A 72,089-nucleotide genomic window follows, 5' to 3' on the forward strand; every position below is an offset into this window, starting at 1 on the left:
GCAGCTGACACTTAATCAAAAGCAATATGTATGCCCCCCCCCAACCTCTTTCCCGACGGCTCCTTCCCCCTCGCCATGATTGTTTTCTCTACCAATCAATGACGTGTCATTTATTTTATGTAAGTCTAGCATAAAAATATTTGTACATTTTACAAGCAATATAGTTCTATACACAACACCAGAACCAAGCTCATTACATATATGCAGTATCAGAACAAGCTCATTACATATATACAGCACCAGAACAAAGCTCAGTACACATATACAGCGCCAAAACGAAGCTCAGTACATATAAACAACACCAGAACAAAGCTCATTACATATATACAGTGCCAGAACAATGCTCATTATATATATACAGCACCAGAACCAAGCTCAGTACATGAATACAACACCAGAACAAAGCTCAGTACAAATACATTCCAGTACAGAGATCATTTGCAAAGTCAGGTTAGCAGCTTCCAGTATGACCTGATTAATGGTAATCATATACTGGGAGTTGCTTATACCCCAAAAAATAGTACCCTCCACCATCTGTAAAGATCATACAGTAATAATTAGGCTTCGTTCTCACCTGCGTCGTGGTTCCGTTCATGGGTTCCGTCAGACCTTTCCGTCAGGGGAACCCACAAACGGAAGCCAAATGGAAATCATAGCTTTCCGTTACCATTTCAACGGTAACGCTTCTGTTGCTAATGGTTTCTGTTTATCCCCGTTTCACAAGGTTTCCGTTTTATTGGCGGTATCAATAGAGTAGTCGATTGTATCCACCTGTAATCTAACACATCTAACTTAGATGTGATGTATTACAGGTGGATCCAGCGTGTCAGAGACACACAGGACAGGCTGACACTGAACCTATCAGTCCCACAGACCTGACAAGTTCAGGATTCAGCGTAAGATACAGCTGCTCTGTATACAGGATACAGAGCAGCTGAATCTCAAAAAGTAAAGATTTTTTAATAAAAACGAATTATAAAGTTGCACAAAACACACTGACTGACATTTAAAAAAAAATCCCTTTCAAAGGTGTACATAACCTTTATTGCAAACAATCAGATCGTAACAACCATTGTCCAGTAAAACACGCAGCACACACAGTTTTATCAAAAGTCGGTGCAGTTTTTAAATGATTGTTAATGTCTGCAAAAAACTCCATGGACATTAACAATCACTTTAAAACTGCGCTGACTCGTGGGAATGCAGCATGTTGATGTGGTTTGCAGCTGTATCGTTGTAAGACAGCAGCTACTATATGTATATACTGTATGGGTATGTTCACACAGGGCAGATACGCTGTGTAAAAGCACTGCCCTGTGGTGCAGTTTTTCGCCCAGGAATGGCCGCTGCGGAAAACTGAGCAGAAAAAAAAATGGATATTTACCATGGCGACGCTTCCCTCCTACATCCTGCAGCCCAGGGATGAAGTCTCATCCCATGTGACCGCTGCAGACTGCGATTGACTGCAGCGATCACATGGGATGAAACGTCACCCCAGGAGGCCGGCCTGGAAAAACAAACAGAATTCTAGGTAAGTATAAGTTTAACATTTTTCCTGAGTTGCGTTTTTTGCAGCGGAATCGCTGCATTTTCGCCGCAAAAAAACACAACATCTGCTATTTGTTGCGAGTTTTACTTCCCCATTGAATTAAATGGGGAAAACCCAAAACAAATAAGCAGCATTTACGCAAATACAATTAACATGCTGTGGATTAAAAAAACGGACTGCAAGTCAATCACTGAGCCTCTTTCCCACTCATCGTGTCGGTGAGATTTGTTCAAATCTCACTCACTCTGTTGCTACTGCATTTGGGCTTGTCCACACGTAACGGAATTGCTGCATATTTAAATACGCAGCAAAATACAGTAGCAGCAATGTGGGTGATACTCATCAAATCCCATCCACACGCTGTGTAAAATTTCTGACCAGAAATTGATCTGCGGTACGTATTTTTCGTACTGCAGCATGTCAATTAGTGCTGCGGAAAGTGAGTGAATTGCTGCGTTTTTCAGAGATGTCACCATCCCCCAGGATTGTGAAAAACGCAGCAAAATCAGCACCATTTTATGCAGCAAAAAACGCAAGAAATGGTGATGTTTTTCCATAGCAGAATTTCTACTAGTTTCTGCAGAAATTTTCTGTAGCAATTCCAATATGTGTGGCGAAGCCCTTATACTGCGGATTTAGGGTTTGTCCACACACACAACAGAATTGCTGCAGCAATTCCGTTGAAAGTCATAGGCACACATGAACACACATGAACACGTACACATCACACACTATATATACACACATGAACACATCACACACTATATGTACACATGTACACATCACATACACTATATATACACATGTTCACATCACACACTATATATACACACACATGAACACATCACACACTATATATTCACACACATGAACACATCACACCCTATATATACACACATGTACACATCACATATACTATATATATATATATATATATATATATATATATATACACATGTACACATCACACACTATATATACACACATGAACACATCACACACTATATATACACATGTACACATCACATACACTATATATACACATGTTCACATCACACACTATATATACACACACATGAACACATCACACACTATATATACACACACATGAACACATCACACCCTATATATACACACATGTACACATCACATATACTATATATATATATATATATATATATATATACACATGTACACATCACACACTATATATACACACATGAACACATCACACACTATATATACACATGAACTCATCATATACACATGTACACATCACACACTATATATACACACACACATGAACACATCACACACTATATATACACACACATGAACACATCACACACTATATATACACATGTACACATCGCATACACTATATATACACACACATGAATACATAACACACTATACATACACATCACATACATTATATATACACACATGAACACGTCACACACTATATATATAGACATGAACATATCACACACTATATATAAACATATACACATCACATAAATTATATATACAGACATGAACACATCACGCACTATAAATACAGACATGAACACATCACACACTATATATACATATGTACACATCACATACACTATATATACACACATGTACACATCACACACTATATATACACATACACGAACACATCACACACTATATATACACACACATGTACACATCACATACACTATATATACAAACATACACATGAACACACCGCATACTATACATACACATGTATACATCACATACACTATATATATATATACACATGAACACATCACACACTATATATATATATATATATATATATACATATATATATATATATATACAGACATGAACACATCACACACTATATGTACACATGTACACATCACATACACTATATATACACATGTTCACATCACACACTATATATACACACACATGAACACATCACACACTATATATTCACACACATGAACACATCACACCCTATATATACACACATGTACACATCACATATACTATATATATATATATATATATATATATATATACACATGTACACATCACACACTATATATACACACATGAACACATCACACACTATATATACACATGTACACATCACATACACTATATATACACATGTTCACATCACACACTATATATACACACACATGAACACATCACACACTATATATACACACACATGAACACATCACACCCTATATATACACACATGTACACATCACATATACTATATATATATATATATATATATATATATACACATGTACACATCACACACTATATATACACACATGAACACATCACACACTATATATACACATGAACTCATCATATACACATGTACACATCACACACTATATATACACACACACATGAACACATCACACACTATATATACACACACATGAACACATCACACACTATATATACACATGTACACATCGCATACACTATATATACACACACATGAATACATAACACACTATACATACACATCACATACATTATATATACACACATGAACACGTCACACACTATATATATAGACATGAACATATCACACACTATATATAAACATATACACATCACATAAATTATATATACAGACATGAACACATCACGCACTATAAATACAGACATGAACACATCACACACTATATATACATATGTACACATCACATACACTATATATACACACATGTACACATCACACACTATATATACACATACACGAACACATCACACACTATATATACACACACATGTACACATCACATACACTATATATACAAACATACACATGAACACACCGCATACTATACATACACCTTGTATACATCACATACACTATATATATATATATACACATGAACACATCACACACTATATATATATATATATATATATATATATATACAGACATGAACACATCACACACTATATATACACATGTACACATCACATACACTATATATACACACACATGTACACATCACAAATATGCACATTACATGCACACATTATACACATACAAAATACACATTGTAAACACACATGCACTTACCGTTTATGTAGGATAATTATGAAGGGAGTTCTGCAGCTTGATGGCCCAACACAGTGCCGCAGACAGTCTCCCCTCCCCCTCCCTCACGTCCCGAATGATAACAGAAGCAGCCCGAGGAGAGGTGTAAAGAGTTGGGAGGGGGGCTGGAGGGGGAGATTTGTTAGCCGCACAGACTACAGCTGCTGTTACAGTCGGGCGGCAGTTCTTAGCTGCTGTGCCCTGCGCCTGAGGCCAGAAGCTCACCTAGAAGGCAGGCCGCCAACACTGATGATTGGCGTTCCCCTCTAAGTTGCGCCCAGGGTATATGCCCCGCCTGCCCCCCCCCCTAGCTAAACCCATGCGTATGCTATTCTCCATAGTTTTTTCCCACATATCAATCAAACAAGCCATAAAAGTCAGATTGATAGGGATCTGGTTTCTAAGTTTTGACTAATCAAGAGAAGGAGCAAACCCTTAGGCCTTATTCACATGAACATGCTAAACGTCCGTGTGACAGTCGTTGAAACAACGGCCGTCACACGGACCTATATAATTCAATGTGGACGTTCACACGGCCGTTGTTTCAATAGACCGTGTGGAGGGTCCGTGAGAAAATAGGACATGTCTTATTTTCTCACGCTTCACATCCGAGATGCGCAACGCCCGTGTGAATCTAGCCTTACAATAAATCTAGCCTTACAATAAATGCTCTCACTTTTCTGTTTCTGTAAGATCAGGGTAGTTCAGGTAGTTTTGATACTTTTGTGTTAGCCAGCCAGATGTGGATAGCAAAGGGAAGAAATAGATGCGTCATGTTTGTCTTTTTTCCCAACAAAACAGTGTGAAGGCCCCATTTGGCTCAGTTCAAAGTGGTCTCAGGTCTTCCGTTAAAAATACAAAAACACTGGTTGATTTCTGAAAATAAACAGGGATTAGAGATTAGCAAATTTAGATTCGGGTCTGATTCAATCAAATCGGCCGTTTGATTTGGCCACAATAAATTTGCTGGTTGCCTACCTAGGTCTAGAAGGTCATTAATAAATATATTACAAAAAATAGGGCTTAGTCACAATGACCCAACCTGAGTAATAAGCACCCTCTGTTTTCTATCACTGAGAGAGCTACTTACCCACTTGCACACATTTTCCCCAGTCCAAGTATTTTCATTTTATATATCAACTAGAGTTGAGTGAACTCCCCGAAATTCACTTTGGGTCCAATTCGTCCGTATCGGCTGCCCGATATGGCCTAAAAAATTCCCTGCGAATTGCAAATGCCCCGATTGCCCTGAAAACCCGTGTCAGACCTCTGATGTCTTCTAGAACTGTATCGTACCCCTTTCAATCCTCTTAAGCCAAGCCAGCATTAGTAACGTCATGCACCTATACCCCTCATGATTGGCTGTGCTAGAGGAAGGGAAAACCACAGTGCATTTTGGGAATGCTGCCTGCTAGGCATTATGAAGAAACCCGTTCGAGTTCATGTGATCCCATTCCTAATCTGTTAAATAGGGCCGGTGCTCGCTTGGCTGACAGTTTTCTGGGATGGGTATGCTGTTTCCCTAACATATTTGGATTTAGTCAAATCCGAAACTTTCTGGATATTCCAACTGAATTAGATTTTTATAGAATAGATTGGCACATCTCTTACTGGGATCCATTACTATACTGTCATTTCTATTTTTAGATTAATGTCCAGAAAGCTAAGTATCCCCAGACACCATTGAAGCACATACTGCTTATATTAGCATAAATGGGTTTTCCAGGACCTAAATATTGATGGTCTATCCCTTGGATAGGGCATCAATGGGGCTACGACCCATGACACACTAACTGATCAGCTCAATGAAAGGACATAGGCACAGCGAATTGTCCACAGGAAAAGCTGCACCTGGTACAGAAGCTCAGTCCTATTCAAATGAAAGTTTCTTTAGGCTCAGTTCACACTGGGTCATGCCTTCCATATTTACAAGATTTATTTAAAAATATAGCCTTCCATTGAATGGGATTGAGCAGCACTACCATGCAAAGCCACTGATTCCAATGAAGCGCTCTGCCTATGAAAGCAATGAAGTGGTTGCAGTAGCATCACAGTCCTTTTATTATGCTGATCAGTAAGGTCTCTATGGTCCACATTCAAATATTGATGGCCTTTTCTTAAGGGTGGGCCATCAATATTTAAGTCCTGAAATCTCCCTTAAATGTTTTCTTAATCTTTTTTTTTTGCAAGAAAAAGGTTTAAATGCAATATATGAATACTTATAAGGGCAATTTAATATTTAAAATAAATAACATTATACTAATTATAAAAAGTATAAAAATACAGTAACATATAACAATATAGGAAGGAACCTTAGAGTTAAAAACACCACATAGTATGCTATTAACACAAATAGACAAAAATAAACACATTTAGCAATAGTTACAAAGCATCCATTGCTGTCGCTTTTCTCTTGAACTCTTCAATTCACTGCTCCTATTAATTTGCTTGAAATTTGTTTTCTCAAGTGTGTTACAAGCCGCACCTGCTGCTCCCTGTGGTATTTGGGACAAAACAAAAGAAAGTGAGAAAGAATCTTTTTTTGTAGATGATTTCACATAAATTATAGACTGGTGCATATGTTTTGAGGTAGAACAGGCACAGTGGCAGCTGCGATTGTGCCAAAACCATACTGTATTTGGGAAATAATCAGGAAAACAAGAGGCAATGAAATCAATCAGTAGGAAGAATAGCAACAGTTTATATTTAGATTACTAATAGAAGTGCGCAGAGGGGGGAGAGCGATATGGAAGTATGTTTAGCGAGGAACAAACCTGGTCAAAGATTTCAAACATTGAACTAGGAATTTGAGATTTCCAAGCTATTTTACTCTGTGACTAAATTATTGTATAGTCTGAAATGTGGGCATATGCTGTTCCTTTGTCATGCTCTGGACAACTACATTGGGAATTAGAGGCTATTTAACAATCCAACATAAACATGTTGCTATGTCAAGAAAAGCAACTTCCAGGGGTGCAAGAAAAAAATGTTAAAGCCAAAAATTGGATAGCAATTATATTGACATTGAGCTAGCTTCCAGTGAAAGCATACTAAAAATAACAAATAGATAAAATGTAAAGCAATGGGAGTGTTTTAATAAACAAGTAGTTCACTAATATTCCATTTTATAGTGCCTTTTGTACAGAAATAGAGTAGATTGTCGTCTACATTTGACAACGTCCTAGCTACAGTAGTTGAAAACGTTCTTCAAATATTAGAGAACTAATTCCAAAGTGTGGTTCATATTTGTGAAATAGTAAAAAAAAAATGTACTAGTAGTTGATGGAGACAGGGTAGACTGAGACTGTCCTGGGAGTAGTAAAAACGCCAGTCCAAGAATGTTGATTTCTCTTAATGTGAATTATGCATAAACTGGCTGAATATTAAAAGCGATGATAACGTTAGATGGGGGTTCACCTTTAGCCCGGTCATCAGCAGGCAGTAGATTTCGGATTTATGGGTCCCTCAAGTGGTCACCTCTAAGGCGACTCAGTCCACAGCTAGATATATGTGGAATTAGGAAGACAGACATATTTATTGGCCTTCAAGATATAACGTGGGACAAGATATATACATCAACAGAATTCCATAGAAGTGATCCAAACCATTAAGAGCTAGTAGGTATTTAGTTTAAGATTATTCTTGCTACTTGTCTCCTGGGATGTGTCCAGGGCTAGAAAGTGATGTGACAAAAAGATAATTTTTCGTTGCATATTATTTATATATCTACACTACCTCCAAAGTTTTGTCAATATTTTGGATCTTATTAATGCCTACTAGAGAGTAACATGATAGTAACGTCTGGCCTAGAGAAATCTGTTCTATCACTTGAAAGTATCAGATGATCATTACTGGGGTCTAATACCACGTCAATGGTAATAAGCAATGTACATATTATAGCCTAAACATTTTTGAATTGCATGGATAGAGCTCTAATGTTCTTACTGATAATAAAAATATATGAGACAGGGCAAAACTGCCTCACACCTGGCCAGAGGGCATAGCCAGGAAAATACGTTTTCTGCCAGGCTGAGAAATGAAGGTGCTGGGACCTTTGTGACTTAATGGGAAGTGCCTCGGGTTTCCCCATGGGCTGACGATTTCGTGGAAGAATCATCCCATTCACACCTGAGCGCCTATACAGAGGAGCATTTTTTTCCTGCAAAAGGTCCACAAAAGCTCGGTGTGTCATGAGCATATGATGCGTGGCTGCATGATTTTCGCGCAGCCGCCATCATTATGACACTCTGTTTTTATGTTTGTAAACAATAAAGCACGTGGTGCTTTTCTGTTATCATTCCTAGTTTTGACTACTGTAGCGCGCATCACGCGCGGCACACGGAAGTACGTCCATGTGCGGTGCACGGTTTTAACGCACCCATTGACTTCAATGGGTGCGTGATGCGCGAAAAACGGGCAAATATAGGACATGTCGTGAGTTTTACACAGCGGACACACGCTGCGTGAAAATCACTGATAGTCTGAACGGCCCCATTGACTAACATAGGTCCGCGCGACGTGCGTGAAAATCAGCACGGACGTATTATACGTTCGTCTGAATAAGCCCTTAGTAAATTTCCCTTGCACATTAACACATTAGTGGGTATTGGATTACATCATCAGTTAAAGCCTTATTCCCATCTTAGACATTCATGGCATATCCACAGGATATGTCATAAATGCATAGTAGATGTGTGCCCTAGCTCTGGGACCCGCACCATTACCGAGAACGGGGTCACCTGCAGATTCCAGGCTGGGACTAGCGGAGAGATTTCTCTTTCCATTCTACTCTATAGGAATTAGAGAAGCGTTGCTCGGCTGATCCAGGAAATTATTCTGAATACCATATTTTGACAGAAATTTCTTCTCTCTATGACAATTGTTAGTTACCTCATGTTGGGTTTGTTTGTCTGCCTTCCAATCAATCAGCATTGCATGATTTAGGGTTATACTAGATGATCTTACTGACCATTTAATTAGGTTGCTAACTATTACACCCAAGATTTCTTTGAAAAATGGTCTAGAGGCATAGTCCTCTCAAAGACGTTGGCTTATATACATACTGTAGGTCTAGACCAAGGAAGGTCTTCTCAAAGAGGTAGTATTTTGAAGATGTTTCATTGTGCATACTGTACAACTAATCAACGACTCAAAATTAGTTTCTCTCATGTGTATGTGATGTCTCAAAAAATGTCTAACATGATGGGATAGATCTCATTATAAACTATCAAACCTAAATTAAATTGGTGGCAGAAACAAAATTTGTATAACCTGAAGTACATGTAACGTTATATGGAATTTATATGTTTCTTTCTAATTTCAATATAATACAGCAGAGACAATTGTTAATTGTTATTTTATTTCTTTGTATCTTGTTTATTTTGTACTCCTGATCCTCATTCCTTCCTTTCCTTTTTCCCCTCCTCATTATGTCTCAAAAAAAATTCAAATAAAGAATTTACAAAAAAAAATTTTTAAAAACATTTCACATTAGAGTAGCTCTTTAGGGCATGACCACACGTGGCGGATTTCCTCCGCAACTGTCCGCATCAATGCCGCACAGAATCTGCGTTGCAGATTCTGCTGCGGATCTGCACAAAATGTGCAGAAAATTGATGCGGACTAGCTGCTGCGGACTGCGGGAAAAGTTCTTCCCTTCTCCCTATCAGTGCAGGATAGAGAGAAGGGACAGCACTTTCCCTAGTGAAAGTAAACGAATTTCATACTTACCGGCCGTTGTCTTGGTGACGCGTCCCTCTTTCGGCATCCAGCCCGACCTCCCTGGATGACGCGCCAGTCCATGTGACCGCTGCAGCCTGTGCTTGGCCTGTGATTGGCTGCAGCCGTCACTTAGACTGAAACGTCATCCTGGGAGGCCGGACTGGAGACAGACGCAGGGAGTTCTCGGTAAGTATGAACTTATATTTTTTTTTACAGATACATGTATATTGAGATCGGTAGTCACTGTCCCGGGTGCAGAAACAGTTACTGCCGATCGCTTAACTCTTTCAGCACCCTGGACAGTGACTATTTACAGACGTCTCCTAGCAACGCTCCCGTCATTACGGGAGCCCCATTGACTTCCTCAGTCTGGCTGTAGACCTAGAAATACATAGGTCCAGCCAGAATGAAGAAATGTCATGGTAGTAAAACCAATACGCTCCGCAGCACACATAAGATCTGCGGACTTCATTGCGGAATTTTGACTCTCCATTGAAGTCAATGGAGAAATTCCGCCATGAGTCCGCCACTGCTCCGCAACAGACAGAGCATGCTGCGGACACCAAATTCCGCTCCGCAGCCTATGCTCCGCAGCGGAATTTTACGCCTCGTCTAAACGAACACTGCTAAATTAAAGTGTAAGTCAATGGACAAACGGCTCCGCTGCGGATTAACGCTGCGGAGTGTCTGCAGCGGAATTTAAGTGAAATTCCGCCACGTGTGAACCCAGCCTTACGCTAACCAATAATAGTGAAAACCTGATTGGTAACATTACACAGATATACGCACAAGAGTGCAGAATTACTGAAATTGTTTTAGTTTATAATATTGGGGCATAGAACAGGGAACAGCTGGTTGTTAAAGTATTTGTACTTTTTTTTTTAATAAATAAAACAAATGAACAGGTACAAAAGTCCCAGTTTTTACAAAAGTTATTGCCTTGTATATATTGTTTAATGGCATGAATGGATGTTTTTCAGAATTTGGGCTCCATATGCAATGTTCACCATAAAACCATACTAATTGTTAAATCCCTTTCAAAGGTGACATGAGAAAATATCTAGTTGCCTTTAATCACATTTTAAAAGTATTTTCATGGAAGTGGCTTTGAAAGGCAAATATAAACCAAACCTATAAATTAAAGTGTAATTATACTTAAAACATAAATAATATATCAGCTTGTTCAACCTTCCATCCTTTACAATGATTACACGATTTTAGTATAGGTATTTTATTTCCTGTATTCTTTAATTAGACATATTTCTTCCTTGAGGTACAATACAGCAGACACAACTAATGGCATCACTCCCAACCTTCAGGTAATTGAACAGTAAACTCTTGTAGGATGAAAAGAAGAACTTGGTAATTAACAAAAAAGCTGGAGTACAAGTGAGACGCTTCTGGCAAACAACCTCCAGCTTGGGAGATGTGTGAACTTTCCTTGACATAAGTACAACCAAGTGCCATCAGTTCCTCTTGGTTTCTCATGCACCGACACAGAGGTATAAAGTTACATTGCCTGCGAGATCATTAACATGTATTGTGATTTTGCCAAACTACACTTGGTCGGTTTTGGAGATTATATGCTTGTTAATCATCGGAAGTGTAATTGCATCAGATTATGATTACTTCATATATCTGATATTTGGATTGTTGCATGCCTTGTAGATACAGCACGTAGAAGCATTGAATTTGAATATAGAAAACAGTTGATTTAAAGTGTCATATAATGAGAAATTTTTTAGTACCTACATTTAAATTTAGTTCCTATTTTTGCAGGTTTTTTTAAAATAATTCTTTGTTAGTACAGTTTTTCATTACAGACTTCCTCTCCCTTTCCTCCAGCTGGGCCAGCCAGGGCTTCCATTTGCTTATAAAGAAATCTCTAGAACCAATAGATGTAAAATGTTCCCGCTCAAACAACAGGACCCTACAGTATATATCTGTGATTTCCAGCTCACAAATACCGGCTCCTTCAATGGCATCCATTTCTTTAGTATCTCCAATCTTAGCTATATGTGATCTGACCCAATGAAAAGCAATAGACATCTGGATTAAAACGTGCTCGGTGAGGCGCCTCCGATGTCTCACAATTGCACTATAACTGGTATTTAAATAGAAATACGCACGTTGCAAGTTTGTTTCTTTGCAAAAGATTAATATCATATCAGATGAATGCAAAACAATTTAAATATCACCGAAAGTGTCAGGGTCCATAAGGTTGTCGATAAGACGTTGCTTGAGAAAGTGGGCAGACCCCGAAATATTGCATCGGCGTAGCAAGACACCAATCATCCCTCCTCGTGGAGTCCCCACAAAAAGAACCATAGACCTACCGGAAAAAGTCCATCAGGATACCTTATGGACTTTGACACTGTGGGTGATATTCAAATTGTTTTGCATTCATTCCAATTCCAATAAATTCCAATTTAAAGTCCAATACAGATGCATAGTCCATAGCACCACATTTTGGGCATGAAGATGAGTCACGGATACCCATCCTATAAAGACTTTCAGGGGTATAATAGCCTGTGATTCAGAATGAATGGAGAAAATATGTGTAAAAAATTAAGAGAAATCCCAGCTACACTTTTATAGACAGTCGTCCAGTAACATTGTGCATTAATCCCTAGGTCTCTTTCCCAATATCAGGAACACCATCTTTTTTTTACCACTTCCATTATAAATGTATGTATATATATATTAAAAATGACCCCTTTACTAGACCTTTCATTCACTATAAGCTCAGAAATATAATACATAGAAACCCTGAGATTATTTTCCTCCATTACATCATCCCACGTGTGCCTAATTTAATAATATTTTAGCCACCATTGTGACATAATCCCAAATTCCTTTTTTAATAAGTGAAATGACTTTAAATCCCCATCTTCAAATAAATGAACAACCTCGGTTATACCCTCATTAGTCCAAAAGCAAGTATCCTGTCCAAAACAGAATTGTGGTCTAAAGTAGTTGTTCCACAGCGGCGTACTACTCAGAAAAGCAACTATATTCACCCTAACCTTTACTCTATGTCATACCATATGGCACAGTGAAAAGATTTTCAAGTCTGAGTACCTTGGGAAAACTCCTGACTCTATGAGATTCACCAGAAGACTATTTTTGCAGTTCTTTCGTTTTCATTATTTACGTGTTTCTTAAAATACAAAACATTTGGTATTTTATTTACATTTTATATTTCCTGTAAGTATTTAGTTGTTTAAGCCCCCTACAATATGTATACTCAGATTCCACTTGTATTTCTTCCATGCTGCTAGGAACCAAGTATATGCTCTGGTCATAAACCAGTCTTAGTAATATGGTAGGGAAAACACACTTACCTCTAAATACTGTCCTCATGATGGGTGCTATGTCCAAAATGCAGAAGCTAATGGTTCCATTCTTGGTTGTTGTTTTTTTTTAATAAACTTATCACAGGATTTCTAATATCATGGGTGGACATTATGTATTTACTGCTAGCTAAAGCTCTGGGTAATAGAAAAAAATAATGAAATTAACAACTAAACAATAATAATGATGTAAAAAAAAAAAAAAAACAGCCCAAATAGTTAATTTCAATACAAAAAATAGTTTAATCGCTTCCTGCCGCAGACATTTTTCATTTTCTCATTTTCATTTTTTTCTTCCCGTCATTAAAAAGTCATGACTTTTTTTATTCTTCCATCAACATTGCATTATATGGGTATTTGTTGCTGGACGATTTGTAGTTTTTATTGACTCTTTTATTGTACCATATAATGTACTGGTAATTGCAATCAATCAATATGATTCTGACGATACCAAAGTTATAATTTTTTTTTAATCTTTTACTATTTTGTGTTGCCATATTCTGAGACTCATCATTTTTATTTTTTCCATTCATGTAGCTGTGTGAGGGGTTTTTCTGTGGTGTGAGCTGTAGTTTTTATTGGTGCTACATTGGGTATATTCGACTTTTCAACACTTTTTATAAAAAAAAATAATTGGGAACTAACGTGACCAAAAAACAGCAATTCATGCTTTCTTTTTAATTTTTACACCATTCACCATGTCAGTTAAATATTGTTATATTGTAAAATTTGGGACTTTTACAGATGCAACAATACCAATTGTGTTTATTTTTTTTATATTATTGGTAAAAGGGGGATTTTTTTGAACTTTTAATATTTTTTTACCTCTATGTTTTTAAAAACTTGACATGACTTGAACATGCGATCACTAGATAGCTGATATAATACACTGCAATACTTAAATATTGCAGTGTTACCTCTGGCAGGGCTTAATAGGAGGTCCAAGATGGCATGTCTTGGAGCCTTCATTAGGCCACCAGGCTGCTATGATAACCATCAGCACCCCATTAACGCATCGCTAAGCTGATGGGGTGACAAAAGGCCAACCGCTGTCTGCCAGTTTAGATGCCGCAGTTGCTATTCACAGCGGCATCTAAGCAGTTAAATGTCCGGGATCAAAGCCTGCTCCATACATAACTCCCCCCACCCGACTATGACATACATTTATGTCAAATGTCAGGAAGGGGATAAATTGTTAAAAATACAATGACATCACGCACACACATGGCAGGATATTAATTCCACAGGAGATACGTTTCATTAATAGAGTCCTAAGAGACAATACAGATGTAGACGACTTTACCTTGACTTTTAACACATTAAATAAACAATAGCTAGATCTCTTATCTTGACTTTTTCAATGACTTTTCAACGGCTTTTGTTGTGTGACATCACGCTGCCGCAAGATATCAGAATCAAGTTAAAGATGGCTACATCTGTATACTGTATATGAGAGCAGACATTAGTATACCTTGCATTTAATGTTCAAATATTTTCTGCCATATTTTGTTGCAAACACACTTTTCAGCAAGCCAAAAAAATTAAATCATTTTTGCAGAGGAAAACTAGATACATTTTCAGAAATTTGTGGACATCTTGCCAGTATTTCTGTATAATAGGGAAGGACCACATCATATGTACAGTATAGCACCTGGATCAACATTACATGTACATGAGTGACTAAATATATTCTCCGCAGCATAACCAGGGTCAAATTAATTCTGTGTACATCCAACTATACTCCTCAACATTGAAGTTGCAACACCAAGAAGGAAAAGTTTTGGAATCGTGGAAATCAGAGGATAGATAGACATGTTAATGATATGCAAATGATTTAAAAAAAAAAAAAAGAAACAAAATATTCCAAACATCTTTGTTTATTCAGTTTCGAGTATGAGCACGCACAGAAATACACGTGCTTACATGCCTTGGCATGCTATCAATGAGGTTATTAACCCCTTCCCTCTTTGGCCACTTTTGACCTTCCTGACAGAGCCTCATTTTTCAAATTTGACCTATTTCAATTTATGTGGTAATAACTTCGGAATGCTTTTACCTATCCAAGTGATTCTGAGAATGTTTTCTTGTGACACATTGGACTTTATGTTACTGGCAAAATTTGCTCGATACATTCAGTATTTAATTGTGAAAAACACCAAAATTTAGCAAAAAATTGCAATAATTTGCATTTTTCTACATTTAAATGCATCTGCATGTAAGACAGGCAGTTATAGCACACAAAACTGTTGCTAATTAACATCCCCCATATGTCTACTTTAGATTGGCATTGTTTTTTGAACATCCTTTTATTTTTCAAGGATGTTACAAGGCTTAGAACTTTAGCAGCAATTTCTCATATTTTCAACAAAATTTCAAAAGGCTATTTTTACAGGGGCCAGTTCAGTTGTGAAGTGACGTTGAGGGCCTTATATATTAGAAACCACCAGTCATCCCATTTTAAAAACTGCACCCCTCAAAGTGTTCAAAACAGCATTTAGAAAGTTTCTTAACCCTTTAGGGTATGTTCACATGGCCGTAAACGGCCAAAAAACGGCTGAAAAATCGGAAACAGGACGCCTCCAAACATCTGCCCATTGGGGAAAAACGGCGTTCTGTTCCGACAAAAACTTCTTGGGCCATTTTTGGAGCCATTTTTGGAGCCATTTTTCATAGACTCTAGGAAAGCTCGAAAAACGCAGCGAAAATTAGACGTTTCACAGGAATTAAAGCATAGAGGTGAAATGTTCAAATTTCATTTTTTTTTTGCAGAAATTCATATTTAATCCATTTTTTTTGTAACACAGAAAGTTTTACCAGAGAAATTAAACTCAATATTTAGGTTCTGCAGATTTAGAAAATATCCCACATGTGGCCCTAATGTGCTAATGGACTGAAGCACAGGCCTCAGAAGCAATGGAGCACCTAGAGGATTTTGGGGCCTTCTTTTTATTAGAATATATTTTAGGCACCATGTCAGGTTTGAAGGGCTCTGGCGGTGCAAAACCCCCAAAAGTGACCCAATTTGGGAAACTACATACCTCTAGGAAATTATCTAGGGGTATAGTGAGCAATTTGACTCCACAGGTTTATTGCAGAATTCATTGGAAATAGTCCGTAAAAATTAAAATCTAAATTTTTTCAAAGAAAATGTAGGTTTAGCTAATTTTTTTTAATTTCCACAAGGACTAAAGGAGAAAAAGCTCCACAACATTTGTAAAGCAATTTTTCCCGAGTTCCTTCACAGTCTTCTCAGTTAGATACTGGGCTTTCGACATTTTGGGGTACCGCCCCCTTTCTAAAGCTTGAGAAAGGGGCGGTACTCCGAAATGTTGCACAGGCGTTGTCAGACGCCAATCCTCCACGCGCCGTGTCTCTGCTATCGAGGAAAGCCCTGGATCTAACTGAGAAGACTATGAAGGTACTCTAACCAGGACATTTCCAGGATTCTAACCTTCAGATGGGTGAAATATTTTATTCACATTTGGCAATTTTATTGCATTTTTTTCTGTCAATACACATTGAAAAAATATAAAACACAATTTTCTACTTTTTGACATTACTGTCTGAACTAGTGCTTATTTCCTTATGTGTGGTACATGGAACACCTGTAGCTGGGTATCTGGCTCGTAGCCCAATATCGTGCAAACGCCTTCTGATGATTTGTTTCGACACTGCTTGTTAATGCAAAAAGGTGGGATCTGCATCAAATTCACAGCAAAATCAGTGAAAAATTTGCAATGTGTGAACTCTTAAATAGAGATGAGCGAACTTATCAAAAGTTCGGTTCGGCTAGTTCGCCGAATTTCACAAAAAAGTTCGGTTCGGACCGAACTAGTTCTGACCGAACCTGTCACTTACGTGCGCCGAGCATGCTACTGTCCAGGGTGCTGATAGAGTTAATGGGCTGCACTAACTCTTTCAGCAACCTTCACAGTACATGCTCGGCGCGCGGAAAATACCATTTAAATGTAATAAAAAAATAAAAATTATACGTTCGTACTTACTTTCCTCCTGTCCGGCCTCCAGCGATGACGTTTCATCCCTTTCGCCGCTGCAGCCAATCACAGGCTGTAGTGGCGGTCACGTACGTCAGGATGACGCTTCATCCCACGTGACCGCCTCTGCAGCCAATCACAGGCTGCAGCGGCGACATGAATGAAACGTCATCGCTGGAGGCCGGACAGGAGGAAAGTAAGTATGAACGTATTATTATTATTTTTTGGCATGTATGTATGTTGGCATGTATGTATGTATGTATATCTGTGCATGTATGTTTGCATGTATGTTGGCATGTATGTATATATGTGCATGTTTGTATGTATATTTGCATGTATGTATGTATGTATGTTTGCATGTATGTATTTTTGCATGTATGTTGTCATGTATGTATGTATGTATGTTGTCATGTATGTATATATGTGCATGTGTGTATGTATATTTGTATGTATGTATGTTTGCATGTATGTTTGCATGAATGTATGTTTGCATGTATGTATGCATGTTTGTATGTATATTTGCATGTGTGTATATATATATATGTATGTATGTATGTTGTCATGTATGTATGTATGTATATATGTGCATGTATGTTGGCATGTATGTGCATGTGTGTATGTATGTATGTATATTTGTATGTATGTATGTTGTCATGTATGTATGTATATATGTGCATGTATGTTTGCATGTATGTTGGCATGTATGTATACATGTGCATGTTTGTATGTATATTTGCATGTATATATGTTTGCATGTGTGTATGTATGTTTGCATGTATGTATGTTTGCATGTATGTATGTTGTCATGTATGTTTGTATGTATGTTGTCATGTATGTATGTATATATGTGCATGTATGTATGTTTGCATGTTTTTATTTTTGCATGTATGTTTGCATGTATGTTTATATATATATATGTGCATGTATTTATGTTTGCATGTATATTTGTGCATGCTTGTATATATGTATTATGTATCTTTGCATGTTTGTTTGTATGTATGTTTTCATGTGTGTGTGTGTATGCATGTATGTATGATAGTTTGCATGTATATATGTGTGTATGTTTGCATGTATGTATATTTGCATGTATATATGTGCATGCTTGTATATATGTATGTATGTATGTTTGTATATATGTATGTATATTTGTATATATGTATGTATGTATGGCCATGTATGATACTGTCTGCTGGCGCCCTGTATCTAAGTCAACTTCACGGCAGGCTTCTATACATGGTATAACAGTCAGTATCACACATTAAACTGAATCTAAGCCTACGACATGTTTTATTTCATTATTTTATTTTTTTACAGGTTTGGTGTTTGGACTACGTCGGTTTCGAGGACTACTTCGATGACGGTTTTTTTTCTACAATAAAATGGTTAATGAGGGTTGTGTTGGGGGTGCTTTATTTCAATAAAATATTTTATCTATATCTTTGTCTTTTTCTTTTCAAATTTTATTATTACCACTTTAGTAATGGCCGCTGTCTGAGTGACAACATCCATTACTAATGCGAGGCTTAGTGTTAGCCGGTGCAGAGGCTAACACTAACCACCATTATTACCCCGGTACCCAAAACCACCAGGGGTGCCGGGAAGAGCCAGGTACGATCCAGTACCCGACCATCTGTTGTGATGGTCGGGCTCTGGGGCGGCCGCAGGCTGGTATTATGAGGCTGGGAAGGGCCAAAAACAGTGGACCTTCCCACCCTTGTAATGCTAGGCTGCTGCTGCTGTGTTGTATCTGGCTGGTTATAAAAGTGGGGGGGACCCCACGTCATTTTTTTAAATTATTTATTTACATTTTTTTTTTTTAAAAAGACATGGGGTTCCACCCAATTTATCATAACCAGCCACATACAACACAGTGTTATTAGCCTGGGAATGGACAAAACCAGTGGCCCTTCCCACCCATGTAATGCCAGACTGCTGCGGCCTTGTATATGGCTGGTTATTAAAAATGTGGGGGACCCGTCTATTGCTAAATTTGTTAAATTCCAAAAAAAAAACGACGTGGGGGTCCCCCCCATTTTTATAACCAGCCCGATACAACACAGCAGCAGCAGCCTAGCATTACAAGGGTGGGAAGGTCCACTGATTTTGGCCCTTCCCAGCCTCATAATACCAGCCTACGGCCGCCCCAGTACCCGACCATCACAACAGATGGTCGGGTACTGGATCGTACCAAGCTCTTCCCGGCACCCCTGGTGGTGGTGGGTACCGGGGTAATAATGGGTGGTTAGTGCTAGCCTCTGCACCGGCTAACACTAAGTACCGCCTTAATAATGGACGCTGTCAATCAGCCAACTGCCATTATCTAGGCACTAATAAAGTTTGAAAAAAAAACACAAAGACAATTCTTTTTTATTGAAATAAGAAATCCCCAACAAAACCCTCGTTAACCATTTTATTAAAATTTTAAAAAACGCAGATCTACGCAGTAGTCCAACGAATCGTAGATGTAGTCCAATCGGTACATCAAAATCTGCAACAACATAAAAAAACAGTTATCAATGTGAACAATACCAATACTTCTACTCTCCTACACACATATATACACGCACACACAAACAAACAACCATACACAGACACACATATATACACAAACACAACAAGATATACACACACACATAAACAGACAAACACATATACACGAACTCACACATATCCAAACACACACACACACACACAGTTATACACACATACACGAACACATATACACAAACACATATACAAACAAAAACACACATACCCAAACACACATATACACAAACACATATACACAAACACACCCATATATACACACAAACACACACCCATATACACACATATACACATATACAAAAACACACACAAACATCTACACACAAACATATACACAAATACACCCATATATACACAAACATATACACAAAACACATATACACAAACACACCCATATATACACACACACATATAAAAACAAAAACAGACAAAGTCACATACCCAAACACACATATATACACAAACACACATACACAAACACGGTTTCTTTTAAATGCTGCTGGGGAACCCGCTCGATCCACTATATAAGGCTGCGCTACAGTGCAGCATTTAAAAGAAACAGGATCCTGACCTGTCCATAGAGTTTAAGGCAGCACAGAGTATTTCAGGAGATGAGCGTGCAGATTCAGTGCTGCTGCGAACTCTGCTCTTACCATTACGTAGCTCTCAGTCTGTTACCTCTCCTCCACTCCTGTCCTCCAGAACACCTTCACATGATTGGCAAGTCACCACGTAATGGTAAGAGCAGAGTTCACAGCAGCACAGAGTATTTCAGGAGATGAGCGTGCGGATCTTGTGCGGGGTGGTGACTTGCCAATCATGTGAAGGTGTTATTGAGGACAGGAGTGGAGGAGAGGTAACAGACTGAGCTACGTAATGGTAAGAGCAGAGTTCACAGCAGCACTGAATCTGCACGCTCCTCTCCTGAAATACTCTGTGCTGCTGTGAACTCTGTTCTTACCATTACGTAGCTCAGTCTGTTACATCTCCTCCACTCCTGTCCTCTATAACACGTTCACATGATTGGCAAGTCACCACCACGCACAAGATCCGCACGCTCATCTCCTGAAATACTCTGTGCTGCTGTGAACTCTGCTCTTACCATTACGTGGTGACTTGGCAATCATGTGAAGGTGTTCTTGAGGACAGGAGTGGAGGAGAGATAACAGACTGAGAGCTACGTAATGGTAAGAGCAGAGTTCACAACAGCACTGAATCTGCACGCTCATCTCCTGAAATACTCTGTGCTGCCTTAAACTCTGTGGACAGGTCAGGATCCTGTTTCTTTTAAATGCTGCACTGTAGCGTAGCCTTATATAGTGGATCGAGCGGGTTCCCTAGCAGCATTTAAAAGAAACAGGATCCTGACCTGTCCACAGAGTTTAAGGCAGCACAGAGTATTTCAGGAGATGAGCACGGGCAGCCGTTCGTTTTTCCGAGCCGTGCTCCCATCATGCACACGACCGTAAAAACACCCGTTATTGCGGGTCGTAATTACGACCCGCAATAACGGGCTCATAGACTTCTGTTACCCACGGGTACCTTTCCGTATTCTCACGGGAAGGTGCCCGTGCCGTTAAAAAAATAGAACATGTTCTATTTTTCTATTTTACGGGCCGTGCTGCTATAATTATAATGACAGCACGGTTCGCAAAAGCGGCCGGCTGCCCGTGGCCGGCCGGCCGTGCTCGTAGTTACGAGTCGTAATTACGAGCACGGCCCGTAAAATAAAAAAATAGAACATGTTCTATCTTTTTAACGGCACGGGCACCTTCCCGTGAGAAAACGGGAAGGTACCCGTGGCTAACAGAAGTCTATGGGCCCGCTATTTCGGGTCGTAATTACGACCCGTGATAACGGGTGTTTTTATGGTCGACTCGTGTGCATGAGGCCCCGTAATGACGGGTGGCTACATGTGTGCACCCATCATTACGGCAGCGTTGCTAGGTGACGTCAGTAAGGGTATGTGCACACACACTAATTACGTCCGTAATTGACGGACGTATTTCGGCCGCAAGTACCGGACCGAACACCCTGCAGGGAGCCGGGCTCCTAGCATCATATTTATGTACGATGCTAGGAGTCCCTGCCTCTCCGTGGAACTACTGTCCCGTACTGAAAACATGATTACAGTACGGGACAGTTGTCCTGCAGAGAGGCAGGGACTCCTAGCATCGTACATAAGTATGATGCTAGGAGCCCGGCTCCCTGCACTGTGTTCGGTCCGGTACTTGCGGCCGAAATACGTCCGTCATTTACGGACGTAATTAGTGTGTGTGCACATACACTAAATAGTCACTGTTCAGGGTGCTGAAAGAGTTAACTGATCGGCAGTAACTGTTTCAGTACCCTGGACAGTGACTACCGATCACAGTACCTGTAAAAAAAAAGACGTTCATACTTACCGAGAACTTTCTGCTTCCTCCAGTCCGGTCTCCTGGCCGTTGCCTTGGTGACGCGTCCCTCTCGACATCCGGCCCGACATTCCTTGATGACGATGCAGCCTTGTGAGCGCTGCAGCCAATCACAGGCTGCCGCGGCCTCTGCAGCCAATCACAGGCTGCAGAGGCCTCTGCAGCCAATCACAGGCTGCCGCGTCAGAAAAGGTCGGACTGGAGGAAGAAGAGGGACTCGTTAACAAGACAACGACCGGGTACGTATGAAATGCTTTTTATTTTATTTTTAATCAGCAGCCTCTTTTCTCTATCAGTGATTGATAGAGATAAGTGGCTGCCGATTTGTATAATGTTTTTGACCGGGTTCGGTCAAAACGGGTTCGGCCGAACCCGGTGAAGTTCGGATTCGCTGCGAACCGAACTTTACCGGAAGTTCGGACCGAAACCGGGTTCGGTTGTCCCGGTTCGCTCATCTCTACTCTTAAAATAGACATTTGTCTTGAACAAATATGCATGTTAATTCCTAGGAGTGTTTGAAATTGTCACTGCTTATCTCATTTGAAATTGATGATCTAATTTCCTTTAAGGCCCCATGCACACGACCGTAAAAACGCCCGTAATTACGGGCCCATCGACTTCTATTGACCACATGTACCTTCCTGTTTGCGTACGTAATTATGGCACAGGCAGGCCCATAGAAGTCTAAGGGGCTCCCGTAATTACGGGGGGCTACGTGTGTGCCCACATAATTATGGGAGCGTTGCTAGGTCATGGAATTTCAATTTTTGAATAAAGAGAAGCAGAGAAAATGGCGTCTGAGCGATCATATGACCCTTTTAAGGGGTTTGGACATGATTGTGACATCATTTCCAGCCCCGCTTTTTTTACGGGTCTGTAAATACGGGTGGAATACGGATAACAAAGGACCCGTATTTACGGGCACGGGTCCGTAAATATGGGTAAATACGGGTTAAAAATGTGTTACAGACAGTATTTATGGGAAGGAAAAAATACAGTCGTGTGCATGGGGCCTAAAGGAATGCTTCGGTAGCCCCCACATGTTAGATCAGTGGCAGTTGCCCCCAATATCAATGGATGAAACCCATAAGAATCTGATTTACAGATACTCTACTCTGCTTACAAACAAATGTCATGACAACAGCGGAGAACATATCTATTTAATCAGTTTAGCTTTTCAGGACAATTTGGAGAAAAAAGTGGCAAAGTAAGATGAGATTGGAGTGATGAGCTGAATCTTGCTTGGTACCATTTTTTTTATTTCTATGTGCCATTGTGCCAGACTATACAATTTTGTTACTTATTAAAACATTGCTTTCTAGTTTCTACCTTGCTACTTGGAAGCCACAGCCGTACCATCCATATACCATTTCATGTTCCCCTTCATATAGTTCACCCCCACTCCCAAAAAAATAAAATAACATTATTACACTGCAGCTTGACAGGTTGTTCTGTCAGTGTATGAGTAGGAGTCAGGGGGAGAAAACAGCACACACATTGGAATCAATGGAATTAAACTGCGCTGCCTGTCCACATTACAACAGTACAGCTGGTGGACAGAACCTAGCACAACCAATTCAAGCTGTGAGGGCCCCATTGAAATAGCATTGGTTAATAGATTGTCAACCATGCTTTTTAAATAAATAAATAAATGTAAGAATATTAATATTTAGTAGTATGGATGATAATTCTAGAGAATGAATTAGAATATCATCAAAAAATTGATTTATTTCAGTAATTCGTATATTATATAGTTTCAATACACAGAGTGATCTACTTTCAGCAATTTATTTATTTTAATGTTGATTATTATGGCTAACAGTTAATGAAAATCCACACTTTAGTCCCTCAGAAAATTAGAATATTGGGTAAAAGTTGAAGATTGTAGACTCATGGTGTCCCATTCTAATCAGCTGATCAACACAAAATATCTGCAAAAGTTTCCTAAGCCTTTAAATGGTCCAACAGTCTGGTTCAATAGGCTACACAATCATGGGGAAGACTGCTGACTTGACAGTTGTCCAGAAGACAGTCATTGACACCCTCCACAAGGAGGGTAAGCCAAAAAAAGACATTGCTAAAGAAGCAGTGCTGTATTCAAGCATATTAATGGTAAGTTGAGATGAAGGAAAAAGTGTGGTAGAAAAAAGGTGCACAAGCAAGAGGGATAACCGCAGCATTGAAAGGATTGTCAAGAAAAGGCCATTCAAGAATCTGGGGGAAATTCACAAGGAGTGGACGGCGGCTGGAATCAGTGCTTCAAGAGCCATCACACACAGATGTATCTAGGACATGGGCTACAACTGTTGCATTACTTGAGACAATGTCAGAAGCATCTTACCTGGGCTAAGGACAAAAAGGACTGGTCTGTTGCTCAGTGGTCCAAAGTCCTGGTTTCAGATGAAAGTAAATTTTGCAGTCTGGAGGAAGAGTGGAGAGGCATCAATCCAAGTGTCTTGCTGTCCAGAGTGAAGTTGCCACAGTCAGTGATGGTTTGGGGATCCATGTCATCTGCTGGTGTTGGTCAGCTGTGTTATTATCAAGTCCAGAGTCAACGCAGCCGTCTACCAGGAAATTTCAGAACACTTCATGCTTCCCTCTGCTGTCAAGCTTCATGGAGATGCTGATTTCATTTTCCAGCAGGACTTGCAATTGCCCACACTGCCGAAAGTACCAATACCTGGTTTAATAACCACAGTATCACTGTGCTTGATTGGCCAGCAAACTCGCCTAAACCCAATAGAGCATCTATGGCGTATTGTCAAGGGGAATATGCGAGACACCGGAGCCAAGGACGCAGACAAGATGATGGCCGCTATCAAAGCAACCTGTGCTTCCATAACTCCTCAGCAGTGCCACAGGCTGATCGCCTCCATGCCACGCCGCATTGATGCAGTAATTCATGCAAAAGGAGCCCCGACCAATTATTGAGTGCATATACTGGACATACTTTTCAGTAGGCCAACATTTCTGTATTAAAAATCATGTTTAAAATTAGACACTACATTTTGGGTTTTCATTAACTATTAGCCATAATCATCAACATTAAAAGAAAAGAATGCTGAGAATAGATCACTCTGTGCGTAATGAATCTATATAATATAGGAGTTTCACATTTTGAATTGAATTACTGAAATAAATTAACTTTTTGATGATATTCTTATTCATTGAGAAGGACTAGTACATATATATTTATATTTATAGTTACAAATATTCTAAATGCATAGGCATTAATATGCAGTTTGTTCCCCATTGCAGCTAAAACAGCTTCTACTCTTCAAGGAAGAATTTTGTACAAAATTTTAGAGAGTGTCTGAGGGAATATTTGCTCATTCATCCAAAAGAGCATTTGTGAGATCAGATACTGATGTTTGACGAGAGGGCCTGGCTCGCAATCTCCATTCTAGTGTATCCCAAAGGTGTTGGGTTGGGTTGAGGTCAGGACTCTGTGCAGGCCAGTCAAGTTCTTCCACACCAAACTCACCCAACCATGTGTTTATGGACCTTGCTTTGTGCACTGGAGCACAGTCATGCTGGAACAAAAAAGGCCTTCCCCAAACTGTTCCGACAAAGTTGGAAGCATACTATTGTCCAGAATGTCTACGTATGCTGTAGCATTAAGGTTTTCCTTCACCTAAACTAACTTAGGCCAACCTCTGAAAAACAACACCATAGCATTATCCCCCCTCCACCAAACTTTTCCAGTTCACACAATGCAGTCAGGCAGGTAACATTTTCCTGCCATTTGCCAAACCAAAACTCATCCATCAGATTGCCAGATACAGAAGGGTGATTCGTCACTGCACAGAATATGATTCCACTGCCCCAGGGTCCAGTGGTGGCATGCTTTACACCACTCCCTCCGACGCTTGGCATTGTGCTTGGTGATGTAAGGCTTGCATGCAGCTGATTGAGCAAGGAAACTCATGCCATCAAGTTCCAAGCGCAAAGTTTTCGTGCAAATTTTATGGCCAGAGGAGGTTTTGAACTTTGCAGTTATTAAGTTAGCAGAGCGTTGGTGACTTTTATTCACTATGCACATCAATACTCGGCGACGCTGCTCTGTAACTTTAGGTGGTCTGACGTTTTGTGGCTTAGTTGCTGTGGTTTCTAAACACTTCCACTTTGCAATAAGACCACTCACAGTTGATCATAGAATATTTATGAATGAAACACCTGAATTCAATGATTTAGGCTACATTCACACAAGCGTATCAGATTCACGCGCGTGGAAAAACGGGCGTGAATCTGGTCCATGTGTGTTGCGTTATGCATCAGTGTGCTTTGCGAGTGGCATGTGTTATTCACGCACTCGCAAAGCACATCTTTTGTTTTATTATAATTTTCAATTGAATTGATGAGCAAATCACGCACCACACACTGATGTGTATTCGTGTGCGGTGCTGGGGTTTTCACGCACCCATTGACTTCAATGGGCGGGTAGGTGCGTGAAAACGCAGCAATATAGGACATTCAGTGAGTTTCACGCAACAGACTCTCGCTGCGTGAAAACTCACGCATGTGTGAACGGCTCCATGTGCTGCGCGTGATTTCTATGCGCAGCACACGTTCGTGTGAATGGGGTCTAAGAGGTGTGTCCATATAGTGTATAGATGATAGACAGACAGACCGATCGATAGATAGATAGATGATAGATGATAGATAGATAGATAGATAGATAGATAGATAGATAGATAGATAGATAGATAGATAGATAGATAGATAGATAGATAGATAGATAGATAGATAGATGGAAGTAAGCTTGTCCTCTTTAGCATTATTACTAGAGATGAGCGAACCGGGACAACCGAACCCGGTTTCGGTCCGAACTTCCGGAAAAGTTCGGTTCGCAGCGAATCCGAACTTCACCGGGTTCGGCCGAACCCGTTTTGACCGAACCCGGTCAAAAACATTATACAAATCGGCAGCCACTTATCTCTATCAATCACTGATAGAGAAAAGAGGCTGCTGATTAAAAATAAGATAAAAAGCATTTCATACGTACCCGGTCGTTGTCTTGCGGACGAGTCCCTCTTCTTCCTCCAGTCCGGCCTTTTCTGACGCGGCAGCCTGTGATTGGCTGCAGAGGCCTCTGCAGCCTGTGATTGGCTGCAGAGGCCGCGGCAGCCTGTGATTGGCTGCAGCGCTCACATGGGCTGCATCGTCATCAAGGAATGTCGGGCCGGATGTCGAGAGGGACGCGTCACCAAGGCAACGGCCAGGAGACCGGACTGGAGGAAGCAGGGAGTTCCCGGTAAGTATGAACGTCTTTTTTTTTACAGGTACTGTGATCGGTAGTCACTGTCCAGGGTACTGAAACAGTTACTGCCGATCAGTTAACTCTTTCAGCACCCTGGACAGTGACTATTTAGGGTATGTGCACACACACTAATTACGTCCGTAATTGACGGACGTATTTCGGCCGCAAGTACCGGACCGAACACAGTGCAGGGAGCCGGGCTCCTAGCATCATAGTTATGTACGATGCTAGGAGTCCCTGCCTCTCTGCAGGACAACTGTCCCGTACTGTAATCATGTTTTCAGTACGGGACAGTAGTTCCACGGAGAGGCAGGGACTCCTAGCATCGTACATAAATATGATGCTAGGAGCCCGGCTCCCTGCACTGTGTTCGGTCCGGTACTTGCGGCCGAAATACGTCCGTCAATTACGGACGTAATTAGTGTGTGTGCACATACCCTTACTGACGTCGCCTAGCAACGCTGCCGTAATGACGGGTGCACACATGTAGCCACCCGTCATTACGGGGCCTCATGCACACGACCATAAAAACACCCGTTATCACGGGTCGTAATTACGACCCGAAATAGCGGGCCCAAAGACTTCTGTTAGCCACGGGTACCTTCCCGTTTTCTCACGGGAAGGTGCCCGTGCCGTTAAAAAGATAGAACATGTTCTATTTTTTTATTTTACGGGCCGTGCTCGTAATTACGACTCGTAACTACGAGCACGGCCGGCCGGCCACGGGCAGCCGGCCGCTTTTGCGAACCGTGCTGTCATTATAATTATAGCAGCACGGCCCGTAAAATAGAAAAATAGAACATGTTCTATTTTTTTAACGGCACGGGCACCTTCCCGTGAGAAAACGGAAAGGTACCCGTGGGTAACAGAAGTCTATGAGCCCGTTATTGCGGGTCGTAATTACGACCCGCAATAACGGGTGTTTTTACGGTCGTGTGCATAATGGGAGCACGGCTCGGAAAAACGAACGGCTGCCCGTGCTCATCTCCTGAAATACTCTGTGCTGCCTTAAACTCTGTGGACAGGTCAGGATCCTGTTTCTTTTAAATGCTGCTAGGGAACCCGCTCGATCCACTATATAAGGCTACGCTACAGTGCAGCATTTAAAAGAAACAGGATCCTGACCTGTCCACAGAGTTTAAGGCAGCACAGAGTATTTCAGGAGATGAGCGTGCAGATTCAGTGCTGCTGTGAACTCTGCTCTTACCATTACGTAGCTCTCAGTCTGTTACCTCTCCTCCACTCCTGTCCTCAAGAACACCTTCACATGATTGGCAAGTCACCACGTAATGGTAAGAGCAGAGTTCACAGCAGCACAGAGTATTTCAGGAGATGAGCGTGCGGATCTTGTGCGTGGTGGTGACTTGCCAATCATGTGAACGTGTTATAGAGGACAGGAGTGGAGGAGATGTAACAGACTGAGCTACGTAATGGTAAGAACAGAGTTCACAGCAGCACAGAGTATTTCAGGAGAGGAGCGTGCAGATTCAGTGCTGCTGTGAACTCTGCTCTTACCATTACGTAGCTCAGTCTGTTACCTCTCCTCCACTCCTGTCCTCAATAACACCTTCACATGATTGGCAAGTCACCACCCCGCACAAGATCCGCACGCTCATCTCCTGAAATACTCTGTGCTGCTGTGAACTCTGCTCTTACCATTACGTGGTGACTTGCCAATCATGTGAAGGTGTTCTTGAGGACAGGAGTGGAGGAGAGGTAACAGACTGAGAGCTACGTAATGGTAAGAGCAGAGTTCACAGCAGCACTGAATCTGCACGCTCATCTCCTGAAATACTCTGTGCTGCCTTAAACTCTATGGACAGGTCAGGATCCTGTTTCTTTTAAATGCTGCACTGTAGCGCAGCCTTATATAGTGGATCGAGCGGGTTCCCCAGGAGCATTTAAAAGAAACCGTGTTTGTGTATGTGTGTGTTTGTGTATATATGTGTGTTTGGGTATGTGACTGTCTGTTTTTGATTTTATATGTGTGTTTGTGTATATATATGTGTGTGTGTGTGTGTGTATATATGGGTGTGTTTGTGTATATGTGTTTGTGTATGTTTGTGTATATATGGGTGTATTTGTGTATATGTTTGTGTGTAGATGTTTGTGTTTTTGTATGTGTGTGTGTTTGTGTATATGTGTGTATATGGGTGTGTGTTTGTGTATATGTGTTCATGTATGTGTGTGTATAACTGTGTGTGTGTGTGTGTGTTTGGATATGTGTTTTTGTTTGTTTATGTGTGAGTTTGTGTATATGTGTGTGTGTTTGTCTGTGTGTGTGTGTATATCTTGTTGTGTTTGTGTATATATGTGTGTTTGTGTATATATGTGTGTCTGTGTATGGTTGTTTGTGTGTGCGTGTGTGCGTGCGTGTATATATGTGTGTAGGTGAGTAGAAGTATTGGTATTGTTCACATTGATAACTGTTTTTTTATGTTGCAGATTTTGATGTACCGATTGGACTACGTCTTCGATTCGTTGGACTTCTGCGTAGATCTACGTTTTTTCAAATTTTAATAAAATGGTTAACGAGGGTTTTGTTGGGGATTTCTTATTTCAATAAAAAAGAATTGTCTTTGTGTTTTTTTTTAAACTTTATTAGTGCCTAGATAATGGCAGTTGGCTGATTGACAGCGTCCATTATTAAGGCGGTACTTAGTGTTAGCCGGTGCAGAGGCTAGCACTAACCACCCATTATTACCCCGGTACCCACCACCACCAGGGGTGCCGGGAAGAGCTTGGTACGATCCAGTACCCGACCATCTGTTGTGATGGTCGGGTACTGGGGCGGCCGTAGGCTGGTATTATGAGGCTGGGAAGGGCCAAAATCAGTGGACCTTCCCACCCTTGTAATGCTAGGCTGCTGCTGCTGTGTTGTATCGGGCTGGTTATAAAAGTGGGGGGGACCCCCACGTCGTTTTTTTTTTTTGAATTTAACAAATTTAGCAATAGACGGGTCCCCCACATTTTTAATAACCAGCCATATACAAGGCCGCAGCAGTCTGGCATTACATTGGTGGGAAGGGCCACTGGTTTTGTCCATTCCCAGGCTAATAACACTGTGTTGTATGTGGCTGGTTATGATAAATTGGGTGGAACCCCATGTCTTTTTAAAAAAAAATTTTTAAATAAATAAATAATTAAAAAAAATGACGTGGGGTCCCCCCCACTTTTATAACCAGCCAGATACAACACAGCAGCAGCAGCCTAGCATTACAAGGGTGGGAAGGTCCACTGTTTTTGGCCCTTCCCAGCCTCATAATACCAGCCTGCGGCCGCCCCAGAGCCCGACCATCACAACAGATGGTCGGGTACTGGATCGTACCTGGCTCTTCCCGGCACCCCTGGTGGTGGTGGGTACCGGGGTAATAATGGTGGTTAGTGTTAGCCTCTGCACCGGCTAACACTAAGCCTCGCCTTAGTAATGGATGTTGTCACTCAGACAGCGGCCATTACTAAAGTGGTAGTAATAAAATTTGAAAATAAAAAGACAAAGATATAGATAAAATATTTTATTGAAATAAAGCACCCCCAACACAACCCTCATTAACCATTTTATTGTAGAAAAAAAAATGTCATCTAAGTAGTCCTCGAAACCGACGTAGTCCAAACACCAAACCTGTAAAAAAAAAAAATGAAATAAAACATGTCGTAGGCTTAGATTCAGTTTAATGTGTGATACTGACTGTTATACCATGTATAGAAGCCTGCCGTGAAGTTGACTTAGATACAGGGCGCCAGCAGACAGTATCATACATGGCCATACAGACATATATACATGCAAACTATCATACATACATGCATACACACACACATGAAAACATACATACATACAAACAAACATGCAAAGATACATACATACATATATACAAGCATGCACAAATATACATGCAAACATAAATACATGCAAACATAATTACATGCACATATATATAAACATACATGCAAACATACATGCAAAAATAAAAACATGCAAACATACATACATGCACATATATACATACATACATGACAACATACATACAAACATACATGACAACATACATACATGCAAACATACATACATACATACATGCAAACATACATACACACATGCAAACATATATACATACAAACATGCACATGTATACATACATGTCAACATACATGCAAACATACATGCACATATATACATACATACATACATGACAACATACATACATGCAAATATATACATGCAAATATACATACATACACACATGCACATATATACATACATGCCAACATACATGCACATATATACATACATGACAACAACATACATACATACATACATACATACATACATGACAACATACATACATACATACATGACAACATACATACATATATATATATACACACATGCAAATATACATACAAACATGCATACATACATACATACATGCAAACATACATTCATGCAAACACACATACATGCAAACATACATACATTCATGCAAACATACATACATACACACATGCACATATATACATACATACATACATGACAACATACATACATACATGACAACATACATGCAAAAATACATACATGCAAACATACACACATGCAAACATACATACATACATACAGACATGCAAATATATACATGCAAATATACATACAAACATGCACATATATACATGCATGCCAACATACATGCACAGATATACATACATACATACATACATGCCAACATACATACCAACATACATACATGCCAAAAAAAAATAATAATACGTTCATACTTACTTTCCTCCTGTCCGGCCTCCAGCGATGAAGTTTCATCCATGTCGCCGCTGCAGCCTGTGATTGGCTGCAGAGGCGGTCACGTGGGATGAAGCGTCATCCTGACGTGCGTGACCGCCACTACAGCCTGTGATTGGCTGCAGCGGCGAAAGGGATGAAACGTCATCGCTGGAGGCCGGACAGGAGGAAAGTAAGTACGAACGTATAATTTTTATTTTTTTATTACATTTATTTGATTGTATTTTCCGCGCGCCGAGCATGTACTGTGAAGGTTGCTGAAAGAGTTAGTGCAGCCCATTAACTCTATCAGCACCCCGGACAGTAGCATGCTCGGCGCACGGACGTGACAGGTTCGGTCAGAACTAGTTCGGTCCGAACCGAACTTTTTTGTGAAATTCGGCGAACTAGCCGAACCGAACTTTTGATAAGTTCGCTCATCTCTAATTATTACAGTTCAACTTCTTGGCATGTTGGCACTACCACCAATGCTGGCTGCAGAGGTATAGGAGGAGGCACTTGGACGGATGTGAACTCACACTTGCCCAAAATGTTGATAGACTAAGAGTCAAATGTTACCAGAAATAACTTGGAAGGGATAAGGTGGAGAATGCAAGTAGACAGTGGTAGTAACAGTGGTGGTGCTACTAGTAGACGTTCAATGGGAGAACATGGTAGTGGAACTTTTATAAGTCAGAGTTATAAAGCCATATGTAGGATGATAATGACAAGCTCAACAAAACCTAGGAATCAGGCCTCCTGGGAGGCAGATTTGGAGCTCTGGTTAATGCTTTGTTCTTGGGAAGAATGACCTTGCTGTTATACATGCAGCATCATTATGCTAATGTATGCAAAGAATATTGGAGAGGCCAGAAAAACTAACAGCTTTCCAGGGCAGATTCTTGCTTTCCTGCTGCCTGAGGTAAAAATTTAAATGGTGCCCCCCAGATCTTGATTGACAGCCCCCTGGCTGTTCTACATCACTAGCAAACTCCTCCAACCTCACTGCACGGTGTGTGCCCAAGTACTACACAGCAATGGCGCATTCGAGAAAGTTGGAGGAAACTGGTATTGATGTATAACAGCCAGGGGGATGTCAATCAAACATGGTAAGATGGGCTTAGAGGCAGGACTATGTGACTCTAAACCTAAAAACGAACCAAAATGGGACATAGCCCTTAGAAAAGTAATGTACTCCAAAAATAAAAGTACAAAAAATCTTTATTGAATATAATAACAAATGACAAATGATGAAAAAGAGATATGATACAATAAATACGGAGACATATGCAACAGGGTCAGATGGAAATAGACCAAGACCAACAGAATCAACCGTCCACTGATGACCTATAACACGCTTGAGTATAAATAAGTAATCAGTAAGTCCAGGGGTATGGGGTGGTAGGTCCCATGCATAGTGCCATGCTATCAGCTAAAATATCAACGTATGGAGAAATGTAGCCTGCACAGAATATGGTGCATGTGGTAGTACGTACAAAACCTGCAAAGTATATATGGTAGTACGTAACGACTTTTGTGGCTAAATGGGAGGATTCCCTCACTAAATGTTCACGCACGCTTATTGAGCTGCTCATTGGGGCAGATCGCAGAACCCTTGATTCTCTGGAAAAAGAAATTGATCCTCTCAAGGATAAGATTCATCAATCCCTTAGCACAGAGGAGCTCGGTATTTTCGATAAAGCATTGGAGGAGGAGCTTACTAAGTGGGAGAGAGAAATACAAGATCTTAAAACCAGAAAATTCCAGCGCGATTTAAGTGACTTTCAGTCCAATAAGGTCTACCGCTGGCATTTCAAGAGGGATAGAGCCCGATCCTTGTCTCGTTCCGTCTCCTCCACTTCTCTTATATCTGAAGAGGAATGTGGCGGTTTTTTAGACAAACCTCAGGCCGCAGGAGATGGAGACCCCCTGTTCAACTCCAGAACATCGGCAGTCAAAAGAAAGACCAGAGGGGTGTTCAACAGGGACAAGAGAAACAGGAGGCTCTGAAGGTAATTAACCTCTCTTCCTATACTCTGTCGTCTTCTCAAATCAATGTTTTGCAAAGGGGCCTGTCTTTTTCTCCCACGGGTAAATTCGATCTTTTTACCACCATTAAAGACTTGGCTCTTTTCTCTAGAAAATTACTCTGTAAAAAATACTTCGGTAAAAGGGATCACAGTGTCCCGATGTGCTCACAGGTAGAACAACAGGCATTCGATGCCCTTATTTCACTGCTAGAGGAACAGGAGGTCAAAACTGACCCCAGACTTCCCATGCATCTGTGCCGCCGCTCCCAATATTTCCCCCCTCTCGCGCTATGCCCCTCAGTGGACATTTTTTTCAAACTGGTCAAAAAAGATCTAGAAACTATCTCTGATTTCGATACACCTCTTAATCTCAACTATAAGGAAAGGCAGGCTATTTTGGAGCTTAGAAAACTCAGAGATGTTGTTATCAAACCAGCCGATAAGGGGGGCAATGTTGTATTATGGCCGGCACAGATGTATGAATGTGAGGCTTTTCGACAACTTGACATGAGTCATTGCTATCGTAGGCTACCATCGGACCCAACATCAGTTTTCAAAGGAGAACTTGCTAACTTATTACAAATGGGTGTGGATGCCAATATTATTCATTCCAAGTTGAGGGAGGGCCTTTCTGTGGATTTCCCTATCAAGCCGACATTCTATTTACTGCCTAAAGTGCATAAAAATGTTACCTGCCCCCCTGGTCGTCCAATAGTATCAGGGATTGGCGGCCTGTGTGAGAATATCTGTAGATTCGTAGATTTTTATCTACAGAAATGTGTGGAAACCCTACCGTCATACATTAGGGATACCACAGATATGTTGCAGCGACTTGATCAAATGTGACGTGGAGTCCCTGTACACGTCTATATGCCACGACCACGGGATCCGAGCATCTAGACATTTTCTACAGATGACTAATCATGACCCGGATCTTATAGAGTTTGTTTTATGTCTCCTTGATTTTTCATTAACACATAACTTCTTTGTATTCAAGGATCGCCTCTTCCTACAGCTCCAGGGGACAGCAATGGGGGCCACGTGCGCACCCTCATATGCCAACTTGTTCCTGGGGCTGTGGGAGAGGGACACTGTGCAACAAACTCCGGGCCATGATTCAGTGCTCCTGTGGTCGAGGTATATAGATGATATTATTTTCATCTGGCAGGGCTCCACGTCCAATTTAGAGTCGTTTCTTGGTTCCCTAATAGGAATGATATCAATATCAAACTCACGTGGCAGTATAGCCAAACCCGTGTTGATTTCTTGGATATTTGTACTTGTAGAGATGACAGTGGTTTCATTTCTACCGACATTTTTAGGAAAAAAACCTCTACAAATGCCCTCCTCCATGCTACGTCTGTCCACTATCCGAAGGTCACAACATCTATACCTGTGGGCCAATTTCTGAGGGCTAAGCGTATCTGCTCCAATGACAGCAAATTTGAGCGCCAAGCATTGGATCTAACGGCAAGATTTCAGAGTCGTGGGTATAGTCAGAGGGTCATTAAGAGAGGACATCTCAGAGCCAAGAATTCGACATGTGATGAACTTCTGGTAAGTAGGCCTAAGAAGCATAAAATAGATCAGAATGTGAGATTTATCACCACTTTTAATCCTCATTGGACTAGGATTCGTGATATTCTGCAAAAACACTGGCGGGTACTTCTTACTGATCGAGATCTGGCAGGGGCTTTACCCAAATATCCCTCCACTACTTGGAGGCGATCCAAAAATCTGAAGGACCTTTTGACGGCTAGTCATTACATCCCCAGCGCTCCACCGAATCCATTTGGGAGCAAAGGTCCTCCTTGGGGGTCGTATAACTGCGGCAAATGTTCCGCTTGCAAATATGTTCCACGTACCTTCAACTTCTACAGCTCTGATAGAGGGAAAGAATATAAAATCGTTTATAATATCACATGTAGTACAGTAGCTGTGGTGTATTTTGCCACTTGTCCGTGTGGGCTCATCTATGTAGGTATGACCACTAGGCAATTGAAGGTGCGGGTACTGGAACATGTTGGCAAAATTAAGTCGGCTTCTAATGCTCTGGATGTGGATAAACTCCAGCCTGTTGCGCGACATTTCCGCGAATTCCACTCCTGTAACCCTAGGGGCTTTGAGGTACGTGGCATCGATAAGGTTTCCCTAGGCTGCAGAGGTGGGGATGTACGTTTGGCTTTGTTAAGAAAAGAAATGAAGTGGATCACGTTATTGAACACTACAGCCCCATTTGGTTTAAACGAAGCCACTAGTTTCAGGCCTTTTTTGTAAATTTCTAACCATGCGTGAATTTTATTTATTTTTTCTAGGGTGTATTATTACTTGTTTTTTATTCTAGTTTTTCTGTTACAGTTTATCTCCTCTAGCGAAGGGGCATAGTAAACGGACCTATACATTGGTAAAGATTTCGTATGGCTACAAATGAAATTTCGAAGGAGAGAAGATACATACATAGATTCTGATATATTTCTGAAATGTTGCTTATTTTTATATTTTTGTGGCACTATGGATAATACATGTTTTGTATATATGTGCTGTAGTATGGATTTTTACATGTATACATTTATATTATACTGCACAGTTTTATGTCCCGAGTATATTTACCATCATGGCATTTGGTACAGTTATTTAGACTTGTGATATTTTCACTATCTAGTACTATTATATACTGTGTTTTTTATATTACTTGCATATGCTTTGATGTATTTATGTACTTATCATTATTTATATATGTCTGTATATTTATGTATCTATTCCTTTTCACACCTTCGCAAATGTCGAATACTATGTATTTTTATATTTTATATTTTTTTATTATATACATATATAGTTATACATTCACACTTTATATTTTTTATTTATTATTTTTTATCTAATCTCACTTTTACAATTTTATTTATTATGCCTTATATCTCACACATATAAATTTTTTATCACTATTATCACTTTATTTGTACACGGCACTTTATCATTATTATCGTGTTTTTGATAAATGTCCTTTTTTGTATTTTGCACAGTAAATTATTTATTACGTTAAATTATTAGTATTTTTGGTGAATATTTCTTCACTTCTTTATTTATTTATTTATTTTTTATTTTTTGCACGTTCCATACATCACTATTAACTATTGACCTGTGTTATCTTCTTGTTCATATGTATTTTTTAATATATGTATTTTTTATCGACATCTGTATAACTATCCTTCACTGTACTCACTTCAAACTATATACAAATACCGTCAGCTGGCCCCTTTGCTACAGGTATTTTTCCTTTCCTTTTTTTGTCATTTTGGGTTGTCTCTCCTGCGGTGTTTGCACAGACGCTCGGCCGCGCACGAGCGGCGGGGCAGGTATCCGGGAGTGCCGCACAGCGTCTAGGGTTGCCATGGAGATGTTTCCATCACGTGGCACCTGTCACATGACGCGCGGCGCGTCCCGTGATGCGTGTGCCGCCCGGTGGGCGTGTCGAGCGCCGATTTTCATTCACTGCAGGTGAGCCTAACTCTGTCTACTTATTATTTAAACCCCTGGATTTTTAATGTATGTAGCCTCCTGACGAAGCCGGTCACAGGGCGAAACGCGCGTCGAGGCGCTTGTTCACCCATCCACTCCTTTGAGCCTTCACGCCTTTCATCATGTCTCAGGGTATGTGCATAGGTTTTTTCAGCTTTGTGTAGCCTCCACAGTATTGTGCTTTGTCATTCAGCTATGTCAGCTATATTTTTCTTGGCCATTTGAGCCGTTATACCATTTGCATACGTTTACAGCTGCATTCGTTACGTACTACCATATATACTTTGCAGGTTTTGTACGTACTACCACATGCACCATATTCTGTGCAGGCTACATTTCTCCATACGTTGATATTTTAGCTGAAAGCATGGCACTATGTATGGGACCTACCACCCCATACCCCTGGACTTACTGATTACTTATTTATACTCAAGCGTGTTATAGGTCATCAGTGGACGGTTGATTCTGTTGGTCTTGGTCTATTTCCATCTGACCCTGTTGCATATGTCTCCGTATTTATTGTATCATATCTCATTTTCATCATTTGTCATTTGTTATTATATTCAATAAAGATTTTTTATACTTTTATTTTTGGAGTACATTACTTTTCTAAGGGCTATGTCCCATTTTGGTTCGTTTTTAGGTTTATATTCTATAAGGGACCCCAATTTATGCCATCTCTGGTGTGAGGTTTTTGTTTAGGTTGTTTAGGACTATGTGACTCTTCAGGATAGTAGCACTGCCCCATGAGTTTAACCCCTTAAGGACGCAGCCTAGTTTGGGCCTTAAGGCTCAGAGCCCATTTTTCAAATCTGACATATTTCACTTTATGTGGTAATAACGTCGGGATGCTTAAACCTATCCAAGCGATTCTGAGATTGTTTTCTCGTGACACATTGGGCTTCATGTTCGTGGTAAAATTTGGTCGATATATTCAGTGTTTATTGGTGAAAAATTGCAAAATGTAGAGAAAATTTTGAAAAAATAGCATTTTTCAGAATTTAAATGCATCTGCTTGTAAAACAGACGGTTATACCACCCAAAATAGTTACTAGTTCACATTTCCCATATGTCTATTTTAGATTGGCATCGTTTTTTTTTTAACATTCTTTTATTTTTCTTGGACGTTACAGGGCTTAGAACATAAACAGCAATTTCTCATATTTTTAAGAAAATTTCAAAAGCCTTTTTTTTAAGGTACCTCTTGAGTTCTGAAGTGGCTTTGAGGGGCCTATGTATTAGAAACCCTGATAAAACACCCCATTTTAAAAACTAGACCCCTCAAAGTATTCAAAACAGCATTTAGAAAGTTTTTTAACCCTTCAGGCATTTCACAGGAATTAAGGCAAAGTGGAGGTGAAATTTGCAAATTTCATTTTTCTTGCTGAATTTCAATTTTATTCAATTTTTTTTGTGTAACACAGAAGGTTTTACCAGAGAAATACTACTAAATATGTATTGTCCAGATTCTGCAGTTTTTAGAAATGTCCCACATGTGGCTCTACTGCGCTCGTGGAATAAAACACAAGCCCTAGAAGCAAAGACGCACCTAGTGCATTTTGAGGCCTCTTTTGTTCTTACAATATATTTTAGGCAGCATGCCAGGTTTGAAAAGGTGTTGAGGTGCCAAAACAGTATGAATCCCCCAATAGTGACCCCATTTTGGAAACTACACCCCTCAAGGAATTAATTTATGGTTGTTGTTACCATTTTGACCACACATTTTTTTCACAGCACCTATTTGAATTGGGCTGTGAAATGAAAAAAATTTCATTTTTTCCAATAAAATGCCATTTGTGATCAAAATTTCTTATTTTCACAGGGAACAAAATACCCCATTTTGTTGCCCAATTTGTCCTTAGTGTGGCAATGCCCCATTTGTGGTGATAAACTGCCGTTTGGGCCCATGAGAGGGCTCAGAAGGAAAGGAGCGCTATGTGTTTGTTGGAGTCCAGATTTTGCTGGTTTGGTTTTCGGGTGCCATGTCGCATTTGCAGAGCCTCAGAGGTATCAAAGCAATGAAAACCCACCAGAAGTACTGCACCCCTCAAGGAATACATTTATGGTTGTTGTTAGCATTTTGACCGCACAGTTTTTTCACAGCACCTATTTCAATTGGGCTGTGACATTAAAAAAATGAAATTTTTTCCAATAAGATGTAATTTTTTTATCAAAATTTCTTATTTTCACAGGGAACAAAATACTCCATTTTGTTGCCCAATTTCTCCTGAGTGCAGCAATACCCCATTTGTGGCGAAAAACGGCCGTTTGGGCCCATGGGAGGCCTCAGAAGGGAAGGAGCGCTGTGTGTTCTTTGGAGTGCAGATTTTGCTGGTTTGGTTTTCGGGTGCCATGTCACATTTGCAGAGCCCCAGAGGTATCAAAGCAATGGAAACACGCCAGAAGTGACCCCATTTTGGAAACTACACCCCTCAAGGAATTCATTTATGGGTGTTGTGACCATTTTGACCCCATAGTTTTTTCACAGAACTTATTTGAATTGGGCTGGGAATGAAAAAAAAAATTTTTTTTTTAAATAATATGTCGTTTTGGCTGAAAATTTCTTATTTTCACAAGAAACAAAATACTCCATTCTGTTGCGAAATTTGTTCTGAGTGCCGCAATACCCCATTTGAGGTGAAAAACTGCCGTTTGGGCCAATGGGAGGGCTCAGAAGGAAAGGACCACCATTTGGCCTACTGGGGATTTTCTATTGCGAAGTCATGTATGCAGAAGCACCTGAGGTACCAGTACAGTTGAAACCCGCAAGAAGTGACCCCGTTTTAAAAACGACACCCTTAAGGCATTCATCTAGAGGTGTAGTGAGCATTTTGACCGGAGACCTACACCCCATAAACTGTAATGTGGGTTCTCACAGGTACGGCAATACCCTACATGTGGCTGTTATCAGCTGCCTGGGAACGCAGCAGGGCTCAGAGGGGAAAGACGAGGGGGGATAAGCTGTGCGGAGTGCATCAGGGTAAGTAAAACTGGGGTAGATTAAAAATCAAGGACTGTATGATAAATCTTAAAACACTCTTTCATACAGAGCCTTAGTTCTTCGGGACACGTGTCACATTGATATATTGTGTCAGCCCTTATCGCCCTCTTATAGCAGACTTTGCACCTCTTTTGACTTTTTCCTTTCTTGCCAGTTTGGGGAACTTCTCCTGGAAAATGTTGCCACCCTGGTATGATGCGTGTGGCCCCGCTTCCAGAAGTACTGAGTGCCCCCCCCTTCTTGGTCCCTAAAGATTAGGTTCTTGATAATCACCTCTTGAAATTCCAGGAAAGTTCCCGTCTGGCCTGCACATCGACGTATCACGTACACATTGTACAATGTCATCTGTATGATGTGCCCGGCCAGCTTCTTATACCACACCGCATGGCGCTGTAGGGCTTCAGGACTTGATCTGACAAGTCCATCCCTCCCATGTACCTATTGTAGTCCAGGATGCAGTCTGGTTTGGGGGTGGCCTTTCCTTCATATATCCTAAACCTGTAGGTATACCCGGATGCACTCTCGCACAGCTTATACATCTTCACGCCATACCTTGCCCTCTTACCCGGCAGGTACTTGCGGAATTGAACCCTCCCTTTAAAATGTACCAGGGACTCATCAATAGAAATACACTTCTCGGGGGTGTATGCTTGGGAAAACCGGGCACTGAAACGGTCTAATAGGGGTCTCCGTTTATACAAACGGTCAAAACTGGGGGAATCTCGGGGTGGGCACGGCTCATTATCAGTATAATGTAAGAAGCGAAGTATTGCCTCATTTATTTATTTTTTTAGGTTCCAGTTAAGTTCTGAAGTTGCTTTGAGGGGCCCATATATTAGAAACCCCTATCAAATACGCCATTTTAGAAACTAGACCCCTCAAAGTATTCACAACAGCATTTAGAAAGTTTATGAAGCCTTTAGGTGTTTCACAGAAATTTACAGCAAAGTAGAGGTGAAATTTACTTTTTTTGTCAGAAAATCCTTTTTATACCATTTTTTAAGATAAAGGATTTATCAGAGAAACGCAACTTAATACGTATTGCTCAGATTCTGCAGTTTTGAGAAATATCCCACATGTGGCCCTCGGGCGGTAATGGACTGAAGCACCGGCCTCCGAAGCAAAGGAGCACCTAGTGGATTTTGAGCCCTCCTTTTTATTAGGCACTATGTCCGGTTTGAAGAGGTCTTGTGGTGCCAAAACATTGGAAACCCCCCAAAAGTGACCCCAATTTGGAAACTAGACCCCTTGAGGAATCAATTGTAGTTTTCTTGGGGTGCATGTGGCTTTTTGATCAGTTTTTATTCTATTTTTAGGTGGCGTGGTGACTAAAAAACAGCAATTCTACTATTGTTTTTTTATTCTAATTTTTTTTACAGCGTTCACCGTGCGCTATAAATGACATATTCACTTTATTCTGCGGGGCGATACGATTACGGCGATACCAGATGTTTATAGTTTTTTTTTATGTCTTATGGCGTTTGCACAATAAAATACGTTTTGTAAAAAATCATTCACTTTTTGTGTTGCCTTATTCTAAGAGCCATAACGTTTTTATTTTTCTATCAATAAAGCCGTGCGAGGACTTATTTTTTGCGTAACGAACTGTAGTTTCGATCAGTACCATTTTTCGGTGCATGCGACTTTTTGATCTCCTTTTATTCAATTTTTTGGGAGGTGAAGTGACCAAACAATTGTGATTGTGGTACGGTTTATTATTATTTTTTTTTACGGCGTTCACCGTGCGGGATAAACAACAAAATAATTTTGTAGTTCAGGCCGTTACCAATTATGTATAGTTTATTTGTTTGTTTATATATTTTTATTAATAATAAATGACTGATAAGGTAAAAAGTGGGACTTTTACTTTTATTACTTTTAAAACTTTTATTTTCTTATTTTTACACATCTTTTTTTAACTTTTTTTTTACTTTATTACTTTGTCCCACTAGGGGACTTGAGGGCAGGAGGCCCTGATCGCTATTCTAATACACTGCACTACATGCGTAGTGCAGTGTATTAGAACTGTCAGCTACTCACTGACAGCAAGCATAGTGGGTCCTGACGTTGTCAGGACCCACTAGGCTTCCGTCTATGGCATAGCCGGACGCCATTGTTTGGTGTCCGGCTGCCATAGTCACCATCGCCGGCCGCTATCGTGTAGCAGGCCGGCGATGGCAGCTTAACCCCTAAAAAGCCGCGATCTCTATAGAACGCGGCTTTTAAGGGGTTAATCAGCGGGGACACAGCGATCGGTCCCCGCTGTAGGAGCTGTGACAGCTGCTGAACAAGACAGCAGCTGTCACAGCTCCTGTATGTGTCGGGAAGACGGCCGAAACGGCCGTTACTCCCGAGACGTACTATTAGGTCATGGAGCGCGAACGCTATAGTTACCATGACCTAATAGTACGTCCAGGAGCGGGAAGGGGTTAATGAGTAACTAGCATACAGTGTGTGCCATTTTAAAAGTTGATTTTATAGATTTTGCCATATCTGAAAAAAATATACAAGGGAATGTTTGGAAATATGGTCAGGTCATGTATTCCAGCATGGTGGCAGTTCAAGGGGTTAAAACTACCTAATAGGTTCCCATTAAATATACAATGAATTGGAAACAATTTCATCTGCTCTGCAATTTTGTTATTATAAATATATCCTGTATAATTACAGCCCCAGAACCATGCTCATACATATATGTAGTACCAGAACCAAGCTCAGTACATATATACAGCTCCAGAACCAAGATCAGTACATATATACAGCAACAGAATCAAGCTCAATACATACAGTGAAGGAAATAAGTATTTGATTCCTTGCTGATTTTGTAAGTTTGCCCACTGTCAAAGTCATGAACTGTCTAGAATTTTTAGGCTAGGTTAATATTACCAGTGAGAGATAGATTATATTTTAAAAAAAAATGAAAATCACATTGTCAAAATTATATATATTTATTTGCATTGTGCACAGAGAAATAAGTATTTGATCCCCTACCAACCATTAAGAGTTCAGCCTCTTCCAGACCAGTTACACGCTCCAAATCAACTTGGTGCCTGCATTAAAGACAGCTGTCTTAAATGGTTACCTGTATAAAAGACTCCTGTCCACAGACTCAATTAATCAGTCTGACTCTAACCTCTACAACATGGGCAAGACCAAAGAGCTTTTTAAGGATGTCAGGGACAAGATCATAGACCTGCACAAGGCTGGAATGCGCTACAAAACCATAAGTAAGACGCTGGGTGAGAAGGAGACAACTGTTGGTGCAATAGTAAGAAAATGGAAGACATACAAAATGACTGTCAATCGACATCGATCTGGGGCTCCATGCAAAATCTCACCTCGTGGGGTATCCTTGATCCTGAGGAAAGTGAGAGCTCAGCTGAAAACTACACGGGGGGAACTTGTTAATGATCTCAAGGCAGCTGAGACCACAGTCACCAAGAAAACCATTGGTAACACATTACGCCGTAATGGATTAAAATCCTGCAGTGCCCGCAAGGTCCCCCTGCTCAAGAAGGCACATGTACAGGCCCGTCTGAAGTTTGCAAATGAACATCTGGATGATTCTGAGAGTGATTGGAAGAAGGTGCTGTGGTCAGATGTGACTAAAATTGAGCTCTTTGGCATTAACTCAACTCGCCGTGTTTGGAGGAAGAGAAATGCTGCCTATGACCCAAAGAACATCATCCCCACTGTCAAGCATGGAGATGGAAACATTATGTTTTGGGGGTGTTTCTCTGCTAAGGACACAGGACTACTTCACCACATCAATGGGAGAATGGATGGAGCCATGTACCGTCAAATCCTGAGTGACAACCTCCTTCCCTCCTCCAGGACATTAAAAATGGCTCGTGGCTGGGTCTTCCAGCACGACAATGACCCGAAACATACAGCCAAGGCAACAAAGGAGTGGCTCAAAACGAAGCACATTAAGGTCATGGACTGGCCTAGCCAGTCTCCAGACCTTAATCCCATCGAAAACTTATGGAGGGAGCTGAAGATCCGAGTTGCCAAGCAACAGCCTCGAAATCTTAATGATTTACAGATGATCTGCAAAGAGGAGTGGGCCAAAATTCCATCTAACATGTGTGCAAACCTCATCATCAACTACAAAAAACGTCTGACTGCTGTGCTTGCCAACAAGGGTTTTGCCACCAAGTATTAAGTCTTGTTTGGCAAAGGGATCAAATACTTATTTCTCTGTGCACAATGCAAATAAATATATATAATTTTGACTATGTGATTTTCTTTTTATTTTTAAATATAATCTATCTCTCACTGGTAAAATTAACCTAGCCTAAAAATTCTAGACTGTTCATGTCTTTGACAGTGGGCAAACTTACAAAATCAGCAAGGGATCAAATACTTATTTCCTTCACTGTAAATACAGCACCAGAACAAAGCTCAGTACATACAGCACCAGAACAAAGCTCAGTACATAAATACAGTACCAGAACAAAGCTAAGTACATAAATACAGTACCAGAACAAAGCTCAGTACATAAATACCGTACCAGAACAAACCTCAGTACATATATGCAACACCAAAACCAAGCTCAGTACATAAATACAGTACCAAAATCAAGCTCCGTACATAAATACAGCACTAGAACCAAGCTCAGTACATAAATACACCACAAGCACAAATACAGCTCAATTTAGTGCAACCCCTGCCGTATAGGTTTGTACGACGTAAAACTACAGCTCCCAGCATGGCTCGAACAATGGTGAGGATATGCTGGGAGTTGCCCATTCACAAAAAAAATCATACCACCCATCATCACGCTGCAGATAATACAGTGACTACAGTACTGATTAGAGGCAGAATAAACATTTACATCGAGTAACTCACAAGTGACATCCTCTCAGATTCTAGTTGTTCTTTTTCTCTTTTCTTCTGCATATGGTTTAGACCTCTATGATGACTTCTCCCGGCCACAGCCCATTTCTGCCATTTTCCACCCAGATGTCTTCAGCTTCTAATTTTTAAAACATTTCTGCACCTATAAACAAAGATAAAATTCTCATGGTGCCACACTCTACTCCCCTAAATATAATACACTGTGTCCCTGATTATAATAGCACAATACACTGTGTCCCTGATTATAATAGCACCATACACTGTGTCCCCCCCACACACACACACACACAGTGCCCCATGTGGATTGTGCCCCCTATAGAGCCACCTGTAGATAGTGCCCCTCATAGATCCCCCTGTAGACATTGCCCTACATAAAGCCCCCTTTAGACAGTGCCCCACATAGAGCCCCTTGTAGACAGCGCCCACCATACATAGTGCCCCCTGTAGAGCCTTCTGTAGATACTGCCCACATAGAGCGCTTGTACATAGTGCCCCCCATAGAGCCCCGTGTAGATAGTGCCCCCCCATAGAGCCCCCTGTAGATAGTGCTCTAAATAGATCCCCTGTAGATAATGGCCCCCATAGATGCCCCTATAGATAGTAGCCCCTGTAGATAGTGCCCCACATACAGCCCCCTGTAGTGTCCCACGTGTAGCCCTCTGTAGCTAGTGCCCCACGTATAACCCCCTGTAGACAATGCCCCACATATAGCCCTCTGTAGATAGTGCCCAACATATAGCCCCCCTGTAGGTAGAGCTCCACATATAGCCCCCCTGCAGATAGTTCCCCGTATATAGCCCCCTGAAGATAATGCCCCACATACAGCCCCCCCTGTAGATAGTGCCCCACATAGAGCCGCCCCTGTAGATAGTGCCCTACATATAGCCCCTCGTGTAGACAGTGCCCTACATATAGCCCCCCCTGTAGATAGTTCTCCACCTGTAGCTAGTGCCCCACATATAGCCCCTCTGTAGATAGTGTCCCACATAAATCCCTCCCCCTGTAGATAGTGCTCCACATATATTCCCTCACACTTTTAACAGAGAAAAACTTTACATACTCACTGATCCAGTTCCCACGCCATCCTCTTCTGAGCAGGTCTGCTGGGGTTGATTACGTCATCGCGCCGCTTGTGTCATTAAAAGGCGCTGAATAGCAGGGCAAAGCACTCTGCACTGCCAATCAGCGCATATCAACTACGCAAGCGGCGGGATGACGTCATCGCACCACTTGTGTTGTTGAAAGGCGCTGATTGGAAGGATACCTTGCCCTTCCATTCAACAATGCAAGTGGCACGATTACGTCATTTCGCTGCTTATGTCATTGAAAGGCACTGAATGCCATGCCAATCAGTGCTTATGCACGTAATTGTATCTCCGTCCTATAGACGCAGGTACAATTATAGAGCAGGAAGGGGTGGCTGCTTTCCGTGGCGCCGCCGCCTCATGGATGGTGTGGGCCTGCATCCTTCTCTCCTTTTTTACAGTACTAACTAAATAGTATCAACTGATCAGTTAGCTGGTTAGGTTGTTGGTAGTGCAGTTCCTTACCTTCCAGGTGTGGGATACTGCAGCCTTCCACAAGTTTTTGGCTCTAGCATAGCCGAGGAGGAAGATCCCAAAGTAACAGTATTATTCTAACAATGCTAACCATGCAGGGAATGTAGTATGGTTCCTAAATGTTTCTGTCTTTAATAGGTGCACACCACCATCACCTGGAGAACTACCAGTAGGGATGCGTAAAATTACCAGGGAATAGAAAATAGCTCAGGAATTTACCCTCCAACATCTCCAACTGAGCAATGTGGTCAGTGGCAATGACAAAAACATTTTCACTATTCTATGTTTGGGATGTTCTCATATGCTCAACCAGTTTTACTGCTGTTTTCATCAATGCAAAGGTTCACAAAAGGAGGGGAGCTTTAAGGTATTTTTGGCCACTCTTATATTTCTCCTGTGCAATAGAATAATGATCCATGTAAAACAGAAAGATCATTATTCCCAATTAACATCATTAACCAGAGCTTTTGGTTGCTTGGGCACCCAGAAAATAAAAAGTAACATTCATCAAAGAGAATATGCTCCCATGTTAGCAGATACTTGCAAGCATGACAAGTTGCATGTTTGCCTCCTTGCAGTAATAATTGCATCCAAAAACAAAAGTTTATCATCCTAACAATGGGTAGTTACATAGTTACATAGTTACATAGTTACATAGTTAGTACGGCTGAAAAAAGACACATGTCCATCAAGTTCAACCAAGGGAAGGGAAAAGGGAAGGAAAAATTTCTACACATAGGAGCTAATATTTTTTTGTTCTAGGAAATTATCTAACCCTTTTTTAAAGCCATCTACTGTCCCTGCTGTGACCAGCTCCTGCGGTAGGCTATTCCATAGATTCACAGTTCTCACAGTAAAGAAGGCTTGTCGCCTCTGCAGCTTGAACCTTTTTTTCTCCAGACGGAGGGAGTGCCCCCTTGTTTTTTGAGGGGGTTTTACAAGGAACAGGATTTCACCATATTTTTTGTATGCGCCATTCATATATTTATATAAGTTAAACATGTCCCCCCTTAGTCGTCTTTTTTCAAGGCTAAATAGGTTTAATTCTTTCAATCTTTCCTCATAACTTAAATTCTCCATGCCCCTAATTAGCTTCGTTGCTCTTCTTTGTATTTTTTCCAACTCCAGGGCATCCTTTCTATGAACTGGAGCCCAGAACTGAACTGCATATTCTAGATGAGGCCTCACTAATGCTTTGTAAAGTGGTAATATTACATCCCTGTCCCGCGAGTCCATGCCTCTTTTAATACACGACAATATCCTGCTGGCCTTTGAAGCAGCTGATTGACACTGCATGCTGTTATTGAGTTTATGATTTACAAGTACACCCAGATCCTTCTCAACAAGTGAATCCGCCAGTGTAGCTCCCCCTAGGACATATGATGCATGCAGGTTGTTGGTACCCAGATGCATAACTTTACATTTATCTACATTAAACTTCATCTGCCAAGTGGACGCCCAAACACTTAGTTTGTTTAAATCTGCCTGCAATTCATGAACATCTTCCATAGACTGAACTATATTACATAGCTTGGTGTCATCTGCAAAAATAGAAATCGTGCTATTAATCCCATCCTCTATATCATTAATAAATAAGTTGAATAATAGTGGTCCCAGCACTGAACCCTGGGGTACACCACTTATAACCGGTGACCATTCAGAGAAGGAATCATTGACCACAACTCTCTGGAGACGGTCCTTGAGCCAATTCTCAATCCAATTACAAACTATATTTTCTAAACCTATAGTCCTTAATTTACCCATTAGGCGTCTATGGGGAACAGTGTCAAATGCCTTTGCAAAGTCCAAAAACACTAAATCCACAGCGGCCCCTCTGTCTAGACTTCTGCTCACCTCTTCATAAAAACAGATTAGGTTAGTTTGACAACTTCTGTCCTTAGTAAAACCGTGCTGGCTGTCACTTATAATGCTATTTATTGTCACATAATCCTGTATATAGTCCCTCAATAGTCCTTATCCTGCTGCGAGTGTTTTTTTAGGAGAAGGTGTCCAACAAAGTAGATAGCTTCATAATCTTAAAGTAAACAAATGCACCAGTATGGCAGTAATTGTTCCAGAATCCTGACACTTCTGTAGCGTTTGTTTGAGATTTACAGCAAGGCAAGTGTAATCTCGTGAGATTACGATGTAACCTGTCATTTAAAACGAGATTACGTTTGCCTTGCTGTAAATCTCACACAGACGCTACAGAAGTGTCAGGATTCTGAATAGACATCACGTCCTGGCTGGAGGTAATGTATATTCACTGTCAGGACACTTGAGTAACGTTATAGTGTGTTTATGTGGCTGCACATAGTGTTCTAGTAAGAACGCTATCTGCTGTGTAAATGAATGGGGAGAAGTGTATGACGCTGATTGGTCACTGATTGACAAAGAAGATACATCGGCTAAAGGGCGTCCAAAAGGTTAATATGCTCATCTCTAGGGAGTTTGCTATGCTTACCTGCACATCCCCTCCACTGTACTCTCTGACGCCTGGTGCTGATGTGTCTTCTCTCTTCCGACGCCAAGGTTGAAGGACCTGTGGGTGATGTCATCATTCCCAGCCAGCTTCTTTCACTGCAGATACAGCGTGACGTCACCCACAGGTCCTTCAACCTTGGCGTCGGAAGAGAGAAGACACATCCGCTCCAGGCGTCAGAGAGTACAGTTGAATTTGCAGCAGCATCACCATGTGCAGGTAAGCATAGCAAACTCCCTAGAGACGAGCATATTAACCTTTTGGACGCCTGGAGCCGATGTATCTTCTTTGTCCGACGACAAGGTTGAAAGACCTGTGGGTGACGTCACGCTGTGTCTGCTGTGAAAGAAGCTGGGTGGGAGCGATGAGAAGTGTATGATGCTGATTTGTCAGCATCATACACTTCTATTCACAATGCCCAGTTGTTAAAAACACAATACACGCCCAGTTGGTAAAAACACAATACACGCCCAGTTGGTAAAACGAGAAAACACGCCCAGTTGTCAATTGAAAAGCTCATTTGCATAAATATAAAATTGCTCATAACTTGGGCAAAAATGATAGTTTTTCACAAAAAAAACAACTTTGCTGTTATTTACATTGCAGCGCCCATCACATTCAATAGGATATAGGGATTTGATAATCTGGTGACAGAGCCTCTTTAAGCACCCTCTGCCAGACTAGGCATCCCACTACTACATGAATCACCCTGACCAACACAACCATCACAAGTCCCTTTGTTGCCAACCTAAACAATGACATTCACGACTGATGCCGCTTACTCAGATGCAATGCTGTAAATAGCCCAACATACTGAATCCAGGGAATAGGGGATGTGTGTAGGTATTTAGTGTGCAGGGTCTAAAATATAACCTTTATTTTTGCCCAAACCTAAAAAAAAAACGCCGTTTTATTTTAGCCAGCAACTTTCTCTACATATACAGTACATGTTACGTCAATAAAGCGTGATCTATAAAGATAGAAAAATTAACATGAAAACAATTCTCAAGATGAATTTCTTCCCAGCACATTACCAGATAGACCTTATCGATATACTACTGCAATGTGCAGAAGATCAAGCATAGCTACAATGAACATGGGGTGAGCCAATTCTCGCACCGAGTGTCCATACCTGCCGCCATTAAATGTTTTATAGCACTGCCTGCATACTAGAATTCTTTCATATCAAATTATGTATAATAGAGATATTAAGACAATAAAGATGCATAAAGAAAAAATGCCTTAGGACTGATGCTAATAATGACATAACTATTCGCTAACATTGTTTGCTTAAACCTCAGCATGAAGTGATAGCAAAATGTGTAGCAGAAGAATCATTCCGTGGCATAATGAATCATTGACTGAAAGTACTGTAATTAGCTGAATGCTGAACTGTTTCTTAAGTCATTTGTATAAGGCAAGCACATTTTCCCAGATCCGACAACGATGGTCTGAAATGTACAGAATTGACATTGATGCTTATGCTGCGGTAGCAGATCTCTTAGGGGATTTCAGCTCAGGATATGTGATATTAACCAAAGTTCTCAACCCTAAACATGCAGTCTTTTCTTTTTCTGTAAGGTATTTGTACACATCACCACAATGCGAAATATTTATTGTCATATCAAAAAGAAATATGCTATCAAGAAGTAGTTTGGCTAAGTTCTATGAAAATAAAGCAAACAGTAGTAAGATAATAAAAAGGTCAGCCATAAATGCAGTGAAACTAAATTCCTTTGTCACTTCCTCCTCAGTTATACTTGTACATACAAACACCGGTCTTTCCTTTTCATGTATTTTACAAGGTTTATTAAAGGTGAATTGAGGACATAAAATGCACTTGTTACTTGTTCACACATCTCATATGAGGTATGAATTCCCCCTAATTTTAGCCTATGCCATATTACATTTTTGTTTTGTTTGCGCTTTACTTTGGTACGTCTGGTGACCTTGTCTTAATGCAATTCCATTCTGGAACCAGCATGTTAAACATGATGAAATGTCTTTGACTTCACAATTACTGCAATCATTATATGGCCCAACACAACAGAAATCCATCCATAATGAAAGTGATCTTGGGTTCTCTTCCTAGTGATAGATTTTTTATAATTTAGGGTAAGTTCAACTGTAGCATAAATACTGCGGATTTTTCGCAATGAAAAAACGCAGCATAATACAGTAGCAACAGAGTGGATGAGATTTGAACAAATATCATCCACACGCTGCGTAATTGATGAGTGAAAAAACTGCTCAGAAATTGACCTGCGGTGCGTTTATTTGAATCCACTGCATGTCAATTGTATTTGCGTAATCGCTGCTTTTTTGATGCAGGTTTTCCCCATTGAATTCAATGTGGAGGTAAAACCCGCCACAAATAGCAGATGTTGCGATTTTTGCGGCGGAAAAGCTGCAATTTCGTCACGAAAATCGCTTATATTTTCCCAGCTTTCTGTGCTTTTTCATGCAGGCCGGCCTCTTGGGATGACACTTTATCCCATGTAAAGACTGCAGCCAATCACAGGCTACAGCGGTCACATGAAATGAAATGTCATCTCAGGAGGTCGGCCTGCAGGACAGCAGAGGGATGCATCGCCATGGCTACATAAGTATGAAACTTTTTTTTTGTATGTGCAGTTTTCCACAGCAGTATTCTCCCTCTAGCTGGGTGAGTTTATCTAAAAGCAGCCCTTGGTTCGGCGCCAGGGGCGGATTGGCCATTGTAATTACCGGGAAGATTCCCGGTGGGCCACTCATTTATAATATGCTTGAGAAAGGCTCACACTGAGCTGAAACGTTGCACGTGGAATAAAAGGATAATTTTTCATATATTTGGTAGTGCTGCCTCAATTTCTTCTGTCTACATTGAAGGGTCATTTGGACTGTGACCCAAGAGGCATGCACCCAACCTAGTCCTTGGTCCTGTGCTGCTGATCTATATCCATTTATAATACATAGTGGGCTGCCTGACCGCCCATCCCTCCTCCTGCTGGCCAGGCCAGCGTCAGGACATTCTGTGCAGAGCTAACGCTGCCGACACACTCAGAATTTGTCTGGACCTCCCTCTCTCCGAACACCCGTTGTCGCGCGGCGACCGCCTGACATGATTTCCATACCAGGGGCTGATATAACTTATGGAGCCTAGGGGCTAATTATCTGCGCTTACTACAGAAATCATGTCAGCCCAGGATAGGGGATACATGTGTGATCACTGGGGGTCCGACCGTTGGGACAGCTAGCGATGAGGACAATGGGGGACAAAAAATTCCCCTTAAGTGCTCGATGAGAATGAACCAGCGCTCCATTGATTTCTATGGGACTTCTGAAACCGCTGTCTCCGGCAGCTCTATAGAAATGAATGGAGCGCATGTCGTTCATTCGCACCAGCGCTGCATTCTCATCGAGCACTTCAGGGGAATTTCGGTCCCCCGTTCTCCTCGTCGCTGCGGGTCCCAATGCCCAACAATCACACATGTATACTGTATCTGTTAAAATAGTTTTTTTTTCCATCCCCCCTTCCACAAAAAGTGTGATAAAAGTAAATTAATAAGTCAAAATTGTACTAATCAAAACTATATCCCATCCCACAAATATCAAGCCTGCATAGGGTTACATCGACAGAAAAATTAAAACGTTATGGCTCTTTGAACACAACGATCCAGAAACAAATTATTTTCTATTAAAAGTGTTTTTATTGTGCAAAAGTAGTAGAAAATGAAAAAAACCTATGCATATTTGATATCGCCATAATCGTATCGAACCATAGAATAAAGGTAACATGTTATTTGCGCCGCACGGTGAACGGTGCAGCTTTAAAATGCAAAAAATAATTGTGGAATTGCTTTTTTTTTCTCCCATCCCAAAAGTTAATCAATAAACTATATGTAAGACAAAATGGTTCCATTAAAAAATAAAACTCGTCCCCCAAAAAATAAGCCCTCATATATCGGGCGTGGAGAGCCGTAACTGCACGCTGGGCAGTGCAGTTACTGAGGCAACCGTACGGTGCCCGGCGAGAATCGTGCACAGGTCCTATTTGATTTATTAGGAACTGTGCACGATACTCACAGGGCGTCGTACAGTTGCCTCAGCAACTGTACCGCCCAGCATGCAGTTACTGACTCTCCAGGCTCTATGTGAGATCGGGCGGGAGAATAACTTTGGAGGAGCACTTTTAAGGCCAAAACAGGCTGGTCACTAAAGGGTTAAAGTGCCTGAGACTACAGCACTTCATTTTCACAGTGCTCTAATCTAAGTGCCCTAATAGCAGGCCTGTTAGTTTTACACTGACAGGCACAAGACACTGCAATCAAACGACGGCATCTTCAAGTCCCTAACCAAATCCTTTTTTTATGGAAAAAAAATAACTTCACACAATTGGTATCACAGTGTATGTGTTTTTTCTTTATCTTGCCTACCAAAAAAAACAGAATAAAATTTGATCAAATCGATTATGACTGATTTTCGTCCCATATATTTCATAGTCGCAGAAGCCGCTGCAGAACAGTACTCCTAGAACCAGCTCATGCACGTGTGAAAGTGTGCACCTTCCAGGTGTGTTATTTTTAAAAGAGATTAATTGGTAACGTAACATCATTTTTTAATATAATACATTAACTAAAAAAAGAAATGGTACAAAGGCTAATTGGGAAAATATCCAACTTGCTATCCTTAGTTTAAGGCCATTTCCTATATTCAGTCTGGGGGAGGAAGACATGTGACGGTCTCTTGAACTGACGACCCCTTTATTGTCAGGAGTTTGGTCCAGCATAGCACCCTGGAACGACTTTTGCAATCTGGGAAATCCTGCAGGAGTAGTAGGGTGAGGAGTGTAGAGAGAGTAAAAATCTGAAAAGAAGGAATATGATTGGTTTTGGGTGTGGAAGATGTAGGGATAAACTTTGGCAGATGAAATTGCGGAAGAGAACCAGCACGAGATGTGGGGAAGGAATGAGAAGAAGTAGATTGAGAGTGTGTAGGAGTAGATTGAGAGTGTGTAGGAGTAGATTGAGAGTGTGCAGGAAAAGATTGAGAGTGTGCAGGAGTCAAGTGGGAGAGTAAAGGTGTAGACTAAGAGTAGGATGGGAATGGGATTGGCATTGGGGATTGGACTGGGATTGGTAGGGGTGCATGATTTCCCAGACACTTTGAGTGAGTACCATCCAGCAGTCATTGGCTTCTGGGGCGTCATTTTCTCCATCCAGGAGAGGAGAGATTGTAAGGGGTGATTTGTGGCGAGTGTATCTGTTTGGATGGCCCCAATTATTTGACATAAAATCATATCCTTAAATCAAGTTATCTGTTCGTCCAATCCCAAAAAGGCATCTTTTGTATACCTTGCAAAATCTTCCAACTCCTCTGGACACCTCCTACCAGATCTGTTACTGCTTATTAACACCCCGAAAGAAGCAGTAATCACTGCTCATGGAATTAATAAAAAGGGAGAAGATTCTGGTAGTGGAGCCTTCGTTTCCTTAGCAGAGCTATAAGGCATAAAGGGGCCTGCGGTGGTGTCATCCTCTTAGAATGCCTTATCAGGGACTGCTCCCTAGTGCTGGATGTTGTCCTAGAAAGAAAAAGGCAAAGATATTAACTAAAATATAAAAAATATAAAACATAAAAAATTCATCCTGTAATGTGAAGTTTTTTAAAAAAAAATACCCTGTTTGGAAAAAACGTTAATATTATTATATTATTATTTTTTCAAAATCATTTAAGTTTATACATTGTTGCACATACCTAATTGTAGGTTATTCAAATCATTGTACATAGGGGGCTGTTTCTGAGAATAGTGATATTCATATGTGAAGGGGCAAAATATGTAGCAGTTTTTTTATCTAAATTATATTCTAGTACATAGGGGCTGTATTATAGTAGTTCTATTATAGTGCACAGGGAGCACAATGTCATTTTATATAATGAAAACGACTCTAGTTCTAATAGTCTTGTATATAGTGGTTATTAGAGTAATATACAGTGAAACCAATTGAAAACTAAATACCGAAATTCAATCAAAAAGTGGTCACTTGATGGTCGCAATGTAGATTTAAGGTATGCATAATATATGCTTCTAATGAAAATCTTTAACAAGAAATCTGTGCAGAAAGCTTGTGAAATAGGTTTATTTTTTTAATGTGGTATAAAAAGTGAGTGTGAAAATTGAAGGACATCCAAAAAGAAACTAAAGTAAGATACAGGCATGAAAGGAGGAAAATACTGTCTCAGTCCGGCTGACTATCTGGGAAATTGAAGCAACCGCTTATACCAATATGCCCACCTCCCGGATGTGGCCGAACAACTAAGAGCCCGTTTGAGTTCAGCTACGTCCTTAATGAAGCGGTTGCAAATTGAATGTCAGCACGTCAAGATTTTTTGACCTGAAACACAAAATTAAATATATTTTTTTAATTCATAATTGAACCCTACTAGTTACACTTAATTGACATTTTAAAATGTACTAAACAAAGAGTATCAGATATCTCGACAATAATATAGAGTTTATACTAGTATTCATATAAAGTTAAAGGGGTTTCCCCACGAGAGACATTTATGACACATCCACAGGATATGTCATAAATGTCAGATAAGATGCGGGTCCCAGCTCTGGGACCCGCACCTATCTCCAGAATGGGGCACCCTAAACCGCATTCAGCCGCTGTGTGTTGCTGAATGAGGTGTTTTCCAACCATGAGAAACGTTATATGGTCGTGAGTTACGTAAACAGCGTAACTCGCCGAGCTACACTGTTTACGTAAGTCTCATAGAACTTAAGGGTAGTTACGGAAACAACGTAGCTCACATGCTACGCTGCTTCTGTAACTGCCATTCTATTAACTGCCTACTAATACTAACTGCCTACTATTGGAGTTACGGAAACAGCGTAGCTCACGACCATATAACGTTTTTCATGGTCGGAAAACAACTCATTCTGCCGCAACACACAGCGGCTAAACAGGGTTTAGGGGGCCCCATTCTGGAGATAGGTGCGGGTACCAGAGCTGGGACCCGCATCTATCTGACATTTATTACATATCCTGTGGATGTGTCATAAAATACTTTAGCCATTAGGATTAATAGTTTTACTTAAAATAGTTATTAATGAAAAGAATATTATAATGTCCAAAGAGTCAGATTTCCTCCTCATGGCATTATGACCAGACCGGTCCTCCCACGCGTTGACAATATTAACTTCCTCCCAAAGGTGCCAGTTTACGATATGGTTAAAATGAAGTGGATTTGACTGGTACCACAATGGCTAGCCTCCACCAGCTTGATATGTAGCTCATTGTTGATATGTACTGACACATTCTCGGCACCCTCCATGGTGGAGCGTGTGCAACCCTGAAAAAAAAAACAAAACTAGTATATTTCTATAAACATTTTTTACACACACAGAGCACAACAGTGATGCGTGGTCAGTACTGCTGGCCTGATATAGTTGTACTCGTCCAGAGATTGATGCACAAGTGAAAGAAAAGAAGATCGGATAAATCCCTTAGCGCTGTCCTGTATTCTTTCAAAGTAGTAACTTACAACAATAGTAAATTAGTATAGTTAAATGTAGTTATATTTAAAAGGCGACGTGTTTTGAAGCCGTATCGGCTTCTTCCTCAGGCCAACATATAAGGAGTAACTTAAGTAAAAAAAATAAATAATTAAAAGTTAAAAAAAAAAACCTTTTCCCATTTTCCCCCTAGAGCATAGTAAAAAAATTAATAAATAAACATAATTGGTATCGCCGTGTCCGTAAAAGTCTGAACTATTACAATATATCATTATTTAACCCGTACGGTGAACGCCGTAAAAAAATAAAAATTGGAAACGCCAGAATCTCTATATTTTGGTCACCTCATCTCCCACAAAAAATGAAATAAAAAGGATAAAAACATTGCATGTACGCCAAAATTGTATCATTAAAAACGTCAGCTTATTCCGCAAAAAAAAAGCCCTCATAGCACTTAATTGATGGAAAAATAAAAAAGTTGTTGCTCTCGGAATTTGGCAACACAAAATAAATTTTATTTTTTACACTTAGGTTTTTACTAGTAAAACTAGTAAAATATAGAAAAAAAACTATATATATTTGGTATCACCGTAATCGTATTGACCCACACAATAAAGTTAACATGTTGTTTTAATTGCACAGTGAATTCCGTAAAAACTACGTGCAAAAAAACAATGGAGGAATCGCTGTTTTTTTCATTTTCTACCACACAAATATTTTTCCCCCGTTTCCTAGTACATTATATGGCACAATATATGTTGCTACGAAAAGATACAACTCGTCCCGCAAAAATCAAGCCCTTATAGGACTATATCGACGGAAAAAGAAAAAAGTTATGGCTTTTGGAAGGTGGGGAGGAAAAAACTAAAATGAAAATCTGAAAAAGGGCTGCGGCAGGTAGGGGTTAAATAAACATTATTTACACAACGGCGTCCCCTAGTGTGACCCAACGATCCCTTGGGGTAGTCCTGCTAGAGCCTGACCTGGTTGGGTGGGTTTTGTAAAATTTAGATCACAATGTTTAATTAATTAATTGTAAATGTATTTTTATACTCACACCTTGCGCGCCCTTCCCTGTTGTCAGAAGAACTGTGCTGCTGAGGAATATCCATCTGAAAGAAACCCATAAACTATTAAAAAATGAATTAAAATGGAAAAAATATATAGATTTCTAAATATATTATACAAAATAACATACAACTTCCATTTCCTCCGCAAAAATGTCTCTTTCTCCCTCTGAAAAAGATTATTCATCCTTAATATAATAAATAAAATCATGTAGGACACATTTATCGCAATTCTTGTCAACACCCAATAAATAAAATACTTACAATTATCCTTAATCTGAACCTGGATGTACGGTCACTAAATGAAGAAGGCACCTGTAAGAAAAATAGAAAAATAACAATATTATAATAATATAAATAATAATATAAATTTATAGGCCAATGAGAAGCACTGAGTATATTGAGACACAATAAAAGATACTTCTGTTACCTTTTTATTTTCTGTAATGTGGTCTGGCCGGCTATCTTGTTGGGCTGTCTTTCTTCAGCCATGATGGCTGTGGGCCCTGTCGAAGCTGGTTGCAACATAAATAAGTCTAAATGTAATTCTACAACTTAGACCTAATATAAAATTAATTGAGAAAACATACAAAAAGTTTTCGTTTGAGGTGTGCCCATCTGAGTTGCTTCGACGTGGGCTGCCAATCTTGCTGCCACCTGAATGAATTTTGGTCATTTCTTGGATGACTGAAAATACTAAAAAAACTTTTATTTCAAATTTGATACTCAATGCAAACAAAGTGCCAGTTGCAAAGTCATAACATTTGTGTCCATTCACCTTATTAAATGTGAAATTAGGGTTGTGGTTGTGCCCGTCGCACTTTGCTGGCAGGAGGCTATCTGAATTTAGGCCATTTTGATTTATGAGGGCCTTGTTGTGGCTAGCTGAAGCAATAAAAATAATAAATTATGACAATTAGACACCAAAAAAAACAAACACATTGAGAGTGAATATAAAGAACTTGTTACTAACCAAAAAATAATGAGGAGCCTGAAAATTTGCCACATGGATGTCTCTTATTGTCGCAAGCTGCATCAAAATCCTTGGTGTGAAAAATAGACTTTTAATAATCATACTGTTATTGTTAGAAAGAAATTAGGAAACAAAGTGAAAGCACAAAATAAAGAACACTAATACATTTTTAAAACCAAGCTAATAATTTACACCCAAAATCTTACACACAATTAGCAGACCCTGTAGCTAATGCCATGTCAGATCGTAACCCACAATAATGTTGAGCCCTGACGCAGATATATCACAATGCGTCAGACCCCCCACAAAATATATTCAGTATGCCTGATCAGAAAAAAAAATGCTGTGCCCGTAAGCTAACCCCGATGCAGACACACAGACACAAAATCAGACACCAAAGATTCGGAATATCTCCAACAGACCACAATGTTTTCAGACCTCAGATAAGACACTGTTTCAGACCACAGACCCCCACAATACCATATGGAAACAGAGCAGGACAGGCTCCTGGGTATCATAAGAATTACTATATACAGACCCCAGGCCACCCTATAATTAAGCAGATCCCTACACATTTGCATCCACTAGTTTTCACCCCAAGTGCCAATCAAAGGGGCAAAATAAGGTTCCTCCTAAATGCAACTCATGCACCCAAACTCTTTATCAGTCTTCTCAGTCAGTCAGAGGTGCAGATAGAGCTTATATAAAACCATCATTTTTCCTATGCTCCACCTAGTGGTAGCAGCAGCCTGCCAGAATTTTATCATTTAACATTCCACTGGAAAATAGTCAACTTTTATTTAATGTCTTCAGTCCTGTTTCCTTTCACTTTTTTCTTTGGAGTAATACATATTAAGTTCCTTATGTCTTCCTATTATGTTTTATTTCTCAAGCCTTTGACCATTTTTTTCCTTTCATAGGATTAACTTTGTCTTATGACTATCTCTTTGAAGACAAGGTCTCCAGGACTGAAATTAATATTCCAAATGGAGCCTGACTAAACCTCTAAAAAGTGAAAAATCTCCTTCCTGCAAAAACCTGTAGCTATGCACCTATGCATTCTATTAGCTTACCCCACTGCCTATGTACTCTGGCCAGACATCAATACTGTTGCATGGGCAAGCCCAGGCTCTATTTAAAACATGTATTTTATTTAAGTGAAGTCTATAAAATATTTATTGAAAAGTCACATTACAAATGTCTTGACTTGTTTCAGATTTTTTTAACTAGTAGTATTTGATTAATCCCTTCACCATACGGCTATATATGTTCCAACTGCCAATGCCCCATGCAGTTGTCACGTATATAGACATTGACAGCCTGGAACAGGGTTTGAGTGCAGTGCTGCTTCAGTGTGAGCAGCGTTGCACTCTCATGTCTACCTGGTGCTTTGAGAGCCCCAGAATACACCACCCAGGGTAGATTGCGCCACACACAACCCCCTGTAGATAGCGCAAAACCCTCTATAGATAGCGCGACCTAAGCTCCCTCTAGGATCTGTCCATTTGGGCAGTGATGTTAGGGGCTCTCTCTAGGAGTGGAATCCCCGACCAATACTCTGGCTGGGGATTCCGCTACTGGGGAAGCCCCTGGCATCACTATCCATATGTGGACAGTGACATCAGGGGCTACTCCTGGAGCAGAATCCCCGCTCTGGCAGGGAATTCCACTTTTAGAGTTAACCCCTGACATCATTGTCCATATATGGACAGGGACATCAGGGTCTCCCTGTAGGAGCGGAATCCCCGGCCAAAGGGATTTCTCTCCTACAGTAAGCTACAGTGGTGATATCAACAGAAAGGAGGTGCCATTTACGGGGGTGTGGGGTTGGCGCGATCTGCAGGAGGGATGTTGCTATCTACAGGGGGATGGTGCAATCTAAAGGGGGTAACGCTATCTTTCAAGGCGGTGGCGCTATCTGCACGGGGCTTGTTGCTATCTACAGGGGGAGGGTGCAATCTACAGGGGTATGTTGCTATCTGCAGGAGGATGTTGCTATCTACAGGGGGATGTTGCTATCTACAGAGGGTTGGCGTTATTTGCAGGGGTGGCACTATCTACAGGGGGTGTGGTGCTATCTACAGGGGGTGCTAAATACAGGGCGTGTGGCACTATCTACATGGGCACTGTAGCATTATATGGGCACTACCTACAATGGACACTATGGCGCTATCTACATGGGCACTATGTATGGAACTATGTGGGCCCTATCTACATTGGAAACTGTGGCACTATGTGGGCACTATCTACAGTGGGAACTGTGGGACTATGTGGGCATTGTGGCACTATTTACAGTGGGCACTATCTACGTGGGCACTGGCACTATCTATGTGAGCAATGTAGCACTATCTACAGTGGTATTGTGCTACTATCTACATGGGCACGGTGGAATTTTCAGGGGTTTAGACAAAAAACTCTAATGATTAAAATTCATCCATTTTTTTAACGTCCATGAAAAACGGATGGCAAATGGCAATTAAAAACGGTCAGATGGCCGTGAAATAAATTCACATTTTGAGACACATTGATGCAAAACAGCCATGAAAAACTGACAGTTCATCTGTTGTTAACTGCCCCTTTTTTCACTGTCGTGTAAATATAGCCCTCTTCACTCTCCCCTCCCAGCAATCCAGGGTGATGGAGAGAGAAGATAGCTAATTGTTTCAGAGCTGTACAGTGTATATATATACATATATATACATACATACACATATATATATAGTAGTAAAAACAGAGGGACAGAGCAGCACTGTGGCTTGTATTAGCCAAACAAGGCCGTTGCTAAGCTTCAGAGAAAGGAGTGACCTCTTCTTGTATGATAAGGCATCAAAAAAAGGAAAGCGAAGCAGCACTGAAAGGGAAGTGGGTTTTTCTTCACCAGACATCTAGTACAATGTTTCACCTTCTCAATGAAGGCATCTTCAAGCGTTTGGGCTTAAAAATGCCTTCATTGAGAAGGTGAAACGCTGTACTAGATGTCTGGTGAATAAACACCCACTTCACTTTGAGTGCTGCTTCACTTTCCTCTTTTTGATAGATAAACTATAGATAAATATATCAAAAAATTACAGAAAAGTGTTTTTTTTTCACATTTTTTGTGATTTGTCTGCGCATAATAAAAATTAAAAATACGGAATTAATTAAACCAATCTAAAAAAGAAAAGCCTTGTAAGTCTTGTAAAAAATAAAGTAAAAATAGTTGTAATATTCAAAGAGGTTGCAAAGATATCATCGTTTAAATAGTGCATATGAGAAATGGAAAATTTGACCTGGACACAGGGGCATCACTGATCCTTGGTCATGAAAGGATTATATAAAATTATATAAATTATATAATTGTAAATAATCATAAACTAAAGGCCATTACTAATGTCATACCAAACTAATGTCTATTCTAACCCAATAATAAGGTGTGATACATTTTATTCCAGTAAGTCTATTGTGATGTCAGATTTTATCATATGGTTTGTTATAATGTACTGTTCTTTTTTTGTTACTGTAATATGTAGCTATCATGTTAATGTCATGAACTTTATGTATTCTAATTCATCGTAGGATCCTGTTGTCAATAGATTTTATTTCCTCAGTTGCCCCTATTGTTGCAGTTGCTGCTGCTGCTGTTGTTGATGATAAGAGGTTTTATTTGGCTCAGTGACATCAGATTTATATGATGGTCCAGGAACAATCTTAATTTTAGAGATCGCAAAGAAAAGAAGCTTACCATACCTTAGTATTACAGATTAAGTGCCTAGCTGGAGATATAAACCCAGATGTGGAAATCAACACTCAGACATTTGCCTGGTAACAACTGTAATCACATACAGCAACAACATTCTTATAAGATTATACTAACAAATATGCAACTATGTTTATAATGTATCACTAAATAAAATTCCAGAAAAATAGACTCAATAATCATCTACTACGTCAACTTAACAATTCCTACATGTATTGTAAACTAAAAGAGCTAAATGAAAAAAGTAAGTTGTTTTTATGATCTGGGCTAAAAATTCTACTTCCTGTCTAGACGTTGTTAAAAGTGAAATATATTTTGTTCTTCAACTCGGCTTTTCCTCACTTGTAGAATGTTACTTTTTGACAGAGACAGGTCTACTGTATATAAGTTAGGCAATGTAGGCCTGTGTCCAGGGGTGTAGCTATAGGGGGTTCAGAGGTAACAGTCGCATCCAGTCCCTGGTGCCTGAAGGGGCTCAACCACCTTTCTGCTATATATCAATATCTTAGAAAAGGAAAACAAAAGTTTTTACCGCTCGAACAGCACTGTAAAAGGCAGTCCAATGTGTAGTCAATACTCCCCTTGTCTATATTCGAAGGATAATCCACGATCCAGTGTGGGTCTAGATGGTTCCACTTGTACTTGTAGTTCTATGGAAACACAGCCGGTTTTGCGACGTCCTCTATTCGAATAAAGTACCTACGTTTCCAGCATGGAAAAAAGGAATCAATGGTGCAACAGCCTTCGACACTGTTCACTTCACGCCAAATTTTTTATTCCATACTTAAGAGAAAGAGGATTCTAAAACACATCAGAAGAATCAATAAAATTGAAAAAAGCGGCACAAGCGACACGCCAACACTAAACGATGTTAGAAAAGAAGGTACAGTTAGTCATTGTAGGAATACCAGTAGCGAACTAAACAACAATAAAAAAAACAATAAAAGTTCAGTTGATAACTACATACTCGTCGAGTTCCTCAATAGTAAGAAAGATCATAAAAGAAAATTGGCATATTATAAAAAATGATCCAGTGATATGCCCAATATTGCCAAAAGATCCACCATTATACATCGTAGAGCACATAACATTAAGGACTTAATCACTAATAGTTACATCAAGCCCCGTTCTAAATTAATTTTCTCTGCCAAGGTTTGTTTTTTTAAAGCAACAGGTGTAAGGCTTGTAAGGGAGTTGGATACAATAAAATAAAGGGGAATTTGAAAACTTTTTCTAATGCTGAAAAGAAAAGTTATGACATTAAACAATATATAACATGTGACAATAAAGGTGTCATATATATATATAATACAGTGCTCATGTAGATACTTATACATGGGTAGAACAGCTCGTAAGTTAAAAACGAGGATAGTAGAGCGCTGCAATAATATCCAAAAGGGCAAGTTAGATCATAGTGTATTAGATTTTATTAGGAAGATGAGTATGAAAGAAAGTTTCTGGATATACCAACTAAAATCACTTCAGCCTTTAGGGCTTAATTCAGACTTTGACTTAATGTGTTTTTTATGACATTTGCAGCTTTAGCAAGATTTAACGTGCTTATTATGATCTATTCACAAATTTTAGCATATGTATATCTATATTTGTTACATTCAGGAGAACTTTGAAAAGGAAGATAATTGGCAACTATTCCCAAAGAATGCTTACCTTCTGTCTAGCAGTAAACGGATCTAATATAACTGTTTCTTGGCAACTTTCCCACACGTAGTAGCTTTTCACCCTTGAAAGAACTTGATGTCACCATATGTAGCCATATGATTGGTTGTTCCAACATCATTTTTGAGCTCCCTCTGTCACCCCATCGGCGCCCCTGCAAAGAAATCGCGAGTCGCCGTCGGGTTTCCATGGCAGCCGGGGGCCTAACAAAGACCCCCAGGTCTGCCTTCAGCAAATGCCTGTTAGGCCATGCGTTGCAGATTCTGTTGCAGCTTTGCCTAAAATGGGCATTAAATTGATGCGGACTAGCCGTTGCGTATTGAGGGGAAGAGGGCTTCCCTTCTCTCTATCAGTGCTGGATAGAGAGAAGGGACAGCCCTTTCCCTAGTAAAAGTAAAAAGAAATTCATACTTACCCGGCCGTTGTCTTGGTGACACGTCCCTGTTTCAACCATCCAGCCCGACCTCCGTGGATGACGCGGCAGTCCATGTGACCGCTTCAGCCTGGGATTGGCTGCAGCCGTCACTTGGACTGAAACGTCATCCTGGGAGGCCGGACTGGAGGAAGAAGCAGGGAGTTCTCGGTAAGTAGGAACTTCTATTTTTTTTACAGGTTGATGTATTTTGTGACCGGAAGTCACTGTCCAGGGTGCTGAAACAGTTACTGCCGATCGCTTAACTCTTTCAGCACCCTGGACAGTGACTATTTACTGACGTCTCCTAGCAACGCTCCCATAATTACGGGTGCACACACGTAGTCACCCGTAATTACGGGAGCCCCATTGACTTCCTCAGTCTGGCTGTAGACCTAGAAATACATAGGTCCAGCCAGAATGAAGAAATGTCATGTTAGTAAAATCAATACGCTCCACAGCACACATAACATCTGCGGACTTCATTGCGGAATTTTGACTCTCCATTGAAGGCAATGGAGAAATTCCGCAATGAGTTCGCAACAAGTCCGCTACACGTCCGCAACAACCATTGTATGGTGCGGACACCAAATTCCGCACCGCAGCCTATGTTACGCAGCGGTATTGTCCGCAACGCGTAAACGAACTCAACCACAAAGCTGTGGAAGGCAATGGAGAAACATGTACGCTGCGGATTTCCGCTGCGGATTTCCGCTGCGGACTGTCCGCAGCGGAATTCCAGAGCAATTCCGCCACGGCTGGTCATGCCCTAATGCTTTGGTATACTAAGTATACCAAAGCATTATATATGCGATCAGCAGATCGGATAGTGAAGTCCCCTGGTGGGACAAAAAAAAAAAAAATGTAAAGCAGTTAAATAAAGTTTGTGAAAAAAAAAAGTTAATTACACTCAAAAAGTGGTTTTATTTAGTAAAAGTGTAAAAACAAATAACACATGCACATATATGGTATCCCCGCGATCATAATGACTTGAACAATAAAATGAACACATTAAAGGGAATGTGTTGCTAGCACATTTTTTTAGTTAAACAATTAGTGTGTAGGTGATTAAACATTGTTCTAATTTTTTTTATTTTTTTCACGAGTCAGGAAATATTATAAATTAGATTCTAATTTATAATATTTCCCAGTGCTGGTCACTAGATGGAGCAATTCCCAAAATTGCAGCATTGCATGTGGTAAAGCAACCACATTGCTTTATGCTGCAAAATTGGGAGCTCTCAGAATCCCCCCCCTCCTTTATCCTGGCTAGTGCCGGGAGAAACGAGGGGATTGAACGGTCAAACCTCCTACACTGTGTGTCGCCATTTTTTGAGCTAACACACAGTGTAGTAGGTTTACATACAGTAGTAAACACACACTGAAACACGAACATACATAGAAATCACTTACCTGCTCCAGTCGCCGCCGCTCCCTCCGATCCGTCCGCTCCGTCTGCTGCCGCTGCTCCAAGTGCATAAGTCCGGAAGCCGCGGCCGGAAGTAGTAATCTTACTGTCCGGCCGCGACTTCCGGTCCACAGAAAAATGGCGCCGGACGGCGCACAGTTCAACTTTGACTGTGTGGGAGCGGCGCATGCGCCGTTCCCACACAGACGGCGTACACCATAGTGGATGGAACGGGCCCCGTTCGCATTCACTATGGGACTGTAGCTGCCGTACTCCATGTCTGTATGTGTCGTTAATCGACACATACAGAAATGGAGTAAAAAATGGCAGCCCCCATAGGGAAGAAAAAGTGTAAAAATAAAAAAAAGTAAAACACAAACACACAAATAAATCTAAAAGTTTTTAATAAAAGACTAAAATCAAACTGATGTTAAAAAAAAACATTTTCGGGATACAGTTCCTTTAATTAAACCGCCGGATGAACGGCGTCCCCAAAAAACGCAAAAAGCAACGGCAAAATTCTCTCTTTTCTCCCATTCCTCCCATAAAAAATTAAATAAAAGTTAATCTATAAGTCCTTTGTACCCCAAAATAGTACTAATGAAAATTACACATTGGCCCTCAAAAATCAAGCCCACATAAGGCCACATTGAAATATAAAAAAATTACGGCTCTTGGAATGCGGCGATGCAAAAACAAGTAATTTTTTTGTAAAAGGCTTTTTATTGTGCAAACGTAGGAAAACATATAAAACCTTTACATATTTGGTATCCCCGTAATCGTGCCGACCCATAGAATAAAGTTAACATGTTATTTACGCTGCATAGTAAACGGCGTAAATTTATAAATTGAAAATCAATGCTGGAATAGCTGCTTATTTTCAATTCTCTCCTAAAATAAAGTTAATAAAAGTTAATCAATATATTATAAGCATCTAAAAATGGTACAATTACAAAATACAACTCCTCCCGCAAAAAACAAGCCCTTATACAGCTATGTCGACGGAATAAAAAAAAGTTACGACTCTTGGAATGCGACCGTGAAAAAACAAAAAATAATCCTTGGTCATTAACGTGCAAAATGGCCTGGTCATTAAGGGGTTAAACACATATGCAGAAAATCAGTGTTAAATGACCCAAACATTTTCAAAATAAAACAGTTTTTATTGAGATATGATAAAAATACAAAATACAGTTAATAGCATCAAAAATTGATTAAAATATAAGTCCTCACAGTATAGAAAATACTGTGTGGGCTACTGGCCATAACATCTATGCCATACACAAGTACATTGTAAATAAACAGCCATGGTGAGTCACATAACAAAAATAAACAACTGTGAAATAGACCATCAGAATCGATAGACAGAAGTGGCAACGTAGCCAAAAAATAATAGAATAGAAGTTAACAGACCATGTAGATATACAATGGGGTAAAGAGTAGCGATGTGCCAGGAGCCCACTTACACCCTTTTTTGTTTTTATCAATTTTATTGATTCTTTTGATGTGTTTGAGAATCCTCTTCTGGCGTGAAGTGAACAGTGTCGAAGTGTATTGCACTATTGTTTTCTTTTCTTCCACGTTGGAGACATAGGAACTTTAGAACATAGAACTACAAGTACCAGAGGAACCATCTGCTCCTACACTGGGTCGTGGATTATCCATGTAGACTGGGGGAGAGTGTTACTATTGACTACACATTGGACTGCCTTTTACAGTGCCGTTCGAGCGGTAAAAACTTTTGGTTTTCTGTGTACTATTTAGGGTGTTAACTAATTTTCACCCGATACTTTTTACCAGCTCCAGCCTGATATATATCTGTTGTAGGTGATAGAGCCAGGGATTACTCATAATTTATTATCTTAGAAAAGGAGTAGCATCTGTGTTCATCATCATCAAGGAGGTATTCCTGCATTTCTGCTCCTCAATTGTATCTATTTCTTTAACCCCTTTCCGACATCCGCCGTATATAAACCCGCTCCATAGAACAAGCGTGTCGGCTGTATGTAATAGCCGACACTTAAGTGTAATGAGTGGGATTCCGCTCTTTTAAAATCTTTAGATGCCACGGTCAAAAGCAACTGCGGAATCATGGCCGTTACAACCAGGAGACGGCCCCCTGTAATGCTGCATCACAATGTCTCCCTGCACAACTCGATTGCGGAGTGCTGATGGTTGACATGGCAGCCTGTGGGCCTAATGAAGGTTCCCAGATCTGCTATCTTTGTACTCCTATGAAGCCCTGCCTGAGGGCTTCATAGGAGACTGTTAGTATAACGATATACTGCAATACCGTAGAATTGCAGTATACAATGCAAGCAATCCAACTATAGTTGGTTCAAGTCCCCTAGGGGGACTAATAGAAAACTTAAATACAGTTAAATAAAGTTTTTTAAAATATAAAAAATATAATAAAGGTAAAAAAAAAAAACATTTTCCACGAAACACAATGTAAAAAAATAATAAAAATGAACTGAACTGGTATTGCCGTGTCCATAAAATACCAAACTATTACAATATAACATCATTTTAACTGCCTGGTGAACAGCGTAGAAAAAAAAAGTCTCATGTACCCCAAAATGGTACCAATAGAAACTACAGCTTGCCCAACAAGAAAATAAGACCTGATACCATGGAAAAATAAAAAAGTTTTAGCTCTTCTAATATGGTGACACAAAACAAATTTTATTTTAAACAATCAGTTTTTTCCTGTAAAAGTAGTAAAACATAAAAAAAACTATACAAATTTGGTATCTCCACAAGCGTATTGACCCGCAGAATAAAGTTAACATGTCGTTTTTACCGCACGTTAAAAACAACAAAAATTTCGAAATTGCTGTTTTTTTCACATTTCATTTTTTCCTAGTTTCCCAGTACATTATATGGTACAATAAATGGTGCCATGAAGCTAAAACTCATATCGCAAAACAACAGGCCCTCATACGGCTATATCGAGCAAAAAATAAAAAAAAATATGGCTTTTGTAAGGTGAGGAGGATAAAACAAAAGTAAATATCCGAAAAATGGCTGCAGAGGGAAGGGGTTAATGGGAGTTTTAAAGAAAATCATAAATTATCACCTATACACAGGATAGATCATAATTTTCTGATCGCTGGTGGCCCCATCACTGGGACCCCTATCGATCATGAGAGCGGGGGTTTTCAACTGTACCAGATCACTGTACCAACTGTACCAACCGCAGTGAGGGGGAGCTTGAATGGAACAGCAGTCGAGCAAGCGCCCGCCGCTACATTCAAAGTCTATGAGAATATCACGGAAACAGCAGAGCGATTTACATGCCCGTTTCCGTCATTGTCATATACTTTGAATGGAGGGGCAGCGCACATGCTCGACCAATGCTCTATTCAATTTCCTCTTCAATACTGTTGAGCAATGAGCAGAAACAGGGGGATTGAGACCTCCTTTCCCACAATTGGAGGAGGTACTAGCAGTGGGGCCACATCGATCTGCAAATTATCACCTAACCTATAGATGATTCTGGAAAAAACCTCATTAGTAACAAAAAGATTTAAAGTCCACCTCTAACTTTTAACATTATTTTGTGTTTAGGTCCAAACTTCTGTAATAATTCATTTATAGTGGTTGTAGCTTTGTTTTTTATAGAGAAATCCTAATTGCCATAGAATTGAGTGTGAATGATACAATTCTGCCTTGCTGCGGCTGCTACTAGGGGGAGTTTAGGGGCTTACTTATAACCCATTTACTAATGAGTTCAATGAGAGCAGTATATATCAACCATATTGTGTCTGCTAGTTTTTGTGCAAAAAATGTTGCAATATTTTGTTTTAACCACCACTTATTTTTACAAATGGGCGGAGATTAGCAGAAGGGGGAAGACACCCGCAGCCTGACACATTTACTATAGCTTACACCAGAAACTGGCATAAATGATAGAGGAAGTCTACAGCAGCTCATAGCGGGCATAGATTTCCCAGGATATGTTAACAGTATATAATCAATGGGAGTCCGACACCCGGACTCTGCACCAATCAGCTGTCTTGGCTGCCCTTCGTCACTGGAAGTTATGCAGTGATCGGTGCCGATAATTTCACATTAAGGTAGCCACATCCCTACTATGATGACTAGGCCTGAGCAGTGGATTATTAATGGGTAGGTAATGTGAACTTTTGATGACAAGAAGCATTTGATTAGAGATGGTGTCTCTTGTTTGGCTGATAACCCAAGTCATGTTTCAAAGCTTTATAAATGGTTGGATATCGACTTCCAGGAAGTCACCAATAGGTGGCACTAGACAGACAGTTTTCTTCCTTCTGGAGGAAAGCTATTTTGCATAATTTTCCCAAGGAGCATTGCCCTTAAGACTCCCTACCAGCTGGATCTCAACAAAGAGAATCATTAAATTTTGAAAGCTATATAGAAAATTTGAGAATTTGACTTTTTTATTGCTGGAGAGGGTCTGAAAAAGGGAGACGTCTCACAGCATAGATGCTATTGAGACATCCTTCTATGTATAGCTAGATGAAATTCCATTTACACACATACAATCGTTCATCTTTTATGTTTGATATGAACAAAAAGCATTTTAAGACTAAAACAATTGAGAAATATTTGTTTTCCACAAGTGATACCAAATGAATCTCAGTAAAGTCTTTTTAAGCAATAATTGTACAAATGTCATTATACTTTTATTGATTTTCAGCTTCCAAGAAAATGCCTCTTTTGTGATATATAAACTCCCAGTGAAAGAGATTAAGTTAACCTTTCTCTGAACAAGAGAAAAATATATAAATCCAACCAATAAGTCCAAGCCTCTTTTTATCACCAGAGAGCTTAGGTATAATGATTGAACCCCACTACAAGTTATCACTTATGACTTGTTCATTTTTAACAAAGAATCTGTTTCCAACCTTTAGACTTCCCATTCCCACATTGGCTACTAGGGTATAAAACATGTAATTAACAAGTTCTTTATTGTGTCCGCAATAGTAATTGCCATGTATAGCCTTAAGGGAAAAAAGTATAAAAATAAAAAAAAACTTGCTCCCCCGGCCCCTCCTCTTACACTTCTCACACTTAACTACCTCTGTGTACTTGTTATTAGGATCTTGCAAACACTTCACCTCTAACAAAGACCTTGTGATGAACAAGTAA

Source organism: Rhinoderma darwinii, chromosome 5 (assembly GCF_050947455.1).
Source record: "Rhinoderma darwinii isolate aRhiDar2 chromosome 5, aRhiDar2.hap1, whole genome shotgun sequence".
Lineage (NCBI taxonomy): Eukaryota > Metazoa > Chordata > Amphibia > Anura > Rhinodermatidae > Rhinoderma > Rhinoderma darwinii.